The sequence below is a fragment of the Sander lucioperca genome, chromosome 13 (assembly GCF_008315115.2).
Source record: "Sander lucioperca isolate FBNREF2018 chromosome 13, SLUC_FBN_1.2, whole genome shotgun sequence".
NCBI classification, from domain to species: domain Eukaryota; kingdom Metazoa; phylum Chordata; class Actinopteri; order Perciformes; family Percidae; genus Sander; species Sander lucioperca.
In genome coordinates this window covers 17,848,037-17,917,173 of record NC_050185.1, presented here as the reverse complement: position 1 = coordinate 17,917,173, position 69,137 = coordinate 17,848,037, and the positions used below count along the sequence as shown (strand labels likewise).

General features: G+C 39.9%; 11 protein-coding genes, 1 long non-coding RNA gene and 1 pseudogene across 17 annotated transcripts; 10 read left to right on the top strand and 3 right to left on the bottom strand.

The window, feature by feature from the left end:
- Nucleotides 1–2,359: 2,359 nt before the first annotated feature.
- cldnc (claudin c) lies at nt 2,360–4,106 on the bottom strand. The gene has a single exon (XM_031280823.2). It carries the CDS (start codon nt 3,348–3,350, stop codon nt 2,679–2,681), a length of 672 nt encoding a protein of 223 aa, XP_031136683.1. The 5' UTR covers nt 3,351–4,106; the 3' UTR covers nt 2,360–2,678.
- Nucleotides 4,107–11,379: 7,273 nt separating this feature from the next.
- Nucleotides 11,380–12,589, top strand: LOC116037060 (claudin-4-like). The gene has a single exon (XM_031280825.1). The coding sequence runs from the start codon at nt 11,547–11,549 to the stop codon at nt 12,192–12,194; it is 648 nt and encodes a 215-aa protein (XP_031136685.1). The 5' UTR covers nt 11,380–11,546; the 3' UTR covers nt 12,195–12,589.
- A 613-nt stretch (nt 12,590–13,202) lies between these two features.
- LOC116037061 (claudin-4-like) lies at nt 13,203–14,884 on the top strand. The gene has a single exon (XM_031280827.2). It carries the CDS (start codon nt 13,673–13,675, stop codon nt 14,309–14,311), a length of 639 nt encoding a protein of 212 aa, XP_031136687.1. The 5' UTR covers nt 13,203–13,672; the 3' UTR covers nt 14,312–14,884.
- A 1,056-nt stretch (nt 14,885–15,940) lies between these two features.
- Nucleotides 15,941–17,038, bottom strand: LOC116037062 (claudin-like protein ZF-A89). Its single transcript, XM_031280828.2, has one exon. It carries the CDS (start codon nt 16,960–16,962, stop codon nt 16,330–16,332), a length of 633 nt encoding a protein of 210 aa, XP_031136688.1. The 5' UTR covers nt 16,963–17,038; the 3' UTR covers nt 15,941–16,329.
- Nucleotides 17,039–19,453: 2,415 nt separating this feature from the next.
- On the top strand, nt 19,454–20,197 carry LOC116037063 (claudin-like protein ZF-A89). Its single transcript, XM_031280829.2, has one exon. The coding sequence runs from the start codon at nt 19,495–19,497 to the stop codon at nt 20,125–20,127; it is 633 nt and encodes a 210-aa protein (XP_031136689.1). The 5' UTR covers nt 19,454–19,494; the 3' UTR covers nt 20,128–20,197.
- Nucleotides 20,198–23,467: 3,270 nt separating this feature from the next.
- On the top strand, nt 23,468–24,189 carry LOC116037064 (claudin-like protein ZF-A89). Its single transcript, XM_031280830.2, has one exon. It carries the CDS (start codon nt 23,511–23,513, stop codon nt 24,141–24,143), a length of 633 nt encoding a protein of 210 aa, XP_031136690.1. The 5' UTR covers nt 23,468–23,510; the 3' UTR covers nt 24,144–24,189.
- Nucleotides 24,190–25,728: 1,539 nt separating this feature from the next.
- LOC116037066 (claudin-4-like) lies at nt 25,729–27,347 on the top strand. Its single transcript, XM_031280831.2, has one exon. It carries the CDS (start codon nt 26,060–26,062, stop codon nt 26,615–26,617), a length of 558 nt encoding a protein of 185 aa, XP_031136691.1. The 5' UTR covers nt 25,729–26,059; the 3' UTR covers nt 26,618–27,347.
- A 2,870-nt stretch (nt 27,348–30,217) lies between these two features.
- LOC116037065 lies at nt 30,218–31,038 on the top strand (annotated as a pseudogene).
- A 1,200-nt stretch (nt 31,039–32,238) lies between these two features.
- On the top strand, nt 32,239–34,530 carry LOC116037054 (claudin-4-like). Its single transcript, XM_031280810.2, has one exon. It carries the CDS (start codon nt 32,939–32,941, stop codon nt 33,908–33,910), a length of 972 nt encoding a protein of 323 aa, XP_031136670.1. The 5' UTR covers nt 32,239–32,938; the 3' UTR covers nt 33,911–34,530.
- Nucleotides 34,531–36,109: 1,579 nt separating this feature from the next.
- On the bottom strand, nt 36,110–38,717 carry mettl27 (methyltransferase like 27). Of its 2 annotated transcripts, none has more exons than XM_031280821.2 (6): nt 38,403–38,717; nt 37,977–38,112; nt 37,548–37,676; nt 37,046–37,181; nt 36,712–36,804; nt 36,110–36,568 (listed from the first exon to the last, which is right to left on the bottom strand). In XM_031280821.2, exons 2-6 carry the CDS (start codon nt 38,094–38,096, stop codon nt 36,360–36,362), a joined length of 687 nt encoding a protein of 228 aa, XP_031136681.1. In that variant the 5' UTR covers nt 38,097–38,112; nt 38,403–38,717; the 3' UTR covers nt 36,110–36,359. The 2 variants fall into 2 exon arrangements, with proteins under 2 accessions (XP_031136681.1, XP_031136680.1); XM_031280820.2 differs by having other exon boundaries at nt 37,977–38,107; nt 38,403–38,716.
- Nucleotides 38,718–38,819: 102 nt separating this feature from the next.
- On the top strand, nt 38,820–48,251 carry nf2b (neurofibromin 2b (merlin)). The gene is made up of 17 exons (XM_035990966.1): nt 38,820–39,180; nt 39,482–39,596; nt 40,371–40,496; nt 40,884–41,006; nt 41,204–41,287; nt 41,710–41,778; nt 41,936–42,018; nt 42,167–42,242; nt 42,373–42,510; nt 42,894–42,968; nt 43,067–43,180; nt 43,542–43,664; nt 43,880–44,097; nt 44,289–44,391; nt 45,423–45,553; nt 45,635–45,803; nt 46,427–48,251. Exons 2-17 carry the CDS (start codon nt 39,507–39,509, stop codon nt 46,478–46,480), a joined length of 1,776 nt encoding a protein of 591 aa, XP_035846859.1. The 5' UTR covers nt 38,820–39,180; nt 39,482–39,506; the 3' UTR covers nt 46,481–48,251.
- A 2,806-nt stretch (nt 48,252–51,057) lies between these two features.
- LOC116037067 lies at nt 51,058–51,836 on the top strand. The gene is made up of 3 exons (XR_004101781.2): nt 51,058–51,095; nt 51,192–51,320; nt 51,411–51,836. It is a non-coding gene; the product is annotated as an uncharacterized LOC116037067 (long non-coding RNA).
- Nucleotides 51,837–54,344: 2,508 nt separating this feature from the next.
- LOC116037055 (complement C1q-like protein 2) lies at nt 54,345–68,387 on the top strand. 5 transcript variants are annotated; one of them, XM_031280814.2, is made up of 9 exons: nt 54,355–54,638; nt 54,731–54,770; nt 54,964–55,047; nt 56,557–56,585; nt 63,686–63,719; nt 63,909–63,992; nt 67,475–67,558; nt 67,730–67,858; nt 67,949–68,387. In XM_031280814.2, the coding sequence occupies exons 1-9, from the start codon at nt 54,555–54,557 to the stop codon at nt 68,227–68,229; spliced, it is 849 nt and encodes a 282-aa protein (XP_031136674.1). In that variant the 5' UTR covers nt 54,355–54,554; the 3' UTR covers nt 68,230–68,387. The 5 variants fall into 5 exon arrangements, with proteins under 5 accessions (XP_031136678.1, XP_031136674.1, XP_031136677.1 ...); XM_031280818.2 differs by lacking the exons at nt 63,686–63,719; nt 63,909–63,992; nt 67,475–67,558; nt 67,730–67,858; nt 67,949–68,387 and adding exons at nt 56,779–56,907; nt 56,998–57,436 and having other exon boundaries at nt 54,345–54,638; nt 56,557–56,640; XM_031280811.2 differs by lacking the exons at nt 54,355–54,638; nt 54,731–54,770; nt 54,964–55,047; nt 56,557–56,585 and adding an exon at nt 63,124–63,412 and having other exon boundaries at nt 63,636–63,719.
- Nucleotides 68,388–69,137: the final 750 nt, after the last annotated feature.

Here is a 69,137-nt window from a genome sequence, read left to right as displayed (position 1 = left end):
CTTTAAACATAAATACTGACTCACATAACTGCAGTAGTTATCAATGGAGAACAGAGAGGTAGCTTTGGCCTCTGGCTACTTAGAAAGCTTGTTGTTAGTAAGCATAGTAACATAAACACACACACACACACACACACACACACACACAATGGTGCAAATGCACACACACACACACACACACACACACACACACACACACACACACACACACACACACACACACACACTGAAAACCGGAATTACTGCCCCCAGAGCAAATATGAGCAGAGAGAAAACATAAAAGGCAGATTCAGACACCTTAGGCATACAGACAGCATGATCTTCTCAGTATCGGTTACATTCTTTACTCTCACCAAATAATTCCTGGAGACACATGTGGTTGACCATACTGTATAAAAGAAAAGAAAAATTACTGTTTTATTTGAATTCATGTTGAGGACTAGTCAAACAAGTCAGAAAATCTATTTTTGTTTGTCTTTTTTGTCCAGAAAAAAAAATTAATGAGATAGGTGCAGTAAGACTTACAAGGCAGTTATACTTGTAATTTACTGTAAATAAGTGAAGACACTAGACTCATAATGACATTTTTGGCAATGCTTTATATGACGAATGCATCATTTTCCAAAAGCTACACAATTTCCTGCAACAAATTAATCTATGTAATTCTATACTAATCAGGGAGAAGATGGAGATTGTCGCTGGACGACAGCAGTTTCTGAACATAGCCATACTGAGAAATACAGAGAGAGTTGTGTGGAGCTGATAGTCTTAATTAGCTTTGTAGCAACTCATTTGGAAACTGCTTGAATGTAAGGGACGTTCATTAATATAATAAAGGTACGCACTAAAGCTTTAAATAATGCACTTAAGTACAATTTTGAGGTACTTTTACTTTATCATTTCCATTTTCTACAACTTTACACTTCCACTACACTACATTTCAGAGATGATTCAGATTAATAATGTAATGTATAATCAACTGATAAATGATTATGTATTATTATAGGTAAAAATAAGACTTTATTAATACCCAAGGAGAAATTCATAAGCTACCCTGCAGTTTATTAAGTAATTAAAATCTGCTCCACTTTTACCAGCTGCAACATTAAAATCATGTTAACATTAATTCATCAATAATTATAATCCAATACTAACATATATGTTATTTTGAAATGGGTCAGTCTGCATAATGCATACTTTTAGTTTCTACTTTATTTTACTTGTTACATTGCTGTGGTATATTGTACTTTTTCCACCACTGGGTGTTACTATTTGGTTGGGTCTCTTATATTCACAGAGGAGTTAAACAAAAATATCCGAAAAAAAACAGAAATGAAAGAAGTTTTTTCAGTGTTCAGAGGATTAGAAATAGGTCATGTTTAGTAATGTTCCTTGTGCAGAATTAACAGGCTGCTCTGCTGTAGCTGAGCACACCTATCAGAACACAAAGGGATAATTTGACTATTCAAAACAGGAAAGAGTTGGTGTCTGTGGTTCAGATACTGAGTCAGACACCAGAAGGGACTTCTCTTTAGATAACATCAGAAAAAAGTTTTTGACTAATATGTTCATGTTGTCTGGAAACAATTTGTGTTCATTTTATTTCCACTTTTATTTCTACCGTATATGGAATCAAAACCTACCACTATTTACTGTATCTCTCATGCCAAGTATTTAAACATTTAATGATCACCCTAATCATTGTCAAGTTGAACCAGGATAAATTAGGCCCACATATTGTTTCACAGTAAACATCTTTATTACTTAAGTTATTTAAATCATTTCAGTAGATCTAAAAACAAAACATTTCCATTCATAAAGTAAACTCAAAAGGTTCTCTCATTATTGAGAAACACATACAATGTTAATACAACAAAAGCCATGTTATATAAAAGCATTAACCTTTGTAGACAAAGTCTAAACACAGCCACATGATGTGCTGTGAAAGAGATAGAAAGCTAGATAGAAAATCACCCACATATCACCCAACCAAATATTCGTTTTACATAACTTCTTTTTACAGTCCATTCCGCCATGTTGACCTTGCTTTGGAGCCCAAAATGAGCTCCATTTCGCTCGACTGTATAATGTTTCACATCTGTGACTATGTCTATATTTTGTTATGATAGCAAGAAACATATTATTCACCCTGCCCTCCCACCCAAAAAGCCATTTTAAACAGTCACAACAGCGTATGTATTTGCTTTACAACAGTTGACAGTATGATACCTGATATCTGTACACACTGATCAGTACAATGAGGAACATTCACAACCTAAATGTTATAAGCACAAATAATAAATACTGTATATATGGGATAAAGTCTCCGAATTGAACTGACCATGAACCAAATGTTACTTATTTTACCACATTTGGTCAAATCTTCCTCAAACTTGTTTTAGACCAATGGTAATCGTAAACAGTACCAATAAACATCTGTATAGAGCTTCCAATCTATCTCTTAAAAGTATCAACTGTCTTCATATTTACACACATTTATGGTCCTAAATGTCCACAAACTGGTCTTTTTCTAGTGAACAACTGGTTCCAGTTAAACCAATGCAAATATTATTTAGCTACATTACTGTACACATTTCCTGACAATGTACAAATAAGCAGGATACAAGTACAAATAGCATGACGAGGTCACAATCCTACTCCCCCCCTCAGTCCTTCCCTCACACGTAGTCTTTCCTGTTGTAGGAGCTTGGAGCATTTGACCTCGGTGTGGGAGAGTATGCTATACGACTCTGGGGGTGCACGCTGTACCTTATTTGTTTCTCTTCCTGTGGAGGGCAACTGCAACAGAGGATGGACCCTCCAATAAGCAGCAGGGCCGCAGCGGCCCAGCCCAGATACAGCGCCGCCCCGATCTCCATCTTCTGACCAGAGGGGATGAGTGGACTGTAGAACTCAATTATGATGGTGTGTGCTGACCAGGAAACAGGCACCAGCTGGGTCAGAGCTGCTGTGATGAACGAGCCACCTGAGGCGGCCATGACCCGGGCTTTAACCCCTTCATCCTCAATGCAGTTGGTGCACTTTGCTCCCACCACAGAGATGAGGAGAGCCACCACACCCACGATGATGGAGACGATGGTTAGCGCCCTGGCAGCCTGCAGGTCCTGAGGTAGAGCCAGCATGGAGTCGTAGACCTTACACTGCATCTGCCCCGTGCTCTGGAACACGCAGCTCATCCACAGGCCCTCCCAGTAGACCTGAGCTGTGACAATGTTGGAGCCAATGAAGGCAGAGACCCTCCACATTGGCAAGGCACAGCTGATCACACTTAGCACCCAGCCGAGCACTGACAGACTGACGCCGACCAGTTCGAGTCCAAAAGACACCATGGTGTACTCAGACAAGGATCAAAAGCTCTTTTATTTGTCCTTCCTGTCCTCTTGGTTCCTCCCTATTAATTTTCCCTTTCTTTCCTTGCTTCCTTTGCCTTCTTGATTTTGCCCTTCAAGCTATTTGTCGACCCTTCTTTCCACAAGCTATACCTCCTCCTCAGGTTGTAACTACTACACCTGCTGTTGAATCCAGAAGTTTCGATTTGTCACAGTGAGCTTCCTCCGCAAACTCTCTGCTGTGTGTACGTGTCCGTTCAGACGCTTTCCTGTTTTCTGCTGCTTTTAAGGAGTTGATGACCCTTATCTGTGTACAGTTTTATTACTAAGTGGTCAGGCCCTCCGAATAAATGACATCACTTGTCAAACCAAGCCAATCAGGCGAGTCCTGGGCATTGGCCTCATTTACCACCTGGGTGTGTTGGTGCTCGTTTGTGTGCTTTTTCAAATGAAAAGGTTTAACCTTTTGCCCATGGTAGCTCTGGGTGTGTCTGCTTTATTGCTGTCAGGAGGTAATGAGTGGCCAAGCAGAGCATGTTATGTGGTTGATAGGTGACCACATGAGACTGTAACGGATATACAAACATGTATTCTAAGATGTGTGTGTAAATGTGTGCATGTATCCAGTGTGTGCACATGTTTGCATAGAATGGGACTGAGTTTGAGAGAGACTGAGGAAGAAGAAAAAAAAGACCTTCAGCACATTATAAATATTAGGCTGTTTTCTGTTATATATTTTCTGCTTTCATTTGGTTGTTGTGATGTGTCATTTTTTTATAGCCTCCACTAAAACATGATACAAGTTTTTATTGCAGTTTTTATAACACATACCATCTCCACTGGGCCACACAGTCTGTGTGTAATCATAAAAAATAAGTAAAAATTTGAATTAATGACAAACTAGAAATTCTATCAATATATTGTATCAGATAGCCTACTATGTGACTATGGCTTCTGTGAACCTAATCTGTTTCAGCCTCAAAAAATGGAGCAAACTATCTTTTTTGTTTTTTAATGTTTAATGAGCATTTATGACACAAACTAGAGCATACATAAACTTTTAAGCAACAACAGTGTGATGAACATATAACTAAACTGAAAAATGAGACCCATGAAAAGACCAAAACCAACAATGTGTTAGTCTTTCACTGCCTTTTGACCTCTCTTTCGTTGTGACATACAGCTGTGACAAGGTCACAGCAAAAAAAAAAAACTCAATCATTTCCTAAAACAGCTGTGCACTGTAGTTTCTAGCAACCAGTACTCAAATCTATTTGTTGGGGACTATTTTCAGCCTTGGATTAATACACATTTAGTGCGTTAGTGAGTATACAGCAGCACAAGGGTACATTTGACTCAAAATAAACTACAATGCCCATGTTCCTTGTAATGAAGGAAGACTCATAGGCTGCAACAAAGACGGGAGAACAGACTTTTTTTTAGCATTATTATTATTATTATTAGCTTAAAATAGGCATTTATTTACAGAAACCATACTAAAAAACAGAAGAATTTAGTAATCAGTCATGTATGTAAAATAGAATGTAAAAATGTCATTGCAAAAATAGAAATGTGTTTTGGTTCATGGATGGCATGTTGGGCTATTATCTGGCGAGCAGATTGAATGTAATTTTCCTATAGACAGACTGAGATTTGTCCAAGTGATCACTACAGTGCCACTATCACAATCTGACACTTTTATCTTGTATATGTGTACACATTATCACACTTCAATATTAACACGTCTGCTAATCCAGTAACCACGATAAGATAAAGCATAATGAAAGGCAATTCATTGAGATTATTATCTTTGTATTTAGGAAGGAAACAATTCAAATCATATCTGGTTGTTAATACTATTAAATTCTTTGTTTGCATGCTTAAGAAATATTAGATGGTGGAGTCGTTGCATTACAGCACTACTAGAGTGTGTTCTCCGGCAAGCTCTTGTGCACAAGTGACAAAATCAAGGCCCTGATATGATGACTGTCTTATCATATTTTTTACTTGCCTGACAATTACTGAGTTTCCATTTTATTTAACTTCATTATTCAGTCTCACATTGTGTAGCCTACATGTTAGTTTGATTGGGATTGTTATTTCTGCTCTAACATATCGGTAATGACGCAACGTCCTGCTACCATCACTTTCAGTTGACATGGTCATTATGAAATATGCAGATTTATAATTTGCTATTTCTGTTAATCAATGTACAACAACCTGTACGGCTCTGTTGACCTTATTTATGCTTGTCGCTGTTTCCATGGCAATTTTTCTGGCTCTGGCTCAGGAAGACAACATCCCCGTTTTTAATCCTGCCTACAAAGCTCTAAATGGTTAGTTTATGTTTTTCCTAACATGGAAACAGCTGTCAATGACACCAGCACCAGACCAATTTAAACTGCTGGAAAAACATTTATGTGGGCAGCGATTCAGTCTGGAAACAGGCTAGATATTAATTTGTCGTAAAATATACCTGTTCATAGCCTACCATTTAGAGCCTGGATTAACAGATGAACAGAGATAAAATAAAGATAATTTTTGTGTTACCGAAACTTATTACTTAACTTAACTTGCTTATAAATATTGCAACAACTCCACATGCAAGAGTTTCACTGGACGGCTATCTCTCACAACAGTTGATAAATGATTTTCAGTTAGCAGAGGGATTACTCATTTCCCGGTTGTTCCTTGTTGGTTCGTGAGAGTATGAGTTCTTCCTCCTCGCCACCTGCAGGTAAAACACACAAATGATATATCATCATATCCAACTGAGTGTGTGGAGAGGCTATTTCAGAGGACACACTGTGTGATTAACAGGTTTATCTATTTGGTTAACTGCCAAGGGGAATTCAGATACCTGCATAGTTCAGCAACTACTGCCAACATACTGATTATATACAGTAACCTAAATACAGGAGGAAAGATAGTTATAAAAATTCCCTTCCAGTAAGTACTCTGTCCTGCTGGAAGAGCTGTAAATCTGAAGCTAAATAGGTTAGATATATACAGATGTATAATTTGTTGTTTAATTCATAACTTGAAATCTTTTGTTTGCAGTGTCATGCTTTAGGAGACTGATTTAAGTGTGATTTGGATATGACGCACTAGCCCATGTATTTCCATCAGTCAAAAACATTGGTGGGGGATGAGAGTTAACTGTGGTGTGTAGTTACCTGTTACTCAGCATGAATGCAAAATTGTGTTTTTAAAGACGTTTTTACCTTAAAAAGGGGCTCTATGGTGTTTTAAGCCCCCAATGTCTCCTTCCAGGCAATGCTGCGACCGTTGACTTCAAGGCACCTGGAAGGAGACGTTGGGGGCTTAAAACACCGATTAAATGATGAGGTATGATACGAGCTGTTTTTGATCACTTATCTATCACCTCTTCTGTACTCAGATACTTTTAAAGTGACGATGGCTCAGTAAGTGTGCTCTCAGTGGAAGAAAGAAAAATCCTCCAATTCTTTTGTTCTCTTTCATCTTTCTAATTTTGCTGCCATGTTAACAGTAACAATGACTCACACCTGCTCAGGTGAGGTGTACGTTTGAAGTTATAACTTGACTCTACGTTGTAACAAACTTGCATTATGTAAGTTATAGCATAACTTCCGCACTACGTTCAAAATAATTCACATTTGAACTTGCACATAGCTGGTGCAACAGGCTGCAGTTTTTGCAGTTATTGATAGTGTTAACTGAGAATTGTCAGGACATGTTTGTGCAGGTTTTACGCAGACAAAAATGGGGACTTTGTAATTTTTTATACAGTTTATGTTACTCTCCTTCAGACTTAACCTATGAATTGTTCAAAATAACCTTTCAGTCAAAACATGCTCAGGTATCTGTGAAATTCCCTCATTTGAGACATACCGTGAAACAAAATGTTGAAGAATGTTTATGTTTGCCAGAGGGGCAAAATTGCACTGGTTACCGTTCACAAGAATGAAACTTGTGCTACCATAACCACCATAGGAACTTAAACACCTCTTCTTCGATCATATTAAAGATAAAAAGCTGTTGACATGTCTGTCTATCAAGATGAGTTAGTGGCAGTATTATGTAATAGATATTGTTGCCCTGAGAGGACCTTGTAAACATATTACACCCCATATTTAAAGAATGCAAAATGTTTTATTTTATATTTTATACTGAGGTAGATTTCAAAATCTTTATGTATATTTATTTTTTAATCTGTCTTAACCGATCACAAGCCTTTCATTTCAAACTGCCCGTTTCAAAGATTGATGGGGATTTCCACTGGCAGGTTTTATTAGGTCACTGGTCGGTGGCGATACTTCTCTATATGCGGATTCTCACTTATTAAATAATGCGTCCTTTGAAAGAATTAAAGGAGCCTTGTATTTAATGGCTCCTTGAAGATATATGGACACATTAAAAAGATACATTTTGGATACCACTCTGCCTTTGCTTCCTCTTAGTCAGAACTCTTTCAGGGAACATTATGGCACCACAAGTGCATACTCCACCAAACACACAATTACTGCTTTGAAAGTAGAAGCTGCTGCCTCCCTTTGGGCAGAGCAGTGAATAGCAGACAGAAGAGCCAAACTTCAAAGAGTCCATCACATCTCTTTCATGTCAGGATTACAACATTAAAAAGTTGCAATATCCAGACCTGTCAGACATGTTGTATATCATAGAACTTGCACTTACACTGACTCCTCTTTGCTGCCCTTCCCCACTGTGCCCACACTAGTTTCACATAAATATCTCTTTTCCTATGATCTTCTCTGAACAATAAAACCTTGTTGAACCACTTACAACCAGCCTTCAATCTGATTCACAGAACACACACAGACCGAACATAACAGAGCTTCTCTCAAAGTCGACCTCTGCCTTCATTTCACATGGCCTCTTCGTTTTTTCACTTACTGTAATTTGTTTTGAGAAAACGACTAAAGGCACATTTCACAGACCTTGACCTGTGTCACATGCCTCACATGTTGTGTGTTCCCAGTTTAATTCCAAGTATTTGACAAAGTGTGAGTCAGGTTTTCCACCCTCTGTGTGCACACCAGAGTTAAAGAGTCAATATGTAATATATTAACTGTAATAAATCCACAAATGACCCCAATGCGTCATCAGATATTAAGGGAACATGCTAAATTGAAATACTTTTCTGACAACAATGCTAATGCCAGTATTTTCTCATTTTGAAATTTCCGTTCCATGACGGAATTTCTGTTTGTGTTTTGGCCTGTGTGTTGTTATCAACTGCCCAGTTTGACAGCTAGGCCGGGTTACCAGATATACCTGCAAAAATGTAAACCCTGCGTGCTACAGCTGTAACGTTAGTACAGCCATGAATGCAGCAAACAAAAGAAAGGGGATTAACGGAGATCAATTCTACCTGACACAACGTTTCATTTATGGGATTGTTTTGTGTTGGCATTGTTAACTCCATTCGATTCAGGAAAAAAAAAAATTTTGAGTAAAATTCACATCACACTCTCGACAGCCATTTAAATTGCATGGCTCACCTCCCTACGTGCACATGTTCCACCAAAACAAGTTCCAAGTATTTTGCAGGGGCACTGCACCTGTGTCCAGCGCAAAGCGCCACCCCAGACGATTGTGATTGGTTTAAAGAAATGCCAATAAACCAGAGCACGTTTTTCTCCTATCCCAGAATGTTGTGTGGACCAGCCAGACCTTCCACCGCAACGCTGTGGAAAGAGGTCTGGCAATGCGAGATTACCCCCGTGGGGGCCCCTCTTTTCCCCAGTGGTGAGGGAGATCAGGTTGCTTTGCAAGCCTGGTGTTGCCTGCTTGGTCCTTTGTTCCAAACTTCTCTCCTTGCTGCGTGGACCTGACTGAATGCCTCCCCTGATTACCTGATGGGCTGCAGATGTGACCAGTGCCATGTGCCCAGTACCTGCAACACCTGAACTGGATAATACACTCCTCTATCACCTGCCCCAATCTGAGCATGGGGATCCACCCCCTGTGCTGGATTGGCTTGGCTGTTTCCCCTTCTTGCCATAAGACTCTTCAAAGCTACCAGACTCCATTGACAAAAACAATAATTTTACCTCACACAACACAGGAGTTGCTGCCTCAACCAGTTAGTTAGTTAGTTAGTTAGTGTTATTGTGTGACTTTGGTGTTTTAAAAGGGTTAGGAACTAACAAATCTAAAAGACAAACTAACCAATCAAGGCAATGGTAGACCAGCAACTTCTGTGATCCTTCAAAATCAAAAACATTTGATTAGCCCTTTCAGGTGGACAGTTGTCACTTCCTGCTTAAAGGAACACGCCGACTTATTGGGACTTTAGCTTATTCACCGTATCCCCCAGAGTTAGATAAGTCCATACATAACCTTCTCACCGTATATAAACGATTATATATATTATATATATAAAATATAAATATAAAAGGCAAAGCATTTCTACTCTCTGCTCAGGGCTTCTCAGGTGCTGCGAGCATATCACTCCTCCCAAGTAGCAGAAGTAGCACTGCTTCGCCTTTCTGAGAATATAGTTCCCAATTTATATACAGTTAGAAGATGTTTGTGTCTCATGTGACCTTGTTATTTGTACACGCTGTGACTATACAAATCACAACATGTAAATAGGAACATGTTGGCGTTATTTTGTCACTTATTCGGAGCAGTAGGCTAGTTGGTACCGATTACCTTCAGGATCCGTGCTAGGCTAAGCTACCGGTGGAGCCGTCGGAAAGAGCTATAACACGCACGGAGATGAGAAGGGTATGTATGGACTTATCTAACTCTGGGGGTTACTGTGAATAAGCTAAAGTCCTAATAAGTCGGCGTGTTCCTTTAAAACGCTTTATACCATACCCACCGTTTTAATGAGAGGGCACAATCTATTGTATGGTGCAGCTGTAGTGGATTGTTATAATTATCTGTCCCTGTTGCGTTATTATGGAACCCACGCAACTTCTAGGAAAGGCTCGCCCTACGAAGCAGCTTGATTGGTTGGGGTTAGACATTGACCTCGAGTGGTTACGGTTAGGATAGCCGATTGGTCAGGGGATAGGACCTGAACAAATCGGGTTACGTTACCTTGCGTAAGCATGGACGCCTGGCCAATAGTAGTGTGTGAATGCTATTGAAGGGCGGGCCTTTCCTAGAAGTTGCGTGGGTTCCATAATAAAGTGTCCCTGTTACCCTGTCTTCTCAAAATAATGTTCAATTATTTTGCAACAAATACATAAAGAACAAACTAGTTTTTTTTCTAGACTAGGTTTTTTCATCAACATAAAGAGGAAGTGTTTTTAGTAAACTTCTTTGTCTTCTATTTTGAAAAATATTTACACAGAAGACCGATAATGTGGGCCTATTTTACATACAATATCAACTTAGCAACTAAAGCATGATTAGCGTTTTTATGTTGATGGTTCGATACTCAAGGCTTGTTCAAGAGAAAGAGCGTGGTCTTGATTAAATACTGAAAATGTCAAAAGTGACGAGACATTACTTACATTTACTTTATTGACATTTAAATAAAACAACAATCTTTCATGCAGTAAAATTGACAGTTGAGTGAGGACATTCCAGATCTATTTAGACTCCAGCAGCTTGTCATCCATAGTTTGTGAAGGTGTAACACAACAAAATCACAGAGTGCAAGACCATATTTGGTCCGTCTAGGTTTTTGTCAGAGGTATTGTCATTTAAAACCAACTGGGTCATCTCTCACTCAGGACATTACTCCCCCCTCTGGCGAAACTGAAAATGGGGGAGGGGGAATTAAGAGGAAAAATTAACTAAATAAATACTCTGTTATTATCAGACTTTCTTAAATAAGGAGCTTATTGTGTGATACAATTGTGTGTTTTATCATGCATGTGGTGCTACATGCAAAGGAGTTTCACATGTTTTCTTTTGTTAAACTTTATAAGACAGGATGGTTGGGGCAGGTTAAACAGGTTAGGGTTTGTGGAGTTTGGGGGAGTGGACCTGAAGGGCAGGTGCTGATGACGGTGAGCTGTTTTCCTCCATGGCCCCTCCTCTCTCAGAGAGGAGATCATATGTACCTGCTCTCCTCTCCCATTGAACAAACTCACCTGACTAACAGAGGACTTGCCTCCATCACAGAAGGAGACAAACAGAGAGGAATTCTACAGAATTCTAGAGAGGCCTTTCAAGTCCCGAGTGAAGAGAATCCCATTTGAAAAAACTCAAAGAAGAAATCCGCTCTTCAAGATGGTGTCTCCTGGGTTACAAATTCTGGGTGCAGCTCTGGGGATCATGGGCTGGATAGGTGTCATCGTCGTGTGCGCCCTTCCCATGTGGAAGGTCACTGCCTTTATTGGCAGCAACATCGTGACCTCGCAGACTATATGGGAAGGTATTTGGATGAGCTGTGTGGTCCAGAGCACAGGCCAGATGCAGTGTAAGGTCTACGACTCCATGCTGGCCCTCAGTTCTGACCTCCAGGCCGCTCGGGCCCTGACCATCATCTCCATCATCGTGGGCATCCTGGCTATCCTGCTCTCCGTAGCTGGGGGGCAATGCACCAACTGTGTGGAGAATGAGTCATCCAAGACCAAGGTGGCCATTACAGCTGGAGTTATGTTCATCATAGCTGGGATCCTCTGCCTCATCCCTGTCTGCTGGACGACCAACACCATCGTCCAGGACTTCTACAACCCGCTGTTGATCAGCGCCCAGAAGAGAGAGTTGGGTGCTGCGCTCTACATAGGGTGGGGGGCAGCCGCCTTGATGCTGATCGGAGGAGGGATTCTCTGCTCCAACTGCCCCCCTAAGGATAATAGCGCCTACAACACGGCAAGGTACAAAGCTGCCAAATCTGAGGCTTCAGCACCAGCGTCTGGGAAAAACTTTGTCTGAAACAGATCAGAGTCAGTAAATAGCTTTCACAAAGCAATGTTTACTAGAACAGATGCATGGGTGATACTGGGTTGTGAGTTTTGATTTTCAGGACATTATATTAGCAAAAAGTATTCCTGCGTTTTACTCCTCATGAGAGTGTTTGAAAGAAAAACACATCAAGAAAGAGTAAATTCAATTTTATATGTTAACACAGTTGTTTGTATATGTTTGGTTGTTAATATGAATATTAGTAACTTGTTAGTCTTTTCTGAGTAGTATGAATATTCCATAACCAAATTTAAAAAATACTGTATGTGGGTTATTTTTTGTAAACCATCTGTATGAGATTATGAGATTGATATGAGATGATGTGGCAGTTAGACTGTAAATAAATATTTTGTTTAAAAATCAGACACCACATAGCCTGCTTTTTTATTTTCACATGCATTCACACAGCAGCTGTGTTCAACATGATTCATCCAGTGGTATAGAAACAAATTAATATGTCATTCAAATTCTTACATTAACTTAGTATTCACTCAGTTTTGTATTTACTGTTTTTAACATTCATTTTATTTTTTACACATATAGTGACACACAAATGTCAAAACAAGGATCCGTTTTAAAACAAAATGGCCTCACAGTGTTTGAGAAGCATCTATTGTCTGACTTTCTTGTAAATCAGGTTTAGGTGTGGCAGAAAAAAGAGGCAAGGTGGTTGAAAACTGGTCTTTGTTCAAACTGTGAGCCTACAGTTTGTACTTTATATAGACTCACAGCGTAAACATTAAAATGCCAGGAAATAATCATATCCATTTGCTTTGATCTTGCAACATGTTTTTCCTCTAAGAATCTATCTCGACCGATACGATTAAAGTCCATTAATTGAACAAGCAAACCAGTTAATACAATGCTGTGTGTCTGAGATAGTCAGGGTAATACATTTTAATTGTTATGTAAATGAAAAAAAGCTATTCAAGGGATAATTCTCTGTTGTTTGTATGGATTACAGAAGTTTTTTTTGTTTTCTGATCTGTTTTTAGGTGAATATACTGACCCAAACTCTGAAGTCTAGAGTTTGCTCCAGGCTTGAACTGTGCAAATGGGTCTGTGTGTGTGTGTGTGTGTGTGTGTGTGTGAGCACAGATGGGATGTTGAGCCATTGTTCCCGGTCTCACATTTGTTTGAGGTAACAAAGCATGTATGTGAGGGAACAATGAACAGAGAGAGAACAAGGTTTGTGGATATCAAGTCTCAGATTTCTCTTTTTGTCTGGGAGCACAGAAACTCCACCCTGAAAGTTTGAACCACAATGGGAAGTAGTTATCTTCTCACAGTGGGAGCTCAGAGCATCAGAGCACAGCAAACGCTTCTTCAAGCAGGTGTGAGAGTGGAGTATATGCATTCAGTATCTACAATTCTTTGAGACGTGAAAATTTCAGTAAAAGCAACCTTTTCCGGCATAGAAGTTGAGTCTTGGCTGCAGTGCTGTTATCATGGTTTCTCAGGGTCTCCAGATCATGGGTGTGCTGCTGGCATTCATCGGCTGGCTGGGCACCATCATCACCTGCGCTATGCCCATGTGGAGAGTCACCGATTTCGTCGAGGGGAACATTATCACCGCCCTGGAGGTCTGGGAAGGCTTGTGGATGAACTGTGTGGTCCAGAGCACGGGCCAGATGCAGTGTAAGTTGTATGACAACATGCTGTCTCTACCTCTAGACCTGCAGGCTGCCAGGGCTATGGTGGTCATCTCTGTGATCGTTGGGGTGTTTGGCGTCGTCTTGGCTGCAGTTGGAGGAAAGTGCACCAACTTCATGGAGGATGAAGTGGCCAAAGCCAAAGCCTGCATCGTGTCTGGAGTGATCTTTATAATAGCCGCCTTGCTGCTCATGATCCCAGTGTCATGGTCAGCTCACGCAGTGATCATGGACTTTTTTAACCCCCTGGTGATTGAGGCTCAGAAGAGGGAGCTTGGGGTTGCGCTTTATATCGGCTGGGGCTCTGCTGGGCTGCTGCTGCTGGGAGGAGGCCTGCTGTGCAACAGCTGCCCCCCAAAATATGGCACAAGACCTTACATACCTGCCAAGTTTGTCCCTGCAAGAACCACATCATCAAATGTGGGCTATGTGTGAGTGTTTCATTAAAATGTGTTAATGTTCTCACCAAAAAGTTGCACAGGAGGATAGATTTCTTAAAAATGTTGTTGCTAAGGCTGGCATAAGCAATACATCTGTGTATTTGGTTGATTAGGAAGAATAATCTCAGAATTTGAGGTACTTTCTAAACTCAGACAGCACAGTAAAATACTGTACCATAAAATGTCTTAATGGTTTGTTTTTTTTCAGAGGAAATGTGTCTCTATCAGAGGTTAACATATGCTGTCAATTATCAGTTTTTACATGGAAATGTTTGTCTCATATTAAATATATTATCAAATATCCTCGCTAGTGTGAATCAATAAGGACTGAAAACATTCTGACATGACTCTGAAACAATATTTTTTATTTGGAACGGATACGGATACCTAGGAGTTGTTTTATTCATAAAGACTGAGACTGAATGGAGTGATGCAATACATCTGAATACAGATGTATGCTTCAAATCAGATGTGACTTTTTTTTGAGTCAACTTAATAATGATTTAATGATCCCTGCTGGCCTTCCAATTGCCTTTCAAATGTCAGAAATGAAGCTTCTTTGTTCCTACGTTCCTTTCTCATGTTCACTCTGCACCTGCACAAAACACTGTAATAAAACTGAAACTGAACTTCGTGATAAGGCATTCAGGAATTCAGGGGAGTAGACTCCTGGGAATTTACTGTATCTGCTTGAGATGTTTGCCATGGTGTAATCCACTGCCCTTGTATTAAGATTTACAGTTTCTGTCTTGAGTAAAATGCACGTCACTGCCAGAGAGAACACTGTGTAGTGTATGCTTGGATTCATGTTGCTAAGGAACTGTTTTAGATCTCCAAAGAATGGATATTTACACTTTGCCCAGTAAGAGCACATCTGCCAAGTCTTGTCAGGTTGATATATCCTGAACCTCTTTGAGGGTTTTCTTTTTGTTTACAGACATTTTCAATTTAAACAAGGCTGACAAGGAAAACAATACACCAGTGTAAAATATATGTGTCTGTTTCCATTTTGGCCACTCCGATGAGATCAGGCCAGTGAGTATGTGAATGTAGTGGAAGTATCCAGATCTTAAGGTAAAAGTAGCTGTATCACAATGTAAAAATGTTCATTACAAGTAAAAGTTAAAAATGTATTTACTTGTAGGTAAAATACAGAAGTTTTCGAATGTACTTAAAGTATTAAATGTAAATGACTCATTATGCAGAATGGTCGCTGCCAATGTTATATATTATGTATTGGGTTATTTATACTGATGTGTGAATGTGTAAGCAACATTTGAATGTTTTAGCTGCTTTAAAAGGAGCTTCATTTGATATAGTCAATTGAACTTTATTCATAAAGCCCAATATCACAAATCACAATGGGCTTTACAATCTATAGAGCATACATCCTCTGTGTCTAGACCCTACTGTTAAGTAGTTTAATCTATATCAATGCATCATGTTTAAAATTAAATCTTTAAAGAAGCTAGCTGTCAAATAAGTAAAAACTACAATATTTCCGTGAAATGTGGCATAGAATACTACTGTAGCTCTCAAGGGAAGCATCTTAAAATTTTACTTAAGCACAGTAAGTAAATGTACTTTATGTTCCACCAAAACAGCATATTAAAAAAAAACATTGTTGACAAAGCGTTCGTTTTATTGTCTGAAACAAAGACAAAAGAACAAAAAATCACGAGTCTTCTTTCTGAAGAGCTTATGTTGCAAAAAACATAAATGAAAACAGCAGGACGGTATGACACTGAATTAATATTGAAATTATAATACAAAACAATGAGCAGTAAAAAGAAATGAATTAAGCTTCAATCCTAACTCACATGTTGCATTATTGTAACATGGCACATACCTAAACCTCTTGTATGTTTCAGAAACAAAAGGCCACAATGTGTTAGTAAAAACAAAGTTAGTCATAAGAAAAATCACAACTTTATAAGTAACAGGTTTTGTTCTGTATGTAAAGTCAGGTGCTGTTTAAATGGTGCTGCCTCTTATGTACTGTAATGCAGCAATTCAGACAAATTCCTTTCCGGGCGTTGTGGATTTAGGTCCGGAGTACTTTGCCCCATTATAGTGGCCTCCTCCTGACGGGCACTGACAGCAGAGAAGAGCACCACCGATCAGCAGCAGTCCTGATGCTCCCCAGCCCATGTACAAACATGCACCCAGCTCCCTCCTCTGGGCGTCAGGAACCATGGGGTTGTAGAAGTCCTTTATGATAGTATTAGCAGGCAGAGACACGGTCACCAGACACAGAGCCCCACTCAGGATGAAGAAAACACCTGCGGAGATGGCCACTCTGGCTTTTGCTGCCTTGTCCCCAATGCAGGTGGTGCATTTCCCTCCGACCACAGAGAGCAGCAGGCCGAACAGAGAGAACAGGATGGCGATGACCACCATAGCCCGAGCCGCCTGGAGGTCCGGAGGCAGGGCCAGCAGGGAGTCATAGACTTTGCACTGCATCTGGCCGGTGCTCTGCACCACACAGGTCATCCAAAGTCCTTCCCAGATGGTCTGAGCCACCACAATGTTGTTCCCAATGAAGGCAGACACCTTCCACAGGGGCAGCATACAGATCAGTATGTTGCCAATCCATCCAAGCACCGCCAACCCAACGCCCAGAATCTGCAGTCCTAAAGATGCCATTTCTGTTTGGTGGTACTCCTTCTCTTTCTTGCTCTGTCTCAGTTCTTCACTGTGCTACCAAATAAAAGCTCTCCTACTGCGGTAAAGTTTTATATGACCCACAGATGCCTCCGAGTAGCCCCCTCCTGTGGGTGGGCTTTGGCTTCATTGCTCAGATGTTAACGTCCATCATGCTGCCTTTGAGTTCAGAGGCATTTCTGTCCTACAAAGAGGCCCTCTGGTGCCCCAACAGAGCTCTGAGAAAAAATTAGGCTTAAACAGTGTGGTTCAGTCAAAACCTTGCAGCAGTTAATGTCGTGAAAAAAAAAGTTGTGAAAAAGTGGAAACATTAAAAACTAACTTTATGGAGTGGAAGAATATACTGTAGAATAATAACTTTGTTTAAATTATGAATATCATGATGCAAAAATTCTGAGTAAGAACACTGTACACCACTATTTGCAAGGTTGTTCTTGCTCTCACTAAACCACTCAACATGTTTGTAGTGTTTCCTGGCTATTAGCCCTCGCTGACTATAAAAGAAGTGTTCTATTAAATCAAATGTAGCATACACTAATAGTTCACTTAATTATTATTATTATTATTATTATTATTATTATAATATTATTATTAATATTATATTATATGAAGTTTAGTTGTATGTGGTATAATTCCTTCATATGGGTTCCCTAAAGTCATAGGTACAGTAAATTGCACCCACATACCCATCACTGGAGCCGTAGGAACATGAGGGCAATTTTGGATGTTTAGGTAAAGTATTTGTACTAATTTGTCAGGTGACTGGTGGCACATATGCACATTGCATGCAGATACACTAAAGTTTGCAAAAGTGCTACACAGCAGACTGCACATTTGTAAGAAATATTCACATACAGCACAGACTTTAAGAGGCCTTCACTGGTACCTTTGTTTCAGTGCTTTCATTGAAAAATTAACCTGAAGTGCCTTTGCAGTGTGGATGAGAGATGGCCTGGCTCGGTTGATGATTCACGCATTTCATTTTCCGAGTAATCACTGAGTCATAGGCAAGGTATGGAAAATATACACAATTATTAATTGTGACACTGATCAAGCAATGTCCCTCTCCTTTTATGAAAAGGGTGTTTTGATGGACTTCTACTGGGGGGAAGGGGATACCCACACACACTGTAGCCCACTTGGTGACCCCCTGTCCTGACCCAGAGACACTAGCACAAAGGCATTTCAAAGGAGTCCTCGGGGAAATGCAGGGTCAGGTTAGAGATGACCTTAAGGGGTTCTTCAAGTCTGGTTTCAGCTCCCTCCGTGGCCTGAGGGTCTCTACTCTGCGGGCTTTTGAAATAACTTCAGCATGTGTGGTGCTCCACAGCATTGCCACTATATGAGAAAAAAAGAGAGCCCTTCATGTGCCACCTGACATTTTGGACCCCACCACCCTCGACTACCTCACTGGCACAGCCAGCAGACAGGCCATCACTGAACAATTTTATGCAACAAATAAAACTAATCACAGGATACGTTTCACTTGTTTATTAAAAATGTCTGCCTTCGCTGGGGAAAAGAGAAGAAAACAAAAGTTGTAAGTATACTATGCCAATCATGCTTAACAAAATAAAGTACCATTTACTGTAATACCGTCTCATACTCCAGTTGCCCAATCTCTAATTTGATCTTTTTTATCTCCAGTTTTTGTTCGAGATTTTCCAGCCTCTGGTTCCGTTTATGTCATGTTGATGTTGTACTGTGTTCATTTAGTATGGAGCTTCTTGGTAAGGTTCACTTTAAAAAATGGACATACTTACTAGAAAAAATAAAACCCTTACAACTTTGCTGAAGGCCTAGAGGTGGAGGCCACAGGCCTAGGGGAGTGTTCACTGGCTAATCAGCACAGGTGGAATCACTTCGCTCCGATTGCTGGCCTGAGAAAGGAAGAACATGTAAGAACGCAGACGTCAATAAAACTGTAATGTTAGACTTCAAAATGTAAAACAGGAAAATATGTATATATATAATGTTGTTGTTATATTGCAGAATGTTGCACCAAGGCAGTGAACAAAAATGTGAAAATACATCCTTCCATGTCTTTAAGATAAAGGTTAAGATAAAGGCTAGACTTGAAAATGCAAAAGCATACTCTTTAAACAAAAGTCACAAATGTACCCGAAACATCTCTCCATGTTTTGTGTATGCTTAATTTAGAGTTTTCAAATGTCACCAATCAAGAGCACAAAATAATGAAAATAAAAATAAAAGAATATTTCAGATTAACAAATAAAACATGGACGTGAATTAGTGATGGTATTTTAGAATTGATTGATACACTTTATATTTTGATTTGGAGCAAAACATTTGATATGTGGACAGCTTAAATCGACCATAAATCCTTCCCAACTCAAATCGTTGACAACATGGGGCTAATTTAAGGAGGTGTTTTCAATTTGAACAATTTGGAACAGCCAATCAGGAGAGACCACAGCCTACCATGTTGGGTATAAAAGCTGCAGGTGAGCGCTCTTTTTCATTGTTGATTCTGCTCAGTGTGAGACAAACATTATGGCATCTTCAGGTCTCCATATTTTGGGCATCTTTCTGGCAACCATCGGCTTCCTGGGTGATATCATCATCTGCGCCCTGCCCATGTGGAAGGTGTCTGCTTTCATCGGGAACAACATCGTAACAGCGCAGACCTTTTGGGAGGGCCTGTGGATGAACTGTGTGATGCAGAGCACTGGACAGATGCAGTGCAAGGTCTACGACTCCATGCTGGCCCTTCCCTCTGATTTGCAGGCGGCCCGGGCCCTGGTTGTGATCTCCATCCTGGTCGTCTTGATGGGAATCCTGCTTGCCGTCGCAGGGGGAAAATGCACCAACTGCATTGAAGATGAGGGGGCCAAGAGCAAGGTAGCCATCGCCGCGGGGGTGTTCTTCATCGTCGGTGGTGTTCTGTGCCTGATCCCCGTGTCTTGGTCCGCTAACACGGTCATCAGTGACTTCTACAACCCCATTTTGAGCGATCCACAGAGGAGGGAACTCGGAGCGTCCCTGTTCATCGGTTGGGGATCAGCAGGACTCCTGTTGATTGGAGGAGCTCTTCTCTGCTGCCAGTGTCCGCAGCCTAAGGATGGCGGGTACTCTGTCAAATATTCTGCCCCACGCACAGCAGCCAGTGGAGGAGCCTATGTTTGAAATGTCATCATGCTTGTCTTACTCTAGGAAACTGGACTGAACTCTTTAAAATTTAATGTTTTATGGTCTTCATGATTTCAAAGTGTTTTACTGATTATTTTAAATAAACTTTTATGATCACTATAGCTTTTCTGTGTGGGTTTCTTGAATGTGTTCCAAGTGAAAACGACAAAGGTTTAAGATGGTGGTTTAGTCTTGACAAAGTGTCGTGGCTGAATTCAACCTAGTTGGTCAAGGGGTTGCAAAGTTACCAACTTTTAAACTGTAAATGCCAACATCCAGTTTAACTACATGGTTGGGGTGTACATCAGGGGTTGTCAGATGTATTACTCAAAGGTGTGTGTATAGTTGTGCTCAAAATAATAGCAGTCCAACATCACTAACCTCATAAATCAAATTTCTTGGTAGAAGTGATATTTCCACATGGCAAATTTACTAGTAAGTGTTGTAGAGTCATAGAAAACCAACAGTCATGACATGCATGCTGCTCATTCTGTGTAATTGACTCTGTAATTGAAAGGGGCATGTTCAATATAGCAGTGTTGTGTTCAATTAGTGAGGTGATTGATTCTGTGAAGAAACAGGTATCAATGATGGCCCATATTTAAGGAAGGAAGCAAATGTTCATGCTGGTTATAGGGTCATTCCAGACATTGCTCTGAGGAACAGCGGACTTTGATTAAAAAGTTGATTGGAGAGGGGAAAACATATAAAGAAGTGCAGAAATGTATAGGCTGCTCAGCCAAAATGATTTCAAATGCCTTGAAATGGCATCCAAAGCCTGAACGACGTGGGAAAAAACAGTCAACTACCATTCAAATGGATCAAAGAATAGCCAAAATGACAAAGGCTCAACCAATGATCAGCTCCAGGAAAATCAAAGAAGACTTAAAGTTACCTGTGAGGACTGTTACGATCAGAAGAAGGCTATGTGAAGCAAAGCTATCAGCTGGAAGCCCCCGCAAAGTCCCATTGATGAAAAAAAGACATGTATTGAATAGGTTGAAATTTGCCAAAGGACACCTTGACTGGCCAAAGGAGAAATGGTGCAACATTCTGTGGACTGATGAGAGCAAAATTGTTCTTTTTGGGTCTAGGGGCCGCAGACAGTTTGTCCGACGACCCCCATGCACTGAATTCAAGCCACAGTACACTATGAAGACAGTAAAGCATGGTGGTGCAAAAATCATGTTATGGGGATGTTTCTCATACTGTGGTGTTGGGCCTATTTATCGCATACCAGGGATCATGGATCAGTTTCAATGCATCAAAATACTTGAAGAGGTCATGTTGCCTTATGCTGAAGAGGAAATGCCTTTGAAATGGGTCTTTCAACAAACATTGACCCAAAACACACCAGTAAGCGAGCAAAGTCTTGGTTCTAGATGAACAAGATTGATGTTATGGAGTGGCCAGCCCAATCCCCAGACCTCAATCCCGTAGAAAACTTGTGGGGTGACATCAAAAATGCTGTTTCTGAGGCAAAACCCAGTAATGCAGAGGAATTGTGAAATGTAGTTCAATCGTCCTGGGCTGGAATACCTGTTCACAGGTGCCAGAAGTTGGTCGACTCCATGCAACACAGATGTGAAGCAGTTCTCAGAAATAATGGTTATGCAACTAAATATTAGTGCAGTGATTCAAAGTAAAGCAAACCCTTGAGACATTTGTCAGTTTATACAGTAAATGTTTGAGTTTGTAAAGAAAAATGCAAATACTGCTATTTTTTTGAACAGCCTAATATTCCTTTTTCTTCACTTTCTGTAAAGGTATAACACAAACTTGATCAATTTTGGTCATGTTTTGATTTGGAATTGAATGTGCAGTGTTCCCAATGCATTGATATTATGGAATTATAAGCTATTCTAAGGATTTTGAGCATTATTCACTTTTTTAAACACTGCTATTATTCTGAACACAACTGTGTATATATATATATATATATATATATATATATATATATATATATATATATATAATTATTCTTTTTTTTCAAAGGTCGGGAACGACTAATAACTTAAGCAACAAACCTTTCAATTGAGTAGGCCTGTTTTCCTGGTAAACTCTTGTAGCCAAACTTAATTATACCTTTTTTTTTCAGTAGCCTTCTTTCACTCTAGAAACAAAATTTCAGTTGTAAAAGTTGGAACCTATTTCTCATTAGAAATTTTACACCTCACACAAACCTGCCTCCCTCCCTCTCTCATCCCAAACCAGTCACTACAACCTCCAGTCTGTCACCAGGGCATAGAGAATGCCATTGTCTAGGAAATGTGCCCATATATCAGCAGTTCCCTGACTCACTGTGACTGGAACAAGCTGCAGAGGCGACAGTCTGCTCTGTGCCCTGTTCACAACCGGTAGCATTAACACTTCCACACTGGGGGAAGCTGTACGGATCAACTACGGTCTGTTACACCACTACTGTATATTCAATGTAGCTTTTTTTTCTTCAAAATAACTTAACACGAGGTATGACCTGGGACCTCAATGTTCAGTCAGGACTTTGAAAAGCCCCAGTCTAAATAATGGATGAAAAAGCCACGATCTTCAAAAAATGTTAGTCTGGGTTGTCTGAAATTTGCAATGACTATCCAGATACAGTGTTTGCAACTGATGCAGAAGGTATTTCAGACATTTGGACATGGAAGGAGAAGCACAGGTGGTCTTGTCTCCAATAACAGTCCCAGTGAATAGCACACACAGCACAAGCCCCCTGTATCCAAAATAAAAACCTCATTCACTCATTTATTAAAGTTCTCATTTTTATGACTTACTGAATTGTGTAAGCATTGCACAATGGTGTTTTTTCCAACTAGAATGATGGATGCTCGGTCGATGCTTCTTCCACATATAGCTACTATCTCAATATTTTCCTAATCTTTTTTTCCATTTCAAAAACATTTAAAGACCTTGAAATTATCAGACTACTTTCTGGATTTCCCAGACTTCTGTTTTTATCTTCCAAAGGCCTTTCTCACAGCATACATTTTTGACTTGTCATAGTAGGATAAGCACAGGTGTTACTAATAACACTAACGATAACACTGTTCTAGCCATGCAATTTAAACGAAAGTCACAAACATACCTAAGACATTTGTCCATGTTTTGAGTATGCTTTATTTTTAATTTTCAAATGTCACAAATCTAGAGAAAAAATAAGAGAAAAATATATATTACAAGAATATTTTAAATAAATAAATATAACATGGAGATGTGGTTGACACTATAGGGCTAATTTAATGACCACAGGTGTTTTCAATTTGAACAATTTTAAACAGCCAATCAGGAGAGACCACAGCCTACCATGTTGGGTATAAAAGCTGCAGGTGAGAGTTGAACTCTTTTTCATTGTTGATTCTGCTCAGTGTGAGACAAACATTATGGCGTCTGCGGGTCTCCATATTTTGGGCATCTTTCTGGCAACCATCGGCTTCCTGGGTGATATCATCATCTGCGCCCTGCCCATGTGGAAGGTGTCCGCTTTCATCGGCAACAACATAGTAACAGCGCAGACCTTTTGGGAGGGCCTGTGGATGAACTGTGTGATGCAGAGCACTGGACAGATGCAGTGCAAGGTCTACGACTCCATGCTGGCCCTTCCCTCTGATTTGCAGGCGGCCCGGGCCCTGGTTGTGATCTCCATCCTGGTCGTCTTGATGGGAATCCTGCTTGCCGTCGCAGGGGGAAAATGCACCAACTGCATTGAAGATGAGGGGGCCAAGAGCAAGGTAGCCATTGCCGCGGGGGTGTTCTTCATCGTCGGTGGTGTTCTGTGCCTGATCCCCGTGTCTTGGTCCGCTAACACGGTCATCAGTGACTTCTACAACCCCATTTTGAGCGATCCACAGAGGAGGGAACTCGGAGCGTCCCTGTTCATCGGTTGGGGATCAGCAGGACTCCTGTTGATTGGAGGAGCTCTTCTCTGCTGCCAGTGTCCGCAGCCTAAGGATGGCGGGTACTCTGTCAAATATTCTGCCCCACGCACAGCAGCCAGTGGAGGAGCCTATGTTTGAAATGTCATCATGCTTGTCTTACTCTAGGAAACTGGACTGAACTTTTTTTTTTTAAATGTTTTATGATCCTAACTTTATGATTTAATATGTTTTTACTGATTATTTAATTAAACTTTCATATGATCACTAGCTGTTCTTGATGTGTGGGTTTCTTGAATGCCGATGTGTTTCAAGTGATGACAAAGGTTTAAGATGGTGTGGCCCAACAAAGTTTTTGCGTTCTTGGCTGAATTCAAACTAGTTAGGTGCCACTTTTAAACTCTGTCAATGCCAATATTTAAACGGGAACAACTACTTTAGGTAAGGGCCTAAAATGGTGGGTGAGAATGTCCATGTTTAAAAAATGTCAAACTTGCAGGGACTACATCCACATACAGCGTTTGCGACTGACTCAGGTCTTTCAGTCATTTTGACATGGAAGCACAAGTGTTGAATGGCAGTCCCACATGGCATACACTACAGTAGCTCCTGTAGCTGAAATAAAAACCTTACTTTTTTTAGTCACTCAATGAATTGTGTAAACATTGCACATGCTTAAACAATGCTTTTTTTTTTTTTCTTTTTTTTTTTTTTGTAACTAATATTGGGATTTAAAAAAAAAAATGTATAGGCCTCTCACAGCAGACATTTTGACTTGCTGGTGTTACAGGTATTACTAATAACACTAACGATGAATGTTATATCCAAGTGTGATGTGACTGAGCCAGCACCATACCAGAAACCTTAATGCACTACATAATAAATGGGGCTGTGATTTGACACCGGTCATTGAAACTGAGGCAGCTATATAAAATTCAGCCATTCATTTTATTTGCACCTGTGCTTTTTCTACTGTGACATGTAAAAATGTCTTCTGGAAATGGCTAGCCTGGCTCTGTCCAAAGGTAACAACTTGCCTACCATCACCTCAAAAACTAAGTATATTGTGTTTGTCTAATTGTTTCAATCTGGCTAAGAAGTAGTCTGCTACATATCCTCCTGTAAAACATGATGGTAGATGTAGTTTGTTACTGTCGGACAGAGCCAGGCAGTTTCACTCTCTTTGTGCTAAGCTAACTGGCTGCTGGCTGTGGCTTCATATTTATAGACATAAGAGTGGTATCAATCTTCTCATCTAACTCTCAGCAAGAAAACCTATTTCCCAAAATGTCAAGCTATTCCTGTAAGTGGTTTAGAGAATTCTCTCCAGTATTCATGAAGTTTGGGACAGGCAGTAGATCTGATTTATCAGCAGTAGGCTACTTTTCTTAAACCAGGATGACACTTCTTCAAATGTTTTCCAGTCTTCTAGTTTCTTTTTAGTATTATAATCAGTGCATGGTTTTAAATGAAATCACACTGTTGAGCATTCATTGAACAGGTTTCTTGATGTACTCTACTCTTTCTTCCCATGTATCAATGTGTGTTTCTTCTCTCAAGTGTTTTATTCCCCCAAAGCTCTGTACAGGTTGTTTTTTTTTTAGAAACGGTTCATGCATTTATTAAAATCTCAGGATTTAACATGATTCTTATATAAAACCTGACCCGAGGCTATGTGAAAAGCTTGCCTTTTCTGGAAATGGTTAAACTTAGTGCTTTAAGCCATTTAAAAATTATGATCAGAGCCTTTTGTTTTGGGTCACAAAGCAGCCTTTTGTACTTGAGTCCTTCCTCCTACTTCTTCATAGTGAGCAGGAATCAGGACAAACAGGAAACCTGATCCACCAACTAGCAGAGTCAGAGTCCCCTCCCTGTTGCTCTTTCTTCTCACGCCTGCAGCGCAAAACCACTCAGCAAACCACAACCGCTGCTACCTTTACAGCCGAGTGAAAGCTTATGGTCAAAATGATCTTCAGCTCAGCTGAAGGTGGATTTTGTTGCTGTCTTTGACTTGGTGGAAAACTTAAATACACGCCTTGGATTTGTTTTTTGGCAACATGCAGACGCAGCTCGTTGCTGTGTGTTTGGCAATCGTTGGCTTTCTTGGCACCATCCTTATCTGTGGACTGCCCATGTGGAAGGTGACAGCCTTTGTTGGAGCGAACATCATCACCTCTCAAGTCTTCTGGGAAGGTTTATGGATGAATTGTGTGATCCAGAGCACTGGTCAATCACAGTGTAAGGCCTACGACTCTATTTTGGCTTTACCACAGGATCTACAGGTTTCCAGGGCTCTGATCTGTGTCTCCATCGCTGTCAGCGTGGTGGCCATCGGACTCACTGTGGTCGGGGCCCGCTGCACCAACTTCTTTCGTGGCGACTGGCTCACCAAAGCTAATATTGGCCTGGCTGGAGGTCTGTTGTTTATATTAGCAGGGCTTCTTTGTGTTATTCCTGTCAGCTGGTCGGCTTACAGCATCATCACTGGTTTCTACAACCCCCTGCCCACCTCAGAGAGGAGGGGAGAGCTCGGGGCTTCCATATATGTGGGCTGGGCGTCTGGAGCTCTACTCATCATCAGTGGAGGGGTGTTGTGTAGCACCTACAGATGCTGAGGATGAGGAGAAGAGAGAGAGGAGGAGAGTACACAACGCTATAAGTCAAATACAAGCTGATGTTCAAAATGTGCAGTTATGTTTATAATGTGATGGACTTTCTCTGCTTCAGTCTTTAATAAAAGCTACTTTTTCAACATTTGTTTCAACCTTAGTTAAATGCTCTTTGACAACTAATCTTTGTAAAATATGAAAGTGTGTAGCATATTGAAGTGTTGTACGACCAGCGCTTGCGAAGTGAAGAATGAAAAAATGGAGTCTGGTTGAGCCGATAAAAAAATGTTTAATGCAGAGATCTGAGTTTATGGGGTGTGTTTTAGTATGTGCAGAACACATTATAAATGCTGCAAGAATAGTTAGACCTTTAAAGACCAGTGATGTCATTTTTACACAATTTCTTAAACAGTACTTTTTTACTGTGTGGTGATGAAATGTGTCTTTGTTTGCAACAGTTTGAAAGTTTCACTTATTTTGGGAATTTCAGAGACAACGTTCTGGAAATAAACCAGCTAAATAAAAAGTAATTATTACTCTTTTATCACATGACAGTTGTGAAATAAGATGAATTGTACTGGAAACAACTTAAATGTCTTCCCATCTTTTATCCTCAGTATTGAGTAATAACAATATGTTTGCTGTTGCTTTGCATGCTTTGCCATGTCAAGTGGAGGAAACTATGAATGTATGTTTGTATCTTAACAAATCAATAAATTCACCCTGTATATTTGTATTTTTGTACAGAAGTTCTGCATTTGTTTTGTCTCACACTATTAATTTTCTGCAATTTTTTTGCATATTGCAAGTTACAAAAGTTACTTGCATTAAAAAAAGATTCTCTCCAAAGATGTATAAATAATGCCCAGAGAAGACAAAAATATGTTACTTTGAGAATCACTGTGCTTTGGTTATAGCTCAGAGGGGTTTGAATACTCGCTGTAATATTTACAAATAGCTCAAGTTGCCTCTCTCTGGACCACGTTTGCATATCTCTAGTAATCTTTGTGTCATCTGATTAACGTAACAGCAAAACAACAGCTGATGAGAGCAGCATACATTACAGCATCTTACAGCAGAAACAAGATGAGAAATGTGTATTTTTAGTGAATTATCTTTGTGGTTTTAGGTTATTGCTGCATAACTGAATATTGTTTTAAATGGGAGGGCATTGTGATGGGTGTTTTAGGAGTCTACCACATTAAATCCATAACGACAAATACTACTCAGTGAAAATAAGGGGGGTTAGAATCAGCAAAGGATGGAGGGTCAATATGAAAGTGGGAATGAAATATAATGTGAGAGTCATGTAAATGTATGTTTGTCACAGTACAATTCTGGATTACATTGAAATGCTCAGTTTCCTCACGTTCACTTTCAAAATGAAACTCCAAAAAATTATTCTCCAAAAGACTTCAAATTGAACTTTGAATTATGCATCAACACAGAGCATAACTGAGCATATGAGCTGCTTCTCACCACAAAAACGACAATTCAGAGTTTATGGACTGCCCCACCATCATCGAAACTTAATGAACACCTTGTCCAGTTTTTATCTTGTTGAAAGTGCCCTCTGTCTCTGTCTTACGTGGGCTGGACTAGCCCTCACATTAAACTCCATCCTCACCGGCCTCCTGGGCTTCATCGTCACTCTCCTGGTCGTGTCGAGGCGTGGTCAACTGTAGTGCCACTCCACTTCCAGTTGCTTTAAGAGGTGTGTAAAATCAAGAACACACATATTTCCTCTGCTTTTGGTGGTAAAATTGAAGCAGTAGCTGACAGTAGATTGCACTCTCAAAGGACAGTGCATGGTAGGTTCAAAGTTCAACATTTGTTGCAGTGCCTATCCATTGGCACTGGAGCTAGTAAAAAAAAAGTTTCTTCTGAAAATTGGTCAAGGTCTGTGTAAAACTATTTTGTATGTGAATGCCACATTAAAGGTGCAGTCAATCATTTTTCTGCAAACAACAACTGAAGAGAGAGGTGGGCTACATAGGCTGGGCTTCCTCTGTGTTGCTCCTACTCGGTGGTGCTCGGCGGTCTGTGTGGAGGAGTGAACCCCACCTTCCTACTATTCCTACGTGCCGTACAGCACCAACACTAAATACAGCGACGATGCATCTGGCATGGCCACTCCAAGGTCTGATGTCATAGGACCAAACACTTCGAGGATGTTTGACCGTAGTATGTCAGTAGGATGGTAGAACACGTAGCCCTAGTGCAGGCGCGTAACTCCCTGAATAAATCTCAGAGAGGGCTGTATAATCAGCCTCAGGGGACACAACCAGGAGCAGGGGACTTTTGGCCGTAATCCGTTAAACAGACAAGAAAAACCGAACTGTGGTCAGTGATTGTTTCTGTTTACATGTTAATTAATGCTCATTTTCTTAATACTTCCTTTTGAGGGATCAATAACATTTGATATCATTGTTCATCATTACTAGTGATATCTGGGTTCTGGGCAGCGGCCTGCTGATGGACAAGTCATTACAAACTCATGCTGTGCAGCCAAACATTGTTCAAACCCACAACACCTTATTCTAGTGGAGGTTCCAAACACACCAAACACGTCAGTCCAAATTTTGGGGAAATGTGTACAAACATCATCTAGAATATTTCCATTTGATGGAATAGTGCAGCCATAAAATGAGTCTCTCTGAATGAGTCTCAGGTTTGAACATTATAAATTTTTAATGAAGAAACGGAACAAGATAACACACAACATATATTATACTAACAGTGTAAAATATTATTTCAAAAACTTTAAAGCTACTTATGGGGAAATAAAGGACTTAATTTTTTTATATGTTGCCATATGTGCAATATTTTCCAGGACTTTGCAATATGTGCAAATGTAGCATTATGTAGCATATTTATTATTCTTAACTTGCATACGATGTGAAAAAGTAGCCTATAGTAGCATATCATAGCATTTTTAGCATTGTTAACTGAATTCTTGTATTTAACTTTCTTTAACTTTTTTTTTATTTAAAGATTATTTTTTGGGCATTTTAGTCCTTTATTTATACAGGACAGCTGAAGACATAAAAGGGGAGAGAGGGGGAATGACACGCAGCAAAGGGCACAGGGCAGAGTTGAACCCGCAGCTGCTGCGTCGAGGAGTAAACCTCTATACATGGGCGCCTGCTCCACCAGGTGAGCTACCCAGGCACCCACTTTCTTTAACTTTTAAACATTCTTGTTTTACTGCACTGTATCACCAAGTCAAATTTATTGTGTACATTAGTACATTTGCTGAATAAAGCAAGTCTATTATAGTCTAACCTCCAAGCAAACACTGTACTTTTTTTTTTCATTACTGTTGAATGATTTAAAATTTATTTTTTAATGTACAGGACAATTGTGTGTTGATGAGAATAGTTTGCTTGTGTGCTGTATTTCAGTGATTTTGACCTTATAGGGGCCTCTTTGATCATCTTTGTTGAGAAGCAATCTGGTCAAGTGAGATTTCTTCACAAACCAGTTTCACCTGAGAAGCAACAGCGGCAAACTCCTCCTCTGACTTCCCCTTAAACAACAAAACCTGCAAGTGAGGCAGCCCCTGTCAGCTTCTTCTCTAAGTGGGCAATAAAAACCTCAACCCGCTCTTTTGTTTGTCTCACAGGTTAATTACTCCAGCTCTCTGCAACACAAGTTGACCTCTTTGAAGGGACCAATGAAGCTTCAGCATGTTGTCTGGTGTAAGACAGATTCTGGGTTTGGCCCTGGCCGTCATTGGCTTGCTAGGGAGCATCAGCATTTGCGGTCTACCCACTTGGAAAGTCACAGCCTTCATTGGTGCCAACATCGTCACATCGCAGGTGATCTGGGAGGGTTTGTGGATGAACTGTGTGACCCAGAGTACAGGCCAGATGCAGTGCAAAGTCTATGACTCTCTCCTGGCCTAACCTGAAGACCTGCAGGCTGCCAGAGCACTCGTCATCATGGCCATTATCACCGGGGTCTTTGGGATCCTTCTTGGCGTGGTCGGGGGCAAGTGCACCAACTTTCTGGAATCATCTTTATCATTGCAGGCCTCTTGGTGCTTATCCCAGTCTGCTGGACCGCCAACACCATCATTCGTGATTTCTACAACCCGATCATGACCAATGCTCAGAGGAGGGAGCTGGGGGCCTCGCTCTACATCGGATGGGGCTCCGCAGGGCTGCTGTTCCTGGGTGGGGGTCTCCTCTGCAGTTCCTGTCTCCCCAGAGATGAGAAAGACTATGATGTGAAGTATGCCAAGGCTGGCTCTTAGCACAGCAGCAAGGCCTACATTTAGATCTTCAGTTGGGAGCAGAACTGGGACAGTGTGTTGGAAAGAGATAAGACAAAGAGTTTATGAAAATGTCACCTTTGTCCTGTGAAGATGAGTCCACCATAATAATATATAATGTGGTTAAATTAGATAGTAAGTTTTGCAGTGTGAGTGTGTAAAATAAGAATGTGTATTTGTCTTTTTGATGCATCTTGTAATCTAAGAATATACAATGTTTTTGTATTTTACACAATTATGGACATTTTCACACAGTTTTCCTTATATGTTTTGGTTTGTTTATTAGTCCCACACTCACACATCACACTATGACATGTGAGATTCAGAACATGACTGCTTTATATTAAACCCATTGTATATTTATGTGAAATCTGCCTGTGTTACTGTTTTTGGTTGATGTTTTTCTTTGTATACCGATACAATTCAAGTCATTTGTAAGACACATATTTGTGAGCATGTGAGACAACATTTCTCTTGAGTCCTTTTCCATCTCGTCACTGTTTGTTTTTTCAAAGGAAAGAAGAGTTACAGTGATGACGTGTGCCAAAAAACTTGCTGAACAGCGGATCTGGTTGTTCAAGTGTAGATGAGAAAGAATCCTTACAAACAGGTTGTGTGACAATGTGTGCTTCCTGCCAAAGAAACTTTGCTAAATAAACAAAGAGATTGAATGGTAACTGCATCTGTGTTTTGAGTTTGTGTGTGTGCATGTAGTATTCCCTCTTTTTATCCTGTAAAACTGATCAGGTTTGTAAACTTTTGCACAAGATAAAGATATTTCTTGTGTCATAAGTATAGAATAATGTAAAAACGTTTGTCATTTGTCATGTTGTGGGAGAAAAAAATGTATAGAGACAAAAAGTATCCCTTTGAACTTTATGAGGACACTAGGATTAAAGACTATTTTAAGCCTGATTAAAAGGTTAGGTAGTGTGTGTGTGTGTGTGTGTGTGTGTGTGTGTGTGTGTGTGTGTGTGTGTGTGTGTGTGTGTGTGTGCATGTGTGTGTGCGTGGTAAACAGGTTTTTCTGTGCAGTAGCCGCCGTTAGAATGAAACTGGTTTTCTCCCAGGTGATTGTGTTCCACATCATTCTGCGTTTGGTAAACAAATACATTCTGCGTGCACGCATTATTCACATGCACAACAGCGTTGCCAGCGGATGTGTATAAACACACACACTGAGCTCACACAAGTATTTCAATCAAATCCAGTCAGATTCCCCCTTTTTTAAATTTACAATCCAATTCAGTGTTTCTGCAGAAAGATGGTGTGTGAAAGAATAAAGACAACGATGCAGCGCCTCATTAATGTGCATCTTATAAACATGTTTAAGGCTCAGAGGCCTATAATTTATTCTGCTTTATCCAAAGATTATCTTTTCCGAAATAATCTTGTCAGACAAACACAATAAAGGAGGGAAAATGATGTCACAGTCACAGCTCTCTCTCTCTCTGTTATTCTGTCAACCTCCTCCCCCTTTTATTTCCCTATAGAGTAGGTGTGGTGCATCCACACCTGACCAGTACTACACAGGCAGGGCTCCGCTCAGGTGACAGAAAAGAAACAACACTCTCAGGTAGAGAAATAAAGAGATAGGGGACAGGGAGCGAGAGGCGGGAGGAGAAACAGCAGTTAGGAATACGAAGGAGGAGGGACAGAGACAGAGGGAAAGCAGGCTGCAAACAAATGAACTGACGCTGAACAGAGACACACCTGGAGTCAAGTAAAAACTACTGGAGGCTAGACAGACAACTGACAGGGCTCTGTATTTCTGGGACAGACACTTGACAGACATTGCTACTGTGGAAATAAGAGCAATAAGAAAATAGCTGTAGAAAAGCACAAAGATGGAGGCGTATGAAAACAGCAACATCACACATTGAGAAAGACTGACAAAGAAAAGCTCACAGAAAGACTGACGAGAGGAGCACAACTAACCACGAGGGAAAGCAAAAGAAGCTCCACAGAAAAGAATAAACCACCAGAGACGTTTCAAAGGTCTGTGAGGGTTTCTCAAGCACCTTCAGTGTTGTTCCCTCCACCTCTACGTCATGGCCTCGATGGGGATGCAGCTGCTGGCCAGCGCCCTGTGCCTCCTGGGTTGGGCAGGGGTCATCTTTAGCTGCATACTGCCCATGTGGCGGGTCTCAGCTTTTGTGGGAACCACCATCATCACCTCCCAGACCATCTGGGAGGGCATCTGGATGAGCTGCGTGGTCGAGAGCACAGGGTTGATCCAGTGTAACCCTTACCAGTCTGTCCTTGCTCTCAGCGGAGGCCAACAGGCCGCCAGGGCTCTCACCGTCCTTGCCATTGCTACAGGCGGCGTAGGTCTCATTCTGGCCTTCATTGGAGGGAAGTGCACTCGCTTTTTGGATGTTGAAGGAGGCGGAGTTAAGGGCAAGATGGCTGTAGCAGCAGGGGCAGTTTTGATTTTCACAGGGCTGCTGTGTTTCATTCCCACAGTGTGGGTGGCCGGGTCCGTGGTGAGCGAGTTCTACAGCCTCTCCACAGATGCTCAGCGGAGGGAGATTGGAGCCTGCCTCTACATCGGCTTGGGAGCGTCCATCCTGCTTATTCTGGGAGGCAGCTTGTTCATCAGCTCAGCATGCCCCCTCAAAGCCCACAAAGCAGACAAGAACCCTTCTGTCCGCTACATGATGGTCCGCTCCTCTAACGGGTCCACCCAGGCAGGTTCTCAGCGCAGCAGACTAGCACCAACAACGTCTCAGCCTATCAGAGCCGTGTATTCCAGGTCTCAAAGCTATGATGGAGCTTTAACAAAGCTTCCGCTGTACACAAGGCCTTCCTGGGGGGACGGGCATGAGCAAGGCTTGAGGATGGAGTCAGAAAGATCATGGGCACCATCAACAAAGTCTCAGATGAAAACACCAGAGTCGACAAAGTCTGAATACAGTGAGGCGCTGTCTCAGCTGAAAAGAGCAGAAATGGAAGAGAATTTACCAGTCGAAGGTGAAAATGGGGATGGGTCCTCAAATCCAGCGACGAGTACATACATATAATATGGACACACACACACACACACACACACACACACAATGTACTGAATTTACAAAGCAGTGCAGAAGTTTTACATGCAAAGAGTTATTTAGAAGTAGTAGTTTACTTAGTTAGTGACTGTTTACTGATACTTTAGTAGTTCATTGTATTAAGTATAGTTATCTTTATACTCCACCATGTTGCTTTGATAAAATGACAGAAGGGAAAAGTTCTGGACTACATTTATTAATATGCAGGACTATAGCAGCTTTAATGTGTTATGTGCACTAAAACTGAACTAAAAACCAAATGCAGTACAACAAACTAAATCCAGGTGCATGTGAAGTTTGCTGTATACGGCAATACGTTTGACATGTTTGTGGAGCATTACACTAGTAGCAACTTTTTTTTAAATGCACTGAATGAGGATGGATCTGTCCACATTACGAATTTTACCTCAGACTTTTTAGCTTGTTTGTTTCTGCTGGACGTACAGGAAGCTGAACGAAACATAAGTAATAAAGTAACAACATATTTTAGCCTATTTTCCATCCTTACTTTAAATTGATACCATTGTATTTTTTGAATCCATGTACATGTATGTCCTCATTTGATGAGTTATATAGCCATGAAAAACTCCACTTGTTGCACATAAAAAGTTACACTTTTTAGATTTTGCTAACTGTGAAATGTGATTTTATGTTCATTTTGTTGTACAGATATTATTGACAGATATTTCTTTGTTTACTTTTCAATAAATTACTATAATTTGATTGGGCAAGTCAGTCTTTTTCACTAATATAAATGTATTGAAAAACATGCTAACATGTCATACATCATAAGCTGAAAAGAGCTTTTACTTAAAGGAAACAACATCCTCCTGGACTTTCAGTCTTGGCTATTCAAATTTACAGGACAAACTGGTTTGACAGAGAGTGTGTTTACCACAGAGGTGTGCAGGGTTAGAGGAGGGAGGCGCAGTGTGTTTGTAGAGCATTCAAATTCAGTTTCAGTGAATCATGTTTTTGGAACATGTGTTATTTGGGTTTGGCTTATTCAAATGTGCAGTAGCATCGTTATCTAGTCATGATCTAATAATGCCAGTTGTCTAAAATGCACAAGTCTTACTTTAGAGAAGACTTTGTGTAGATACATGACATAAACCTGTAAAATTGTATTCAGATACATATGAAAGGTAGGGGCTACGAAAAATGAGTAATACATGAATAAAACTACACTGAAGTAAGCCAAAATATTTAAATTAAGTTATGTGGGTTTTAACAATATTTGGCTGTACAGCACCAGTAGGCCACTTGAAAAACACTGCCATCCTTTGGTCAGTGGTGCACTCAAACACATCAGACCTCGTCAGACCAAAATAAATGGACTCTTCATCCATCCATCCTATACCAGCATATGTTTTTTTTTTTAAGATTATTTTTTGGGCATTTTCGGCCTTTATTTTTGACAGGACAGAATCAAGATATGAAAGGGGAGAGAGAGGGGGAATGACACAGGTCGAAGTAGAACCCGGGCCTGCTGCGTCGAGGAGTAAACCTCTATCTGGGTGACCATACCAACATATGTTTTAATGTATATTACAAATATATTCAGGACAATTTCAAATATGATGACAAGCATGTATTATACTGTACACCACCAGCACATTGCATTTTTCTTGCAAGTCTGTAAGTAACATTGCATCCTCCACCATCTTCTTTTGACAGCCCTATGCCCAGATACTGTATATGTATATACACACACACACATACACACATATATACAGTGCTGCTCATAAGTATTCATACCCATGCTAAAGTTGACTAAAAAGAGGAATAAAAAAATCATCTTTTGGAAATTGATCTTAATGCCTTAATTAAAAAAATGAGGAAAAATCTGACCTTTTAAGGACACCAATTTTTTTGTGAATGAATAATGTATTGTAAATAAATAAATGTTCTTCCTAAAAATACAGGGGCCATAATTATACATACCCCTATGTTAAATTCCCATAGAGGCAGGCAGATTTTTATTTTTAAAGGCCAGTTATTTCATGGATCCAGGATACTATGCATCCTGATAAAGTTCCCTTGGCCTTTGGAATTAAAATAGCCCCACATCATCACATCCCCTTCACCATACCTAGACATTGGCATGGTTTTATTTCAGTTAGCCTAATAGCTGGTTTGATTTGCATTGATATGGATCTTATCTCAGTTGCATACTGTTTAGAGAGTGCTTTATTTCACCACTTTTCCAGTTTCAACGTCACTGTGTATCAGAGCGTCACTGACATTTGTGCTGCTTGAACCCAAAGTCATATACCAGGCACATCATGCCTGACCTGTGATGCTGTTCATTTAAAATGGGACACCTGAAGTTAAAAGTGAGTTATTTGAATATTTTGTATCTTCTTGAGTTGTTTTGTACGTTTGCTGCTGTTATGTCGCATCTACATTGACGTGCAACGTGCTATAGTTTTAGTTTCTTATAGAGGTACACGGCACCAGCTATGTATCCGTCCTCATGCTGTGACACCGCTCTCTCCCAGTCTTCCACCTCAGTCACCTCTACACAAGTCCAGAGCCCTTCGTCCTCCATCTGCTTGAGCTCACGCTCCAGGGCGGCTTTGTATTCCACATTGTCACGGTTACTTCTGGTTGTCATGCAAATGTAGCCACCTAGTGGAAACAGGTGAGAGTGCAGTGGTGTTTTTGAGTGATTAAAACAGTACACTACACTACAGTGAGGAGATACTAATTTTCAACAAAGGATCTGAACTGCAGTTGATGCAGCATAAAGCCAAAAAAAAACATATTCTCACCTGGTTTGGTGGACTCGCACAACTTTCTGACAACACCAACCGGGACCTGACCAACACTCAGTGCTCCAACGATCACAACCACATCAAACAAACCTGCAAGAGGAAATAGAGGGGAGAGGTGACGGAGGGAAGAAGATAGGAGAGTTTACAGTACTACTAATAATAACACTAAAGATTAATACTATTTAATAACCATAATATCATGGATAACAAGAGTTTTTTTTTTTCAAAATAAGTTTATAAAATTGGCTGACCAACCCCAATTGAGGATCGCTTAACTGAATCACAGTGGTGAATGTGTAAAAAATTTAAATAATTAAAACGATTAAATTACCCCATTGGACAGGCAGCGGCCCCTCTCCCAGCAAGAACTGCTTCAGGTCCTGGTACAACCCGCTCTCTCTGGCCAACTTCAACATAGCCTCGCTTCCATCGATACCCATAAAATGTCCAAATCCATGTCTCTTCATCTGTACAACAGAGACACTTTTGGTTGTTTATCAGTCTTACTGGTCAATTCAAATGAACATGGAAACTAAAAACTCATAGTGATAGGATATGTACTGCTTTAAAGCACAAGAGCAAGAAGGGAAAGGTTTTAAATAAAAGTTTTCATCCAAACAAGTTAATATTTGCAAGGAGAGAGGAGATTAAGTGGAAATACTTTACAATACAAAAGTCACATTTTAGAGAAAATAGAAAAAAGGCTTTGTCGAATATGAAATTATATATTACTGCATCAAGACTAAAAGTTTGCAATTGCTCCTTTTGATTCTGTTGTCCTTTGACTAGAATCCCATAAGTGCACGAGTTTGTTCTCCATCTTGTGAGTTTACCTGTTTGGCCACCAGTCCTGTACCACAGGCCACATCCAACACTACAGCTGCTTCACGATCACTGCTGAAATGGGAGGAGATGCTGTTTGCTGCCAGACTTGGTGCACGGTAGTCCAGAACAGCCATATCCTACTCAAACCGTTTTTTGCACCAAAAAGAAGGTGAACATGAGCACAGTAAAGCTACATTTGGTTAAATATAAAAAACAAAACAGATTTAATAAGATACACAGATAGCCACATAATGATATGACATAATGATATGATAGGACTGCATTATTTTGCTTAGTACTGTTTATCAGTAATGCATGTTCTGCTCAATTTCTGCACAATAATATCAGTTAAAGTGCATTTCCTATAACTTAACTTGGCAAATCAAATACTGCAAATACTTTACTGATATTGTTTTATTGTACTTCAGTTATCTAACCTGGTCATAGTTCTCTGCCCAGGAGTTGTAGAAGTTGACCTTTTCTACTGATGTGGTGCTTTCATGAGCTGATAAGATGGTCGCTTTTACACTTTCAAATGTGTTAGTGACAGCTGCCATTATATACAAACCTGTTCAAAAAAACGAAAGAACAAGACAAAACAGTCAAGCGAGAGTAATAATAACAGATATCAGAACTAGGCAATCCTCACAGTTTTAAATTGCAAAAGAACAAAGAGAGATGGATGTTTTAAATGCAGATTGAATAGTAAACATCTGTTCAGCCACTGTGGAGATATAAACGTCAAAGGGCAAGAAAACGGTCTTGCCTGCAAATTTGACAGCGTATTGAGGAGTATACATCAGATGGTTTTGACATTACACAATACATGAACACACATAGGTAGTCACAGTAGTAACAGTCACCTGTAGCTGGTTGTTCTGGTTGTAAGTGTTTCTGTCAGTACTGACAGCTTCCTAACCTTGCAGAGGACCAGGAAGCAATTGCAGTAAGTGGTTTATGATACAAATTTCCCTCAGTAAAGACTGTCAGGGTAAAGAAAGCCTGTGGCACATTTTTGCTTTTTGCCAAAGCATTTTTTCTCTTTACCTGTCTGTGCGTTCTGTTACCGCTTCATGTATAATTGTGTTGTTTTTTTTTTTAACAAGCAGTAGCCAGACAAATAATTGTGCACCAAAGGTTCCACTCAGCGCACCTCAGCGTCCCTCCTGGTGCATTCACTGTCACCATCTGCCCTTTTAAACCGCCTGTAAATGTAATATTTCCGACAACCATTGAATGCGGCATTCACGCATGCAGATACGCAGTAGCGTTATCCCAGGCTGCTATTCGTGTTCCCACCTGTAGAGTGGGAGTCAAAACAAAAATCTTCTGGAAAGTCCTCCTGATGTAGCTCGTAGCTGCCGATAACGTTAGCAGAGTTGTTTCCTTAGTGATAGTTGAAATAACCCTAATCAGCGACAACGTAAATTCATTTGATACATTTAATTATGGAGATCTCTCAAAAGTTCCGCTCTTTGTACAACTTGTTTTGGCCCGTTTTCGTGGCATAGCTAGCTGGAAAGCTAACGCTTTCTAGTATTGTCAGTTAACGTTAGCTTAGCATTGCACTTCACAACAAAAAAGCCCAGCAGCCTCTTCTGAGCCTTGTTGGACGGCAGAAGTTTGTAACTTTACTCGCTGGTAAATGGGCCTCTTCTACATTTCATCTGCATGTTGTATGTAACAAAGAAAGAAGTTTTTCTGTAAAACCGCTTGAAACATTAAATTCCTATCGTCTGATAGCTAATTCCCAGATCCAAATACACTTCACGTTAGTTACAGTAGCTGTCAGAACGATGGCTTGAATCACTCCAAAAGTTTAAAATTGTATATTACAATAAAATGATGAATTTTAGTTACTAGGTGCATCCTTCTTATCACTTGTAAAATGTCATGTTTTGTCCTGAAAACGCCTACAAATACTTGTGTTCTTTTTCACAGGTTTCTTTGGCACCAACACCCTCAAAATGTCTATCCTAGGATTGAAGAAGAAACAGCCAAAGACGTTTAAAGTCAAAGTTATCACTATGGATGCGGAAATGGAGTTCAGCTGTGAGGTATGGATTTATTCAGACATTTTTTTAGCCTGAAGGCATGCTTTATCTATATATGTATCTGTATGGATGAGTGTATTGATTCCATGCCCAGGTCAATGTATAACTATGTATTGTATGAATGCATTTGTATGTGTATCCCCTATTGGCTCACATGAAATTAGCCATCTCAGATTCATGGACAAGCTCACTGAAGAATAGCCTACAACATCCTTGCATATTAAATAGTATTTGTTTTGCTGTGATATGTAGACTTTTCAGATGCCATATGTATCAGTTTTGAAGTTCCAGCACCTTTTGCTGCACACTTAGAAAGGAGACAAGAATTTCCCCGCATTTAATGAAACAAAGGAAATGATCTAGCAGATGTAGCCCAGTTCCTGCCGCATTTCGTGTTGTGATTAATTTAGCTAGAACATGACAGTCAAAACGATAGCCACATTCGTTAAATATATGAGATTTGCTGTGTGAAGTGGTGCCCCTGCATTTTTCTCGATAAAGTGTATTAGTGTTTTATTATGTTAGTGAAGGTGGTCTTTATTTCAGGCAGTGGCACACCTCCGCTATAAAATACTAAAGAAACCCTCACAAATCAAGATTCTACCATAAAGATTAAAGTGATGTTCTGTTCTATACAAAAAGAGCATGAGTTATTAGTTTAAATTTGAGTTGTTTTTAACAGTACAGAAATCGGTAGAGAACAGCAGCTGCAAAACAACACATTTGCTTTCAGCATTTTAACTCACTGGTCCCTTTATCACTCACTGTTTGTCTCAGGTTAAGTGGAAAGGTAAAGACCTGTTTGACCTGGTGTCTCGCACCGTTGGTTTGAGGGAGACCTGGTTCTTCGGACTCAGGTACACAGTAAAGGACACCTACGCCTGGCTGAAACCAGAGAAACGGGTGAGTGAAGGAGTGATCCTGTGAAGGTCAAACTGGCTAATGAGGATTCCAAAACAACACATACCTTGAGCAATATGCTAGATGCCATGTGGATAAAATGTTTTGGACAATGCAGATGATTTGTATGTGTTGCGCAATATTTTACAATGTGAGGCTAATCTGGGTTGCAGGGCTGCAATTTACGAAAGATTGCATTATTGATTATTCAAATTGTTGATGAATTAGAAGTCAAACAATTAAGCAATTCATTCCCTAATTGTTTAGTGTGTTTCTAGCAACTAATTACACAGACATTGATCATGCCATGACATTCAGGCTTTAGTGATTGTCTGGTATAATAACTTTGTTGTTGTTCACTTTTCTTCTACTGCTTATTTGCTCACCAAGGTCTTGGACCAGGAGGTTCCCAAGGACTCTCCCATAACATTTCATTTCCTGGCTAAATTCTTCCCAGAAAAAGTAGAAGAAGAGCTGGTCCAAGAGATAACTCAGCACCTCTTCTTCTTACAGGTAATATAACCGTTAACATTTCTTGTAAAATAACAATCGGCTTAATCAGTTTTGTACATATATACATACATTTTTAGTGTTGGTTTTATTTATTTTATATGTAGGTAGAAGAATTCATCTCCATGTTTTAGAAACCTGAATGAAAATATTTACTTGGTTCAATACATGTACATACATGTCTTCAAATTCTTGTATAGGTGAAAAAACAGATATTGGATGAAGAGATATTCTGTTCTCCTGAAGCGTCTGTTCTGTTGGCATCATATGCTGTCCAGGCCAAGGTAAGAACGCTATGCAAGGTCCCTTCCTATCATTTGCTGCACCTACAGTATGCTTGTCCTAGCTGTATCTCAAAACACATTGTCCATTAAAGTCCACCTTTGCAGTTAATGCTTTATGCAGTTACACTTTAAAATAAAATGTTTTGATCAGTTTTATGCGACGAATCTTATGGGGAACTTTCATGAGGCCAACAAGTATAAAATACATGTCTCCCTTTTGGGCACTGATTTTTTTCTTCAAAAGAAGATACAGGGCAACTTATTTAAAGAACATCTATGTGATGGTGCAAAACAAATCTACAGATTTACAGTTAGACTTACACATAATATATGCTTTAAGTTTTGCTAATGTGCAACAGTAACGTCAACATTTCTTTCTTTTTTATTTCTTTTCTTTTTCTCCCACTCAATCTCAATCACAGTATGGGGACTATGACCCAAACTTTCATAAGCCGGGCTTCCTGGCACAAGATGAGCTTTTGCCAAAAAGAGTAAGTGCATAGTACTATTTGCATATTTGACTCTTGTTCACTTGTAGTAATTGTCTGTGCTGTTTGGTGTGCTTTCTTGTTACAGATGTTAATCAATGTTTGTGTGCTTGGGTGTGTGCATGCAGAATAAAATGTTTTTCCTGTATCTGTATCCCAGGTTTTGATGCAGTACCAAATGACAGCTGACATGTGGGAAGAGAAGATCACAGCTTGGTACGCAGAGCACAGAGGCATCGCCAGGTAGGACTGACCCAGGAGGGCTTTTGAAATCAAGCATGTAATGAGAGATTAACCCCTTTACAAAAGGTGTAGTTCTAGATTCTGTAGTTGAAGTGTTATAAATGTATAATGCTTTGATATGCCTTCTTTTCCTCATTTGTACATACAGGGATGAGGCTGAGATGGAATACTTAAAAATTGCTCAGGACCTTGAGATGTACGGTGTCAGCTACTTTGCCATTACTGTGAGTTTAAATTACTCTGCCTTAATGTTATGTCAATTTATGGAACTTTTTCATGGTAATTTGACAAATGCAACCTTAATCATTACTGTCATGTTGGTTTATGTGCATGTATTACATGTCACACTGACAGCAAAATAAGAGGGACACAGACCTGTTACTTGGAGTGGATGCTCAGGGTCTTCACATCTACAGCCCCAACAGCAAACTCAACCCTAACAAATCCTTTCCTTGGAGCGGCATCCGCAACATCTCGTACAGCGAAAAGGAGGTAAATGCAACCGGTGGACTTTTTTTTAGTTAGGACATTCTGCTTTTTTTTTTCTCACATCCCTGTCACTTTGGAAGAAGTGGAAAATGGGTGTGATATCTCTTGGCATCAACTAGTTTTTAGTTGTTTAACTGGATGGATTCCACGTCCATAACTATTTTGTTATGAAAGTATGCTTGACTATTTTGTTTTTTTACTATAGAGGCAATATAGTGCAAAAGACAATACAACTGCTAATGCATACATCTGTTCATAAAACCTACAAAAGTTCAGTACAGGATTTCCACTCTAACCAGTTAGCTGTACTGTTGTAAAGGCATCAAAGCTGAGCTGTCTGTCAGTAGTGCAAAATAACTGAGCTTTTTCACTTTCCCATGTTGCAGTTTACAATCAAACCCCTGGATAAGAAGAAAGATGTTTTCAAGTTCTATTCATCTCAACTGCGTGTCAACAAGCTGGTTGGTTTACCTCTTTGTCCATGTAAATGTTCAACTATAACAAACTTAGAAGAGAGTTATGTTAAGTAAGATAATGTTTGTATTGCCTGTGTCTTCAGATCCTGCAGTTGTGCATTGGTAACCATGATCTTTTCATGAGGAGGAGGAAGGTGGACTCCATTGAAGTGCAACAGATGAAGGCTCAAGCGAAAGAGGAGAAGGCCCGCAAGAAGGTCAGCGCTCTCTCAGCTCCACTGGAGCAATTAGAATAACAGATTAGACGTAATGTTCACTTTGCATACATATAGAAACTACAGTCATAATTATCATCAATAATCATGGTTGATTGGGGCGGCCTCTAGCTCACCCAGTAAGAGCGTTCGCCCCATGTTGGCTGAGTCCTGCAGCGGCGCAGGTTCAAATCCGACCTGCTGCCCTTTGCTGCGTGTCATCCCCAATCTCTCTCTCCCACTTTCATGTCTATCCACTGTCTCTATGTAATAAAAGGGAAAAGCCCCAAAAAATAATCTAAAAAAAAAATAATAATAATAATCATGGTTGATTGATTCATTGAGAATCTTGGCCTCTATTTAGATGGAGCGTCAAATCCTGGCACGGGAAAAACAGATGAGAGAGGAAGCGGAACGGGCAAAAGAAGAGATGGAACGAAGACTTTTCCAGCTGCAGGACGAGGCACGACTGGCCAACGAGGCACTGGTGAGAGCTTCATCTTTGTCGTTAGATAATTGTTGAATCTTCCAGACTTTTGGGTGAGCTATTGTTTTGGCAACAAGCTTTACATTCCCGTTGTTAATTGCATAACGTCACAGAGCCTGCTTCCTCCATCATGCTAAGCCCTAAACTCTTCCACTAACGTATCTTATATTAGTTTGTAAAAATGCCTTTTAAATGTTACAATGCGTTTTCTCCAGCTGCGATCTGAGGAGACAGCGGACCTGCTGGCAGAGAAGGCCCAGATTGCTGAGGAGGAGGCCAAGCTGTTGGCCCACAAGGCTGCAGAAGCTGAGCAGGACAGGCAGAGGTTCGAGGTCACCGCCATGAAGACCAAGGAGGAGAAAAGGCTGATGGAGCAGAAGATGAGGGAGGCAGAGCAGCTTGCTGTCAAACTAGTGGAGCAGTCTGAGAGGAGGTCTAGAATCATCTTGACTAGTGTTGCCTAAAGCATTTGTTTTAGTTAACTATTACTTTACTTACAGATTTTCTTTAATACATTACATTTATCTTATTTTTCAATTAAAAAGCCATCTTATTACATGTATATAGTATTAACACTATTACTGTTTTCAATGACACTTGAACTAACAAAACATCTGGTTCCAGGTTGAAGGAGGCAGATCACCTGAAACAGGACCTGACTGAAGCAAAGGATGCTGAGCGGAGAGCCAAACAGAAGCTGCTGGAGATCACCAAAACAACATACCCTGTACGGTGATGATGATGATGATGATACTGCTGCTTGTGTGCTCTTTGTGGTGCCTTTGTTACTTATTTTTGTGGATCAGTGCAGCTTTCTTGTGTTAAGAAGGTTTTCATTAAATATCTCTGAAATATAAATTGAATATCTCATCTAACATTACTGCACTGTAACAAAATGATTATGGTGCAGTCATTGTAAATAGCTAAAGCCATGAATTACCTGCTGTGCTTTACTTCTGCTGAACAGAAACAGTTTGGCCAGAGAGCATGTGTTCACTACCACCAACTGTTTTGAAGTGTTTAATTATATGTTGGATTTAGTTGAATAGGAATAGTTAGCTTTCGTTTTTGTGACGCTCGGAGTAAGAGCTGTCAAAAAGTCGTTACAGGACTATACAAATGTTTAATGTGCATTCTGGGCCGACTACGGCTGATCCAGAATGTCGCACATCGCTCCTATTTTATCCTCGTTACATTGGCTTCCTATCAAGATCAGGATCCAATTTGAAGTTCTTGTTCTGACATATAGAGCCTTGCATGGTCAGACACCTGTTTACATCTCTGACCTGCACTAGCCTTACATTACTAACAGGTCCCTCAGGTCTTCTAACCAGGGATTACTGGTGGTCCCTCGCACTCGCTTAAAAACCAAAGGTGACCATTCCTTTGAAGTGGTGGCTCCAAACCTGTGGAACGCTCTTCCTATTGTCTTACGTTCTGCAGTCTCTGTTGATGCTTATAAAAAGCAGCTGAAGACTCACTTGTTTAAACTCGCTTTTGTCTCATGTTTATAACTTTGGGTTTTTAAGTTTTTTAATCTTTTATTTCCATTGGTATTTTATTTCGTTTTCGCTTGCTCATTTACGGTTTGGGTCTTACTGTATTTTAACAATTTGTATCATGTGAATCACTTTGTGACTTTGTAAACGATGCTATATCAAATAAACTTATTATAATATTATATTAAGTTAAAAACTTTAAATTTTTTTCAACAGTTAGTGTAACTACCTACTTGACATCTGTTTGCCTGTCTTCCAGCTCATAGCAGCCTACTCTACTCCCCCTGCTCCTCCTGAAGCAGCCGACTTTGCCTATGAGTCGGCATCTACGCGTCTCGACTTCAAGGACTCTGACATGAAAAGGCTGTCTATGGAGATCGAGAGAGAGAGGTGAGTTCAAATCGCCTGCAACACTTTAGAAAGACAGTTCAGATCTGCTTGTGTTTAATATCTTGTCGTGCATCAATGCAGGCTGGAGTACATGGAGAAGAGTAAACACCTGCAGGACCAGCTGAAGGAACTGAAGACAGAGATCGAGTCTCTGAAGCTGGAGGAGCAGCAGCAACAGGCGGGCGTCTACAGCCTCCGCAATGAGGCGAGGGGCTACGTCCAGGAGCCTGTCTACATACCTCACAGCAACGTACGTATGATCACTTCATACCATCTTCTTTTTTGTATTATTATTATTACTAACATTATTAGTTTTACTGATGATTGGTTACCTGTCAGAATGTCTAATAGAAGGAATAAACCAGTAAATCCAGCTAATACTGTCAAGTGTTTACCCTCTGTCTACCGCTTTATAATAATGGGCTCGTGTGTATAGTGGAACTACAGTTCCCTTTATGTTTTGGGTAGTCTCGCATTGCTACGTATCTCCAGAGCAGTGGTTTACACACGAGCCCATTATTATGAAGCTATATATATATATATATATATATATATAATATGAGATAAAGAAGTGCCAAAATCCATGATAGTGGGGTTGCTTTTTTTTAAGATGTTAAATATCCTATCAGAATGGTTCTTGTAGACCTGGAGCACAAACATTCTGCTCTATACTTCAATAAACTAGATTTTTTTAATTTGTTGTGGGGTGATTTAAGATTTGGAGCATATGAAACATGGTAGTATTAATTGCATCAGTAGTAATATTTATATAATTGGGCACATACTTCTTATCTTGGAGTTTGTAATCGCACCACAATTGCACGTTTCTTTGTTCTGATTTCTGCCATCGCTCATACTCGCCTTGTTTTGCAGCGAAACTCTGCGTACATGTCTCAGTCTCAGATGGCCTTCTTTGAAGAAGTGTGATCCCAGTCCTTCAAGTTGGGGAAGGAGGGCACCAGCTGTTGTGACTCAGTACTTTCTCAAAATGTTTGGTTCATTTTTTACCTGGCTGAAACTAACAGACAGACACTCACATACACCATGACGGTGTGCTTTGTAAAGACTTTTAATCTATCCTCAACAACAAAACAGTCACTTTTGGCTGCCTGCACAGGTTGTCATGCTAGATTGTACCACCTGCTACACTGCAGCACCTTCCACACTTCTGTTATATAAAATGAACACATTAATGTGTGTATCTAACACTGATTCAGGACATGGTGCTGAGGATGGATGTATGAATGAGTTGCTGATGTTTTTGTGTGGTTTTAAGGGATGCTTAGCTGTAAGATGGTCAGATATAATATTGTAACCTAATGACAAGTTATACATTATTGTCTTAACATGTTGGTACAGAGATTGAGGTTAACATTTGACACAAAATGGCTTTAGGCAAAGTTCCTGCATCGGATGTAATTAGGTAAATCATCTTTTCAGGCTGGGAGAAATTCTGAAAAGTTATACATATAAAATTAGATTTTGTAAATATGGTCATTTTCTTTCAAACCAGCAAATTGTTTCCTAAACTTTTGAAAATAGTAAATAAAAAGCCCACATTTCTGATTATACATTTACTAAGCTATTGTTGAATGTAGCTTTGAACACTACAAATACACTAAAGACAACTCTCAATGTGAAAATTGACATTGTGAACTTGCACAGAAAATGGACTTTATAAAAGAAGTCATTGCAACTCACAGAAAAATCTAAATCTGACCAGCAGATGTGCGCAGGGATAGTGTCTAGATGTGGCGCTCCATAACAATGTTAAATGCAGTGTTTGATCTTTCTTTTGGTCTTTCACTTGTGTTTGTTTGCTGTTTCTGTTACTTGGTTCATGGACTGCCTCTATTATTAACAGCACACAAGTGCCTTTTATTGTTTCTAGTGTCTCATCGTGGTAGTTGATAGAAATGTAGTATACAGTTACAAGCTTGAGCTCTGCCATTTCAAGTTTTTATATTTTGTATTCTAGACTGTTGATGTGCCTTGAACTTTTTTTTACTATTTTGATTTGAGTTACTAAGGTTTTATTTGGTATCATTGTGCTCATGCGTCTTAGCATTAGGTGTACTTTAAGTTGGGGGTTGATGTCATACCCTGAATTGTTTGCAGAATAGCAGATTCGTGGCTTTCCTGTTTTCTTTTACAGTATGTTCCTCAGCTCATGTACTTCTCAGGGTTAGTGTTGGAGACAATCACTGCTGGTAGAATGTAATTGTTTTTCCCCTGAGATAAACAGTATGGCATCCATTAATGTTTACCTTTTTAAACAAACTTTTCATTTAACTTGGTTAAGTCTAGTAGTAATTCATATTGTAAAGATTTTTGACAACAGCGTGTGCACTGCATTTCACAAATCTAGAGGTGGGTTAATTGAGTAAACTTTTATTCCAGTACACTCCTCATTACATCCTCAAAAAAGGGACGGGCTGGATACCAAACATACAGCCAGAAATTCTGCATGTTAGTTTATTCAGACCGATCTGTTAGACTGACATTATGATAGACTGAACAGTGACGAATAATTGGTTCATTATTGCCCTTCATGAGTAAGGCTAACCTTGGTCTTGTGTAAATGGTATTTTGTCAAATGTCCAAGTGGAAGTGTTCTTTTTTTCATCAACGCATTGCTGAAGTGCTTCAATTTGCATCTTTGACCTTATTTATTTGTGCTATAAATCCTTAAATAACATCACTATACATGTTTTTTTGAGGTCTGTCATTGTAAAAAGAATTATTATTTTTTGTTATTTTAGAATGGGATTTTCTAGACATATTGGAGTCCAGTGTTAAGAAATGATTTTCAACCGAAACTATATTGTACCCTAGGGCAGTGGTTCCCAAACTTTTTCACGTCAAGGACCCCTAAATGGGTACAAATGACCACAAAATAGACCACAGCCCCAACTGATAAGATTTTTGCTTTTAGATGTTTTATTATAGAAAGTGTATGAAATCAATGACCAAAATAGTCACATTCTGTCATTGCGTTAATTAAGGATGGAATTTTATTAATAATAAACTATTCCCCTTTTTGCTGGTGACCCCTTAAGCACCCCTCGGGGTCCCCGGACCCCACTTTGTAACCACTGCCCTAGAACATGTCTTAGGTTTACATTGAAGTGACACAAATGTTACAATTTCACATGCACCTCAAAGTTGTGTCAATATTTGATCAAGTTTTTTTGTGTATATTATTTCATTACATTAACAGTGATCATATAATAATACTTGATTTGCTTCATGTTTGTGCGGACATCAGGAGTTGTTTCATAGATAATTTAATCATTCTTGCCTCCTAATGTGTCAGATAAATGCAGTATGTTACATTACACCCCATCAAGGCCATACAATTTTCTTATTTTAATAATAGATAATTCTTAAAAATCTGAATCTGCATTTGAATATGCATTAAAATATACATACTGGCAGACAATCCGATTGGCTGATGTTGGCCATGATTTTTGCAGAATAAATAAAGTCCAGTCCAGCAATATTGGCATTTGTAAGCAATGCCATGTGAGTCAGATTCTATGTCAGAGGTCATTTAAAATAATAATTTCACTGTAGTGCAGTCTATCTATGAATTTCCACTACATATTTCAGGATAACGCAGATATTTTGAAACACCTGATCATTTAGGACTAAAAACTTATTTTAGTGGAGGTAACAAGTTTACACTTTAGTCTGTCAAGTTTCACAGGTATTTGCAAGTCAAGCAAATTCATTTGTAACTGAAATGACATGAGGTCGCTATTTATACTATTCTGTGGAGATCAAATGTAGCTAATTATCACAACATCCAGCTTTACAACCAACTCAATTCATAATGAGACGGTGTCATAGTAAAAGTGTTCCACCAGCCTGTAGCAGCTTGTATTTTCTCACCAGCACAGAGCTCATACTGAATCATCTGAGGCCTTGAATCAAACTATCAAACAAAAACACTTGTTGTTTTTCCCATTCGTTCAGCCAGGTGAAGTTTGGAGACTATATAAGACAGGCCAACTCTACCACTGTACCTTGGTGAAGACGTGTAACTCGACAATGAGGGTTGTTCTTGGTTTGCTGTTGTTGCTGCTGGGTCTGTGTGGGTCAGGGGCTCAGGGGGAGGGGGAGGCCTCGGCGAGGTGGGTGAGATGCAAACCACCCCTAACATCTGGGCAGAGGTGAGAGCGCTGAGAGACATGGTGGTGGAGCTGAGGAACATGGAGGCCAGAATGAAGGATAGCGAGAGCCAGGTGAATGAACTGAAAACAGCTGATCCTCAACAAGGTGCACATGGAGCTGCTGCTGAGAGAGAATTCTGGTAAAGACTAGTTACTTTTCCTTTTGAGTGTTAATAATGTCCTTTATGTGTTCAACTGTGTTGTAAAGTGTGTAATCTTGTCAGGGACATTTACAGTACACTGATTAATTCCACAGATAAGACGAGGGTCAAGATACTGTATATAATTTGTTGTGCATTCTTGTGTTTTATGTTTTTTATGTTGGAATGCATCACTTGAGTGTCACAACTAATTTTGTTGTATTTTTATGCAATGAGAATAAAGGCTTTTTTGATTTCTGATGTTAACAGTCTGCTCTGCTCTGAAATTCCCTGTCTTTGCATTAACTCCAGACTTGCAGACCAGACTGAGCAGCACTGAGACTGAACTTCTCGTTAGCAAGTCAAGAATTGAACAGCTGGAGAGAGAAAATGCGGGTGATGATTGTAACTTTTTATCCACAACACAAGTATGAACCTGAACATGAGCATTGTCTCCTTTAATAGCAGGTCAAATTTTTACCTGATGGTGGCGCTAGATGAAAATTTAAGAGATCACAAAAGTGATTGCAATTCATCCTGGAGATGAATGTCTGTCATCAAGACACTGTATATCATTTGTTGTCAGTGGTGGAATGTAACTAAGTACATTTACTCAATTACTCTACTTAAGTACAAATTTGAGGTACTTGTACTGTTCTTGATGTCACTCACTCACTTTCATGTACTTCTACTCCACTACATTTCAGAGGGAAATATTGTACTTTTTACTTTACTACATTAATCTGACATATTTAGTTACTAGTCACTTTACAAATTAAGATTGTTGCACACAAACCACATGTAGTTTATAAAATATGATGTTTTATTTTAAATTAAACTACCCAACAATATATCGGCCTACAAGTCCGTCTTAAATAATTATCGGATTAAACACTTAGTTGACTGACAGAACTGTTTTGATCGTTTACAGTTTCTAAAATGTAAGGATTTTTCTACATTAAGTACTTTTACTTTTAATACTTTTGGTACATTTGCCTGATAGTACTTGCATACTTTTACTAAAGTAACATTTTCAATGCAGGACTTTACTGATAACAGAGTATTTTTACAGTGTGGTAGTAGTACTTTTTCTTAAGTAAAGGATCTGAATACTTCTTCCACCACTGTTTATTGTGCATGTTAACAGTCTGCTCTGCTCTGAAATTCCCTGTCTTTGCATTAACTCCAGCAAGTCAAGCATTGAACAGCTGGAGAGAGAAAATGCAGGTGATGAGTGTAACTTCTTATGCACACACACACACACACACACACACACACACACACACACACACACACTAATGACATTCACTTTTGTGTAGACAGAGAAACCAAAGGTGGCCTTTTACACAGCTCTGACTGATACAGGATATGTTGGACCACACAACACAGACACCACACTGAAATACAGCAAGGTCTTCACCAACATTGGCAATGCTTACAATCCAGCTACAGGTAATGTACTGCAGGTCACATGAACATGTGTGGTCATGTACATCTACATAAATTAGTTACTGTTTTTCATTGTATACTCTTACTCTGTAGGTTTCTTCACATCACCAATCAAAGGGGTCTACTATCTCTGGTTCACTGTGTGTGGTAATCACACAGGTGCAAGAACAACCAGAAGATCATGCTTACTGATGAGATAATGGAAAAAGCGAGTGTTGAGCATGTAACTAACTCTGTTGTCTTGGAGCTGATAGCAGGAGATACAATTCACCTGGTTCTCCCATCAACCTATTCTGTCTATAACGATACAAAGAACCACAGCACCTTCAGTGGCTCCCTTCTCTTCCCACTGTGAGGATGTTGTTTAGACTGCTGTGTGATAGATTTGTCACAAACACTGTTGTTATTGTCTACACTGTGAGTCTTTAGAACTGCTGATATATCTCTACACCACTGGCTCCAAAACAAATGTCTGTACATTTACTGCATGTATCAAATAATGTGATTCTGAATCTGACTTCCGTTTTGTGTCATTAAAGTTGTGTTTGATAAACAAAGTATATGTTGGTAACTGTCAGCTGTCAGCACAAGTGGTGGTCGAAGTAATAAGATCCTTTACTTAAAGTGGCTATATGTAACTTTCAGTTTGTGTTAATTCTAGCGGCCGCTTTGGACAAAAGCGGTAGTGTTTTTACCAAGGCTGCTGCCGTAAAGATCTTTTCTTTACAGTGCTGTATTGCCCACTGTAGATTACTGAGTTAGCGTTACCGGGAGGTCATATAGTCGCAATGAATAATATGCTCAGATAGAAAATCATTCATTTACAATGAGAGAATACGTTACAGATGCATCGTTGCATTTCAAGTGTTGCACACTGTAACTTAGCCTTCTTTGGATGTATCGTGAGCTAAACCGGGTACCACTGTCACTGTAGTCTCGCTTTGCCAGATCATCCACACGCTGCGGAGCGGAGGAGGGTCTGGCTACTCCACACTCCACCTAAGCGCCGGACGGAGCCGCTACAAAATAGTCATGCGAGAGAAAACTTAGATTGGACAGATAGTCTAGCTAGCTGTCTCAATTTACCATGCAGAGATCTGAGGAGCAGATTAACCGTAGTCCTCATAAATCCACCGGAGTTTAAAATTCCAAAGAAAAGAAAGTGGAAGGAAACGGAAATCGGCGAAAATACATGCATCCGGCAGATTTTGCTGCGGCACCGGAGCAATCCCGGTAGTGGAACGTCAAGGATATAGACTACTGTCACTGTGTCACGAGCCAAAGCATTAAGAGATTGTTGTATCAACCAACGTATAATAACTTCGATTTATATAGCACGTTTCATGAAACCCAAGTACAGGGGGACAAGGGAAAAGAAAATAGTAGGCCAACACAAACACGGACTGAAAAGGAATAAAATGTCCGCACTAAATGGAAGGGGGACATCATTTAATCTAAGCTACTGACGTACAACTACATCGCGCAATCGAAAGTTATTTTATGAATGAAATAGACACATTACATACCCAAGGGCCAATTCGGGGACGTTTTTGAATCATATATAATCCCGTAATTGTCTCCATCTGTTGAAAGCCCGAAATCCTCGGTTTCGCCCGTTGTCTTTCACTTTCCCTTTTAGCGTTTAGTTGTTCTTCGTTTAGTTTCCTTCTTTTCTGCCCCAGTATCAGCCATAACTACAGCAGATATATTCTAAAATACAATTAGGCCTATATAAAAAAATCTCCAGGTACCCTTTACCTGGCTGGATACTCACTAACACAGGCTTTTCCGATGTTATGCCGAAATCTGTGACCCGTCAGTTAACTGTGCTCTGCAGCGCTGTCTATCTGACAGAAAACTATATAAAAATAGCGTTATTTTCACTGTAAGTCTCGTTTCCTGTTACAGGTCATCTATGATCATTAGATGAAAAATTACACAGTTCCAGAAACATTCCAAAGTTACATATAGTCACTTTAAGTAAAAATACCATTACATTCATGTAAAAATACTTCATTACAAGTTAAATTCTTGCATTTTAAAATCTTACTCAAGCAAAAAACCGTAATGTAAAAATAATATACTGCAGCTGATGCATTTCATACAGCAGGGTACAGAAGAGGTTTAGAGCCACATAAAGCCAGAATTCTAAGAGAAAAGTCAGAATTCTGACTTTCATCTCAGAATGCTGACTTTAAACTCAGAACTCAATACATTTTTTCACACGTGGCCCTTATCCTCTTCCTTAACAGGGAAATACCACCCTCCAGTGATAGATGTTTGGCACTGCAACAAATTGTTTGTATAGACATCTTCACTTCAGTGAGAGGGCATGGGCTTGAACAAATATGGATTTCTCATTTTGAGTCAATATTGGAGATTTCATTCAATCATCAACTTTTAGTCGAACTAACAATCTGTTTACATAAATAGTGAACATACCTTATGTAGTTAAATAAAACACCAAAAAGCAACAGGAGAGCTAAACCTCCATCAACACAGCACAATCCTTTACATTTGTTATTTCACCTGCATTTGGATCTGCATCCAAATAAACATATGGAAAAAAATGTGGTCAACACTTATAAGAGTTTATGTCAAATAAACCACAGCCACAAGAACTTCTAGTGTTGGTCTATAGTGCCTCTAAAAAGTACTTTTTCATGTTTTATTGTTTCATGTTATTAATAACCAGAAATTAATTTGATATCAAAGTGAAGTCCAATCTATAACAGTGTATCTAAAGTAAACTAAAACGTAACCAAAATACTATAAAATACTGTATAATCAGCAATCTAAACAAAACCTTCAAAAGCCATCAAAATGCTTCAGGAGGGTTTGTACCTTATATCTACTAAGAGTGAATGTATGATAATCTGACCCTGACCTTTGACCCAATACTTCATCGGTCTGAAGGAGCTTATATCGTCCATTTGTCCATATCGTACATATCGTCCATATTGTGTGTGTATTAATGAACACAGTGTATGCACAGCTGTGTGTGTAACCCTAACACTGCATGAGACGGTATCATAGTAAAAGTGTTCCACCAGCCTGTAGCAGCTTGTATTTTCTCACCAGCACAGAGCTCATACTAAATCATCTGAGGCCTTGAATCAAACTATCAAACAAAAACACTTGTTGTTTTTCCCATTCGTTCATCCAGCTGAAGTTTGGAGACTATATAAGACAGGCCAACTCTACCACTGTACCTTGGTGAAGACGTGTAACTCGACAATGAGGGTTGTTCTTGGTTTGCTGTTGTTGCTGCTGGGTCTGTGTGGATCAGGGACTCAGGGGGAGGAGAGAGGCCTTGGCGAGGTGGGTGAGATCAGCCAGTTTCAGGAGACAGCGCCAAGAGATGATGAGACTCAAGATGCTGTATATAATTTGTTGTGCATGTTAACAATTAGCTCAAGTCCAGGATTGACCAGCTGGAGAGAGAAGATGCAGGTGATAAAGTGTGTCAGTGCACTGATGCACTTATTGTAAGTTCCAGAATAAATCTTTAAATATCTATAGATTATGGATAAGATAATTCATTTGCATTTATTGAAAAATACAAAAGAGCTCATTGTGTTAGTTAAACTGTTGAAGAAATGAATTTAACCTTTCACAAACAAATCAAACGTCCTCTGTTTTTCAGTCCAAGCCACAGAACTGAGATCTTTGGAAACTAGACTGACTGCCACCGAGAGCAAAACAAGTGACCTAGAAAAAGAGAATGCAGGTATTTCACTGACAAACATGATGGTTTAATACGTTTCATGGTTTGTTATTTTCTATGCTATTACATGGGACATATCATGAAGACTCACTTTTTAGTCCTTGTGCACATACATTAGGGTGCCTACAAGGCCACAAACTGAGAAATAAAACAACCCAGTCAGTTTTTTGTGGTCTGCCTCAGATAACATTGGATTCAAAAGCCATTCAGATTTGTCTCCCCATCCTATGTCACATGCAGGCTTATTAGAATATACCGCCCTCCTCCATCTGAGTATCTCCACCCACGGCTTGAGATCTACCTTTGCAATACAGTTATATTTAGATAGATAGTATAAGAAAAACAATGTGTTTTTTTAAAACATTAAAGGGAGCCTTTGGTATTTTTCAACATGAACCCTGTTTTCTCATGTTTTTATGCCTAATTGACTAATCGGGATAACAATTTTTGAAAAGGGTCCAGTTTAGAACGAGAGCCCCGTAGCCTGCAGCCACAAAACAGTCTGCAATATAATCCTATGGGGCAAAGGCACCTCATTAACTCCAACACAACAAACTCTTCCCAGCAATCTTCTCTCCAACTCTCACACTACGCTGTGTTACGGCAACAAGTCACCTCTCGCGAGATGTCAGTATGAGACTACTGTTTGAGTGAAACTTGTTAGCCACAGTAACAAACAGACAGGATCAAGCAAAAGGTAAAGGAAAAACGTCTTATTTTTCTGTACAGTCCTTTCCATAAAAGTTGTCAGACACTTATGATAACAATCTGAGCCTGTCCGTGGCCATAACAAGCCCTTTTAGTGGAAGTACATTGATGGTGCGTAATTGCGCCATAGGAATACATTGCAGCCCATTTTGTGGCAGCAGGCTACAGGGCTCCCGCTCAATACCGGACCAATTTCAAAAAATTGTTGTCTCCATTAGTCTCCAGTAATACCAAAGGATTTTAGTATAAATCTAAAATACAAGTATGAACCTGAACATGAGCATTATGTCTCCTTTAATAGCAGGTCAAATTTTGACCTGATGGTGGCACTAGATGAAAAGTTAAGAGATTACAAAAGTGATTGCAATTCATCCTGGAGACCATGCATGTCTGTCATCAAGACACTGTATATCATTTGTTGTCAGTGGTGGAATGTAACTAAGTACATTTACTCAAGTACTCTACTTAAGTACAAATTTGAGGTACTTGTACTGTTCTTGAGTCTTTTCTTTTCATGTCACTTTCTACTTCTACTCCACTACATTTCCGAGGGAAATATTTTACTTTTTACTCCACTACATTAATCTGACAGCTTTAGTTACTAGTTACTTTACAAATTAAGATTTTTGCACACAAAACACATGTAGTTTATAAAATATGATGTTTTATTTAGTAGTATTTTTACAGTGTGGTAGTAGTACTTTTTCTTAAGTAAAGGATCTGAATACTTCTTCCAACACTGTTTGTTGTGCATGTTAACAGTCTGCTCTGCTCTGAAATTCCCTGTCTTTGCATTAACTCCAGACTTGCAGACCAGACTGAGCAGCACTGAGACTGAACTTCTCGTTAGCAAGTCAAGAATTGAACAGCTGGAGAGAGAAAATGCGGGTGATGATTGTAACTTCTTATCCACAACACACACACACACACACACACACACACACACACACACACACACACACAATTACATTTTTAGTCCAGGTGAAGTTTAATGACATACGTTGATATTTTTTTGTGTGTTGACAGAGAAACCAAAGGTGGCCTTTTACACAGCTCTGACTGATACAGGATATGTTGGACCACACAACACAGACACCACACTGAAATACAGCAAGGTCTTCACCAACATTGGCAATGCTTACAATCCAGCTACAGGTAATGTACTGCAGGTCACATGAACATGTGTGGTCATGTACATCTACATAAATCAGTTACTGTTTTTCATTTTATACTCTTACTCTGTAGGTTTCTTCACAGCACCAGTCAAAGGGGTCTACTATCTCCAGTTCACTGTGTGTGGTAACAACAAAGCTGTTGTGGGTGTATACGTGTACAAGAACAACCAGAAGATCATGTTTAATTTAGAGTGGGAGGAAGTTAGACTTTATAAGTATTTCACTAAGTCGGTTGTCTTGGAGCTGACAGCAGGAGATACAATTCACCTGGTTCTCCCATCAACCTATTCTGTCTATGACGATGTAGATAACCACAGCACCTTCAGTGGCTCCCTTCTCTTCCCACTGTGAGGATGTTGTGAGGATGTTGTTTAGGCTGCTGTGTGATTGATTTGTTACAAACACTGTTGTTATTGGCTACACTTTACTGCATCAACAAATGTGAATCTGACTTCCCTCTTGTGTCATCCAATGAAAACAACATTCAAATAAATCAAAGACTCATTGAAGTTGTGTTTGTTATCATTGAGTGTAGGTCTTCATATAGAAACTTTACCTGAACTGCACTGATGTTCACATATTGAAACCTTTTACATTCAAATCTGGACTTTGCTGTAAAGCCTGAGTGGGTTTTTATTGATACTCTACATGAGCCATATTAACCCAAGCTGTGATGAGGGCTGGTAAATGAAAGAAGAAATCTATGTTGGTAACTAAAATGTCATCATTGGTGCAATGTCACAGACGGAAGAAAGTGGGGCAACCTTAATTCAAACAACACTTGAATTTAGTTACTTTTCACTATGCGTAACATATGTACAGTATTTTCCCAGTAAGTGAAAGATGCCTCTCCATCTACAGTAGTGCGTTCTAATGAAAGAAAAAGAAAGGGGGAAAATAATAATAAAATAAAATCAATAGTGAATAAATAGTCTTGGAGTAATTTACATTGTAAAGATTTTTGACAACAGTGTACACTGCATTTTACAAATCTAGAGGTGGGTTAACTGAGTAAACTTTTATTCCAGTACACTCCTCATTACATCCTCAAAAAAGGGACGGGCTGGATACCAAACATACAGCCAGAAATTCTGCATGTTAGTTTATTCAGACCGATCTGTTAGACTGACATTATGATAGACTGAACAGTGACGAATAATTGGTTCATTATTGCCCTTCATGAGTAAGGCTAACCTTGGTCTTGTGTAAATGGTATTTTGTCAAATGTCCAAGTGGAAGTGTTCTTTTTTTCATCAACGCATTGCTGAAGTGCTTCAATTTGCATCTTTGACCTTATTTATTTGTGCTATAAATCCTTAAATAACATCACTATACATGTTTTTTTGAGGTTTGTCATTGTAAAAAGAATATTTTTTTTATATATAATATATATTTGTTTTAGAATGGGATTTTCTAGACTAAGAGTCCAGTGTTAAGAAATGATTTTCAACCGAAACTATATTGTACCCTAGGGCAGTGGTTCCCAAACTTTTTCATGTCAAAGACCCCTAAATGGGTACAAATGACCACAAAAGATTTTTGCTTTTAGATGTTTTATTATAGAAAGTGTATGAAATCAATGACCAAAATAGTCACATTCTGTCATTGCGTTAATTAAGGATGGAATTTTATTAATAATAAACTATTCCCCTTTTTGCTGGTGACCCCTTAAGCACCCCTCGGGGTCCCCGGACCCCACTTTGTAACCACTGCCCTAGAACATGTCTTAAGTTTACATTGAAGTGACAAAAATGTTACAATTTCACATGCACCTCAAAGTTGTATCAATATTTACATTGCTATTATATATATATATATATATATACATACACACTCACCTAAAGGATTATTAGGAACACCATACTAATACCGTGTTTGACCCTATCCTATCAATATTGGCCAACATTTCTAAAGAATGCTTCCAGCACCTTGTTGAATCAATGACACAAAGAATTAAGGCAGTTCTGAAGGCAAAAGGGATCCCCCACACCATTACACCACCACCACCACCAGCAGCCTGCCCAGTGGTAACAAGGCATGACGAATGCATGACAGCCAAATTCTGACTCTACCATCTGAATGTCTCAACAGAAATCGAGACTCATCAGACCAGGCAACATTTTTCCAGTCTTCAACTGTCCAATTTTGGTGCGTTCGTGCAAATTGTAGCCTCATTTTCCTCTTTTTAATGGAGATGAGTGGTACCTGGTGGGGTCTTCTGCTGGTGTAGCCCATCCGCCTCAAGGTTGTGCGTGTTGTGTCTTCACAAATGCTTTGCTGCATACCTCAGTTGTAACGAGTGCTTATTTGAGTCAAAGTTGATCTTCTAGCAGCTTGAATCACTCGGCCCATTCTCCTCTGACCTCTAGCATCAAGCAGGCATTTTCGCCCCTTGGTACTGCAGCATACTGGAAGTTTTTCCTTTTTCAGACCATTCTTTGTAAACCCTAGAAATGGTTGTGCGTGAAAATCCCAGTAACTGAGCAGATTGTGAAATACTCAGACCAGCCCGTCTGGCACCAACAACCATGCCACGCTCAAAGTTGCCTAGATCACCTTTCTTTCCCATTCTGACATTCAGTTTGGAGTTCAGGAGATTGTCTAGACCTGGACAACACCCCTAAATGCATTGAAGCAGCTGCCATGTGATTGGTTGATTAGATAATTTCATTAATGTGAAATTTAACAGGTGTTCCTAATAATCCTTTAGGTGAGTGTATATATATATATATATATATATATATATATATATATATATATATATATATATATATATATATATATATATATATATATTAATATTACAAGTTTCATGTTTCATAGATAATAATTTTAATTAATAATTTAATCATTCTTGCCTCTTAATGTGTCAGTAAAATGCAGTAGGTTACATTACACCCCATCAAGGCCCCACAATCTTCTAATTTTCTCATTTTAATAATAGATCATTCTTAGAAATCCGAATCAGCATTTGAATATTAATTAAAATATACATATTGAGAGATAATCCGATTGCTAAAGCTAAAGGCTCCAGTTTCCCGCTACGCGCTACAGAGTCAAAGGTCAGACGTGAGCTCCTGGACGGCCCCATAGCCCCCGATGGGCTATTTGGGCCCCGCCTTCAGACAGCCACGTCTCACTTGCACCAAACAGCCGAGGAAGTGGAGAAGTTACGGAGGCTCGGTTCCTGGAGAGTTGCGTCCCCGCCACAATGCCGGCATCACGACAACCGCCCCAAAAGGAGATGCCCCACAGCCTCTGCTGCGGCTGCATCATCCCAAGGCTGCCTGGCCTCCTCCCCCGCAGCGGCAGCCTGCTCCATCTTCCCAGCAGGCTCCACAGGCCCGGAAGACTATGCGGGTGGCCCCCACCTGGTCCAACCCACCCCCCTAGCCGACCCACAAGCAGTGGCGACAGTGGCAATGACGGTGCGCGGGTAACGTTTGTCTCATCCCGGTTGAGAGCGGAAAAACAACGGCCCTTTTAAGGGCTACTCCCCTCCATCTAAAGAGCAGTTTCTCCTCAACCAAGCAGCTTTTGTTCCCATTGAGCATCGCGCTGACAACGAGACAGTCGTTGCCCACACAAGCACAAACTGGCCCGCCGCTGCGTGCGGAGCTCCACCGCTCTCTCACTATGTAGACAGTGGGAGCGAGCTATGGCTGTACCAACGGGATGTAGAGGGCCTTGACTCGGTGGCCTCTCCCGCCATACACGGCGGCGACCTCTCTCGGTCCTATCCTCACTCAACGGCAAATGATACATTGTTGGATGTGTGTTTTTTTGCTGTCTCCATCCCTCCTGCACTCGGTGGCTGTGAGGAATGCGGGTGTTCTGCAGTTATTAATCATATCAATTTTATCATTATTAAAGCACTCTCACAATCATGACATGGGCCTTACAATCAGTATTAGGCCAATTCATAATCATGACAAGTTTTTTTTATCAGAATAAAATATTATTTGATACATTGACATGTCAGTGCAAATAAGAAGAGGAATTAGTCTATGTTCTGCTTGTGCACCGTGTGTCGCAGGTGGCATTGACTACATCACTACATCGCCCTTATCTCAATAGCAACAGCTCTTACCGGCAATTTCCACTGGATGCGGAACGTCTGCGGAACGTCTCCAGAACGTCTCCAGAATGTCGACAGAGTCATTAGGTTTCCATTAAAGTCAATGTGTGTATTTCCACTGACTGCAGAACGTCTGCGTCCCTACTCTGTCCCAGCTCTGGCAGTCCGCAGCCCTCCGGAGCAGATACGCAGAGCTTCTATTTTTGCCGGAGAGCTCCGCAGCAATTCACACACGGCAGATAGTGCCAATAAACAAAATAAAAATCCGGTTAAATTTCAAAGTAAAATACACCATGCTCACGGCGGATCATATTTCCCTGCACTACACCTTGAAAACACAACACAGAGTTGTTTCCTCTCTACTCCTCTGGATGGAAACAAACTGTTGTTGGTTTTGTGGTTCTATTCTACGTGAATTCGCGAGATATTGTGGGTCCTCGTGACTACAGCTGTCAGTCATGGCCGCAGCTGCGCCGCAACAAATCCGGACCTAGTGGGTATTGACGGACGGTGGAGCATGCAGCCGTTCCGCAGACGTTCCGCATCCAGTGGAAATTGCCGGTTAGGGGGTGAAGCCTATACGAAATAGAATGATAGTTACGTTATTGTAACTCCAGATTCTATGAGTATACGCATTGCCCCCTAAGATTTGGGCCACTTGCTTCACTAACATTGGCTGAAGAAAAATGCTGATGTTGGGAGCAGAGCTACGGTTCCTCACCTGTAATATACAGTATCTGCGGACGTAATAGAGGCCCTTGCTGAGCGAAAGGGCGCGAAAGAAATCTTCACGACTGCGCATGCGCGAAGGGATAAACTAGAGGTTGATTTTTGGCATTTTTTTTACATAATCGGCATCGGCCAATATCCCAGTATATCAAGCCGATTAATAGGCAGGCGCATCTGCGGGCAGCCTAGTGTTAAAAACATGAATAGGCGACATTTTTTACATCGCACACAGACCAGCTGCCTCCAGCCCCTCCCCTCGTGAATTCTTGCGCCGTGTGTCTCACGCAGTCAGGCTCAGACGCTACCGATAGTAGTAGCATATTGCTGGTGTTCTTGCCTTGGGATTAACTGTACTAATAAAACCGTACAAAACACCGCGGCCACACCGCTGTGGAAGCTCCCCGAATGTCATTTATCAGAGTCTGGTTGTTACCCCTGTCCGTGGCAGTCTCATCCACTCCTATAACGGAGCTAACTGGAGCTAACCGCTAATGGAGCTAACCGTTAACGGAGCTAATCGTTGCTAACAGAGCCTTCAGTTCTCCGTGCCTGTATCCATTAACTGCATCTATGGACTCGAGCATGAATAAAACCCTTAATTTGATTAAATTGGCTGGACGAGTTTTAAATTACAACTAAGAGTTGTTTGAATGACAGAAATCTGCTCAGATAAGATCCTAATGAGGTCAACAGGACATCTAACAGTAGGGTCCCCAAAACACAGATAAAACACTTCAACAAATGAACAATGATCTAACAAACAAGGTGAACAAAAACTGACTTTAGATAGCCCTAGTCTTATGTGATTCAACAGGAGTTAGGAGGAAATAGTGTTGAGATTAATAATGTCACTTTCTGTGAAGCAGATTCGTATTCTCAGAAGTTTAATAAATGCTGCTAAGTGCACTAAACTTTATTTTTTCATTGAAAAGTTTATTTGACAAAGTTTATTTTCTTCTTACCTGTTTCGTTTATTTAATATATTTTTCATACATTATTTATACAATATAGGCTACAGTATGTTTTTACATTATACATTTTTAATTGAAGTATACAAGTGTAGATTGGTGAAGTGTTCAATAAACCCAATAGCAACAGCTCTTAGGTGGCTATGCCTATACTCATAGATTCTGGACTTACAATAACGTAACTATCGTCTGTGTGTGTATTAATGAACACAGTGTATGCACAGCTGTGACTGCATGAGACAGTATCATAGTAAAAGTGTTCCACCAGCCTGTAGCAGCTTGTATTTTCTCACCAGCACAGAGCTCATACTAAATCATCTGAGGCCTTGAATCAAACTATCAAACAAAAACACTTGTTGTTTTTCCCATTCGTTCAGCCAGCTGAAGTTTGGACAGGACATATAAGACAGGCCAACTCTACCACTGTACCTTGGTGAAGATGTGTAACTGGACAATGAGGGTTGTTCTTGGTTTGCTGTTGTTGCTGCTGGGTCTGTGTGGGTCAGGGGGGAGGGGGGAGGGGGGAGGCCTCGGCGAGGTGGGTGAGATCAACGAGTTTCAGGAGACAGCTCCAAGAGATGCAGGTGAGGAATCGATCGAGTTGACCACAAAGCAAACCACCCCTGACATCTGGGTAGAGGTGAGAGCGCTGAGAGACATGGTGGTGGAGCTCAAGGTGTACGTGGAGCTGCTGCAGAGAGAGAATTCTGGTAAAGACTGGTTACATTTCCTGAGTTGAGTGTTGATAATGTCCTTTAAGTGTTAGACTGGGTTGAATTGTGTAATCTTGTCAGCGACATTTACAGTACTTTCTAGTACATTTTTAGTATTACTTCAACAGATAAGATGAGGCTCAAGATGCTGTATATAATTTGTTGTGCATGTTAACAGTTTGCTCTGCTCTGAAATTCCCTGTCTTTGCATTAACTCAAGACTTGCAAACCAGACTGAGCAGCACTGAGAGGGAACTTCTTGTTAGCAAATCCAGGATTGACCAGCTGGAGAGAGAAAATGCAGGTGATAAAGTGTGTCAGTGCACTGATGCACTTATTGTGAGTTCCAGAATAAATCTTTAAATATCTATAGATTATGGATACAATTATTAATTTACATGTATTAAAAAATAAAAGAGCTCATTGTTAGTTAAACTGTTGAAGAAATTAATTTAACCTTTCACAAACAAATCAAACGTCCTCTGTTTTTCAGTCCAAGCCACAGAACTGAGATCTTTGGAAACTAGACTGACTGCCACCGAGAGCAAAACAAGTGACCTAGAAAAAAAGAATGCAGGTATTTCACTGACATACATGATGGTTTAATACGTTTCATGGTTTGTTGTTTTCTATTGTGGTGCCTTAAATAGTAATGCTGTGATGCTGTATGAAGAGGAATCCGCCGACACTGTTCTTGATTATAAAAAGGTTTATTACAAGCAAAGATGCAGCATCAATTTTACAAACTCCTGCAGAGAGCTTGGAGAACGACCAACCCAAACCTCAAAATTTGTCGCTCTGCCTTTTCTTTGTGTGAACAACGTATATATTCCATGCATACATTAACATAGGACGTGATATGTGTGAGTATATGCTTGGAACAGAAGAATGACCAATCAATGCCTGTTATCTGGCACAACTCCAAAAAAGGTCTCTTCTGTCTTGGGGGGACCTCTACTCATGTTAACAATTTCCAGATGTTCTCAGTAAATGTAGAGTAAAGTTCATAGGACTCCCTTATAACAAACCTTTAGGACAAAGTTTATAAAAAGTTATAGACTGTCAATATACCACACTATGCTATGATTACATGGGACATATTATGAAGACTCACTTTTTAGTCCTTGTGCACATACATTAGGGTGCCTACAAGGCCACAAACTGAGAAATAAGACAACCCAGTCAGTTTTTTGTGGTCTGCCTCAGATAACATTGGATTCAAAAGCCATTCAGATTTGTCTCCCCATCCTATGTCACATGCAGGCTTATTAGAATATACCGCCCTCCTCCATCTGAGTATCTCCACCCACGGCTTGAGATCTACCTTTGCAATACAGTTATATTTAGATAGACAGTATAAGAAAAACAATGTGTTTTTTAAAACATTAAAGGGAACCTTTGGTATTTTTCAACACGGACCCTGTTTTCTCATGTTTTTGTGCCAAGTTGACTAATCGGGATAACAATTTTTGAAAAGGGTCCAGTTTAGAACGAGAGCCCCGTAGCCTGCAGCCACAAAACAGTCTGCAATATAATCCTATGGGGCAAAGGCGCCTCATTAACTCCAACACAACAAACTCTTCCCGGCAATCTTCTCTCCAACTTTCACACTACGCTGTGTTACGGCAACAAGTCACCTCTCGCAATATTTCAGTATGAGACTACTGTTTGAGTGAGACTTGTTAGCCACAGTAACAAACAGACAGGATCAAGCAAAGGGTAAATGGTAAACGTAAACGTCTTATTTTTCTGTACAGTCCTTTCCATAGAAGTTGTCAGACATAATCTGAGCCTGTCTGTGGCCATAACAAGCCCTTTAAGTGGAAGTACATTGATGGTGCGTAATTGACCCTTCGCTAAGCCCCGCCCTCCTTAGTTACTGTTGCTACGCCTGACAAGCTTTCGTGCCTGGCACGTCTATTACAGTATGTATGCACCGGTGTCAGACATTCCCAAGGAGATAATTTGTAATTTTTGGCGAACAGGTGAAATATCTGAGAGAGCAAGACAAGAGGGACTGCAGTATGCATTTGAGGGATATATCCACGACATAATATGCAACCGATTAGAGAATAATTTCATCAAAATTGAAGCTAAAGCCTATAGGTCCCAGCACGAGCAGCAGCCGCCTCATACGCTGACCATTCAAATGGTAAACACAGAAATTGAGGAACAGCTATGTTCATGCACAGCAGGGTAAGTGAAATTTGAAAATAATCTAATAATTATAAATCAAACAGTTTATCCATAAATCTTGTGGAATAAACACAAGACATTAGCCTGACCACTTTGCAATGATAACATTCTCCTGCTTATATTTTTAGCGATTAACAAAATGCTGAAATATATTTTAAAGTATGTCAGTGAGCCTCCGTCTTGCCTTTAATCATCTTATTTTACGTTCAAATATATGCATTATGAACAAAGAACAGTCATTATTATTTCCAAGCAATGCTGTGCTGAGTTGGCTAGCTAGCTAACATTAGCGTGTTCTTACCATGGAGCAAACGTAGGTGTTTTTGTTAATCCTGTCGACATTTAGTTGTGAATGGGGCTCCCACACTGCATGACGTAAATGTGACGTGAGCAACCTGTCTGAAAGTTGTACGTCTTCTGGTAGCTGTGCCAAGAGAAATCTCAATCATTCCGAATCTTGCAGAGACGGAGAGCGTAGGTATATGTAAGGAGATAACATAGGCACAGGCTAATTATTGCTAACTAAAATGCTAGCTAACATTAGTAATTACACTTAAACAGCTGATGTGAGTCGAAACTGCCTGTGAGCTTCTCCTGTACTATATAGTAATTCCTCTACTATGCGACAGTAAGTCCCGTGGTTATGACACAATCATTAGCCTATTTTTACAAAAATGTAATGGAGCCTTTTATACATTGTCATGTTTCTTTAGAAATAAACAATGGACAAATAGAGTCTTTAAACGCTTCAGATGTAAAGTTATTCGCTGTCAAAGTGGCGCCAAAATGAATGGCAGTCAATGGAATGCTAACGGGGGGTGATCGCTTTGTAGCATTAAAATGGCGCCATAGGAGGTACGCGTTGTGAGGAGAAGCTTACCCCCTTGAATGTAACAACGTTTCGGCATGTTTCCCTCGCTCGAAAGCTTGACAGACCTCCCGCGCCTAGTTACGGTTGCTAAGCCACGATTGGCCTGTGGTGGTTTTCGGGTGTGGCTTAGCGAAGGGTCAATTGCCCCATAGGAATACATTGCTGCCCATTTCGTGGGAGCAGGCTACAGGGCTCTCGCTCAATACCGGACCAATTTCAAAAAATATTTTCTCCATTAGTCTCCAGTAATACCAAAGGATTTTAATAGAAATCTAAAAGACAAATATGAACCTGAACGTGAGCATTATGTCTCCTTTAATAGCAGGTCAAATTTTGACCTGATGGTGGCACTAGATGAAAAGTTAAGAGATTACAAAAGTGATTGCAATTCATCCTGGAAACCATGAATGTCTGTCATCAAGACACTGTATATCATTTGTTGTCAGTGGTGGAATGTAACTAAGTACATTTACTCAAGTACTCTACTTAAGCACAAATTTGAGGTACTTGTACTGTTCTTGAGTCTTTTCTTTTCATGCCACTTTCTACTTCTACTTCACTACATTTCAGAGGGAAATATTGTTACTTTACAAATTAAGATGTTTGCAGAAAAAACACATAAAATATGATGTTTTATTTTAAATTAAACTACCCAACAATATATCGGTCTACAAGTCCGTCTTAAATGATTATCGGATTAAACACTTAGTTGACTGACAGAACTATTTTGATCATTTACAGTTTCTAAAATGTAAGGATTTTTCTACATTAAGTACTTTTAATACTTTAGGTACATTGCCTGGTGGTACTTGCATACTTTTACTTAAGTAACATTTTCAATGCAGGACTTTACTTGTAACAGAGTATTTTTACAGTGTGGTAGTAGTACTTTTTCTTAAGTAAAGGATCTGAATACTTCTTCCACCACTGTTTGTTGTGCATGTTAACAGTCTGCTCTGCTCTGAAATTCCCTGTCTTTGCATTAACTCCAGACTTGCAGACCAGACTGAGCAGCACTGAGACTGAACTTCTCGTTAGCAAGTCAAGAATTGAACAGCTGGAGAGAGAAAATGCGGGTGATGATTGTAACTTTTTATCCACAACACACACACACACACACACACACACACACATACACACACACACACACACACACACACACACACACACACACACACACACACATTACATTTTTAGTCCAGGTGAAGTTTAATGACATACGTTGATATTTTTTTGTGTGTTGACAGAGAAACCAAAGGTGGCCTTTTACACAGCTCTGACTGATACAGGATATGTTGGACCACACAACACAGACACCACACTGAAATACAGCAAGGTCTTCACCAACATTGGCAATGCTTACAATCCAGCTACAGGTAATGTACTGCAGGTCACATGAACATGTGTGGTCATGTACATCTACATAAATCAGTTACTGTTTTTCATTTTATACTCTTACTCTGTAGGTTTCTTCACAGCACCAGTCAAAGGGGTCTACTATCTCCAGTTCACTGTGTGTGGTAATCACACAGGTCTTATGGGTGTATTTGTGTTCAAGAACAACCAGAAGATCATGTTTAATGTGGAGTGGAAGGAAGATAAACTTTATAAGTATTTCACTAAGTCGGTTGTCTTGGAGCTGATAGCAGGAGATACAATTCACCTGGTTCTCCCATCAACCTATTCTGTCTATGACGATGTAGATAACCACAGCACCTTCAGTGGCTCCCTTCTCTTCCCACTGTGAGGATGTTGTGAGGATGTTGTTTAGGCTGCTGTGTGATTGATTTGTTACAAACACTGTTGTTATTGGCTACACTTTACTGCATCAACAAATGTGAATCTGACTTCCCTCTTGTGTCATCCAATGAAAACAACATTCAAATAAATCAAAGACTCATTGAAGTTGTGTTTGTTATCATTGAGTGTAGGTCTTCATATAGAAACTTTACCTGAACTGCACTGATGTTCACATATTGAAACCTTTTACATTCAAATCTGGACTTTGCTGTAAAGCCTGAGTGGGTTTTTATTGATACTCTACATGAGCCATATTAACCCAAGCTGTGATGAGGGCTGGTAAATGAAAGAAGAAATCTATGTTGGTAACTAAAATGTCATCATTGGTGCAATGTCACAGACGGAAGAAAGTGGGGCAACCTTAATTCAAACAACACTTTTCCTACCTGAGTAAATGTATTTAGTTACTTTCCACTATGCGTAACATATGTACAGTATTTTCCCAGTAAGTGAAAGGTGCTTCTCCATCTACAGTAGTGCATTCTAATGAAAAGAAAAAGAAAGGGGGAAAAATACAAGAAAGTAGACAGTAATAATAAAATAAAATAAATAGATTGAAAAGATAAATACATGTCCACTTTTAATATATGATTAATGATATGATCTTGATATGAGATATATGATATGATTTTAGTACATGGACTGTCCAACACATTGTAGAAACATTGAATGGAAATGACTGACTTCCTCCTTGCCTTAGTTCCTCCCTACTTTGTTTGTTTTTATCGTGTGTAAAAAAAAAAAGAAATAAAGATGAAATGAGGTCCAGTAATAAAAAAAAATAAACTTTCCCCATTACAGAATCCCTTTAGCGGCCTTTGCTGCATAAGTAGCAATGATGGATCCGCACGGATG

Excerpts from the sequence above, each read along its gene's own strand:
- cldnc (XM_031280823.2), bottom strand. The coding sequence starts at position 3,350 with ATGGTGTCTTTTGGACTCGAACTGGTCGGCGTCAGTCTGTCAGTGCTC.
- LOC116037060 (XM_031280825.1), top strand. The coding sequence starts at position 11,547 with ATGGTGTCTCCTGGGTTACAAATTCTGGGTGCAGCTCTGGGGATCATG.
- LOC116037061 (XM_031280827.2), top strand. The coding sequence starts at position 13,673 with ATGGTTTCTCAGGGTCTCCAGATCATGGGTGTGCTGCTGGCATTCATC.
- LOC116037062 (XM_031280828.2), bottom strand. The coding sequence starts at position 16,962 with ATGGCATCTTTAGGACTGCAGATTCTGGGCGTTGGGTTGGCGGTGCTT.
- LOC116037063 (XM_031280829.2), top strand. The coding sequence starts at position 19,495 with ATGGCATCTTCAGGTCTCCATATTTTGGGCATCTTTCTGGCAACCATC.
- LOC116037064 (XM_031280830.2), top strand. The coding sequence starts at position 23,511 with ATGGCGTCTGCGGGTCTCCATATTTTGGGCATCTTTCTGGCAACCATC.
- LOC116037066 (XM_031280831.2), top strand. The coding sequence starts at position 26,060 with ATGCAGACGCAGCTCGTTGCTGTGTGTTTGGCAATCGTTGGCTTTCTT.
- LOC116037054 (XM_031280810.2), top strand. The coding sequence starts at position 32,939 with ATGGCCTCGATGGGGATGCAGCTGCTGGCCAGCGCCCTGTGCCTCCTG.
- mettl27 (XM_031280821.2), bottom strand. The coding sequence starts at position 38,096 with ATGGCAGCTGTCACTAACACATTTGAAAGTGTAAAAGCGACCATCTTA. Across the intron at positions 37,677-37,976 it reads GGGCAGAGAACTATGACCAG|GATATGGCTGTTCTGGACTA; the intron begins GTTAGATAACTG and ends CGGTTTGAGTAG. Across the intron at positions 36,805-37,045 it reads GCCGCTGCCTGTCCAATGGG|GTTTGTTTGATGTGGTTGTG; the intron begins GTAATTTAATCG and ends TTCCTCTTGCAG.
- nf2b (XM_035990966.1), top strand. The coding sequence starts at position 39,507 with ATGTCTATCCTAGGATTGAAGAAGAAACAGCCAAAGACGTTTAAAGTC. Across the intron at positions 40,497-40,883 it reads GGCTGAAACCAGAGAAACGG|GTCTTGGACCAGGAGGTTCC; the intron begins GTGAGTGAAGGA and ends TTGCTCACCAAG. Across the intron at positions 43,665-43,879 it reads GACTGGCCAACGAGGCACTG|CTGCGATCTGAGGAGACAGC; the intron begins GTGAGAGCTTCA and ends CGTTTTCTCCAG.
- LOC116037055 (XM_031280811.2), top strand. The coding sequence starts at position 63,142 with ATGTGTAACTGGACAATGAGGGTTGTTCTTGGTTTGCTGTTGTTGCTG. Across the intron at positions 63,413-63,635 it reads GCTGCAGAGAGAGAATTCTG|ACTTGCAAACCAGACTGAGC; the intron begins GTAAAGACTGGT and ends CATTAACTCAAG. Across the intron at positions 67,859-67,948 it reads TGCTTACAATCCAGCTACAG|GTTTCTTCACAGCACCAGTC; the intron begins GTAATGTACTGC and ends CTTACTCTGTAG.